Source organism: Poecilia mexicana, unplaced genomic scaffold (assembly GCF_051168715.1).
Source record: "Poecilia mexicana isolate PSO_F unplaced genomic scaffold, ASM5116871v1 scaffold_10, whole genome shotgun sequence".
Taxonomy (NCBI): Eukaryota; Metazoa; Chordata; class Actinopteri; order Cyprinodontiformes; family Poeciliidae; genus Poecilia; species Poecilia mexicana.
Window position 1 is genome coordinate 8,468,285 of NW_028263379.1, and position 58,902 is coordinate 8,527,186.

Consider the following 58,902-nt stretch of genomic DNA (forward strand, 5'->3'; position numbering starts at 1 on the left):
TTCACGCAGCAGTAAAAACAGGCTGTTTTCAGACGACCTGGTCTCTGCGCTTCACCTGTACGCTCGACGGTCCGAGAGGCTTCAGCAGCCGTCTGGGACTCATCCCTCCTACCACACACCATGAATCACCCCTCAGTGACCCCCGCGGGTTGTAAAATAAGCTGCCACCACATGCCAGGCAGGGGTCAGCCATGTGTCAGCGTCTTGCCTCCGTCAGGACTCAAATACACACTTGTTTGCATTTCTGAACCACTGTCAGACCAGTTTCCTTCCAGCTCTATGTGCTGAACCGCATCTTTTGCTGTGCCTGTCAAAATTATTCACACTCCTTGAACTTCTCTACATTTTTTCACATTGCAACCACAAAGTTTTATGTATTTCTTTTAGGATTTCAAGTGAAACGGCAATACAAAGTATTGCAAAACAGTAAAGTGGAAAGAAAATGGTTCTCAAATAATTTTAAAGGTGATCTATTATTCTTCCTCGAGCAGGTTAGAATAGGTTTATGGGCTAAACAAAACATGTTCATAACATTTTTTGCAGAAAATCAGTCTTAGATATTTGCCTATTTTCAGTTTCTTTCAGAATTAGCTGCTTTAGGGCCTCTTGTTACTTTAAATCCAAATAAGTGGCTATTAGTCACGACTTAGCTCATTAACAACATTTAAACTGATATGTAAAAATGGCTGCAAACAGATGTGCAATTATACAACCGTATAAAATCTTTGAATAGCAAAAGTGGAGTCTCCTGAACAACCAACAGGAATGCAGCAAGTGGTTTCGGAATGGTAACAACTTGTCTTTTCCAGCAGCCATTGTACAGGACATAAAGCGGTAAAACTAGCTGGCCAGAAGTCCTGGAGCTCAGCTCTTCAACATAAATCTTTATTGTCATAATAGAAAGAGGAGATATTATATCAGCAGCAAAAAATTAGCAACTTTGTGAAAAAGGTGCCTCAAAATAAGAAAACATTACAACATCCTGGAGGGAATGTTAGATGCTTCAGAAGACTTGAGATATGATGGAGAAATTTAGGGAATGCCTTTACAAGCCCCTAAACCACATGAAGCTAAACCCAAGTCCAAAACCATAAAAGGCTCTTCAGGAGTCAAACGGAGGCCGGAGCTGCAGTTGTTATGAGTCTGTGGAGAGCTGCTGCAAATAGGAAGCAGATATATTTACAAACAACTGGTTGATAAAGAAACTCAAAGGTGTGGCAGGAGTCTGACCTGTTTTTGTCATGGTTATTTGTTAACAAAGCTGTTAAGCTTCTGATTAATTATTTAAAACATGTCTTTGTTTAATGAACAAAGTCTTAGTGAGTAAAAAATGAGATTTTTTCCAAAACGACAGGAATATGTTTCCTTTCTAGCAAAATAAAACCAAATGAGAAAATGATATGAGATTTTAAAACAGCACTGTCAGCAACATCATGGAGAAATACATAATACTTCAAAACATTTCTAATAATCTATTCATCAACTTTTCTCTGCTGCTGCCTTTTGCTTTGTTGATTTTTTTTATGCACATTACAGAACTGACTTTCACACTTCATATTAGGAACTTTGACTTTTACCCTCAGTTTGTGTTAAATAAATGTATATTTCAGAAACTCATTCATGGTGTGTGTAGCTGGGTTACATTAGCAACACCCAGTATAAAAACTGACTCCTATAATCCCTTTATGGGTTCAGTGAGGGAATTTCTGCTCCCCATCCCAGTCACAATATTTTCAGTCATACACATGATTTCATTCAACATTAATTGACGGCCACACCTAATGGCATTATTTCCTGGAATTTTATTCTCCTACATTTTTAACTAGGAAGGTCACAATGACATATATATATATATATATATATATATATATATATATATATATTTTTTTTTTTTTTTTTTTTTTTTTTTTTTTTTTTTTCCTTTCCAGTGAGTTTATTGAGTCAAGATGAGGACATGGATGCAGCTGGGAGAAAATGTTGATATTTGTTTTCAGTACAAAAATCTGGTTAAATCTGCAGTACATGATGAAGAAGGAGCATTTTTACTAATGCAAACCCAAAACTCAGTTTCTCAAAAATCAATCAAATCTGGGCTGATAGATGAGTTCTTGGCAAACAATAATAGCTAGCTAAAATTAGTTTTTCTTCAGAATATTCTGGGCTAAACCGTGTGTGTAGATAAAATATAAACTAATCTCCAAGAGATTACATCCAGTTTCGTGTTGTGAGGATATTTGCAGGGGGGGTTTTTGAGTGTCCACAGTTCAGAACCGCTTCCTTCTAAACTTCAACACCTAACTCTTGTGTTTATTCACGACACTGTTAAACATTTGTACACCGATCCAAACAGTCTCAAAGGGAAAGCTGAATCCTGTGCCGCTGCTCTGCAATAGCATTTAACCAAGTAGTTTACCTTTTAGAGTAGCAGAGATTAAAGAAAATAAATCTGAATCAAACAGATGTACACAGAAATGACATGAAATAAGCAGGTTTTAACTGAACTGGATTGGTGTTTCATCTCTGTGAACATTTTGTCTGTTGATTCAACCTCCAAGCAAACAACTTTTGTAAAGAGAGGAGGAGATTTTCTTTCTAAATGTTCACACAAATGTTTCATAAACAGTTTTTATTCGCAGTAAGTGAAACCTTGACAAACTCATTTAGTCCTCTTACAGTCAGTATACAGTAATATCTGGAGTGCCTAAACTGGCACCACATAATCTATGTTTATACAAGCAAGTGTACAGACGTGTCTGCTAGTCTCCACTTTAACAAGTCTCACTTTTTAATGGGTATATCCTGGTGTTAAATGTCGGTAACGTGTTTTCCCTGGCTGTGATGAAGCCGGGACATAAACATGCTATTCTGGCTGTACCTATAATCGTTCTATTAATAACACCTATAACGTCTGAGTCTCGTTCTGCAGCAGAAGGGTGAAAGAGTATTTACTGTGTGCAAACACAAACCTTTTCCAGCCACCACACGTTGTTAATCTCCCACTACACCTCAGACCTTCACAGCCCATTTGGGTCAGACTGTTTTAGCGCTTTGCAGTCAGAGGGCACGCTGCTGCCGGTGCCACCGGTGTCCCCTGTGGTCCGGGGCGCCACCGCATATCCGGGGACACACCTTTCTGACCAGACGAGCTGTAAAGTCTGCCAACCACGAGCACCAATCTGCAGACTCCTGTTTTCTTTTCATCAGTGCTATCAAGCTCCCTAAAGCACGCTGATGTTGACTTTTAGGGATATTTATGCTCCTGATGATGCACAATATGCTGCCAGATGTTGATAGTTACAGTAGCTGTGATTCCATTAACCATAAAATTGTGCAAATTGAAATTATGAAAATAAATTTGATTAATGGAAACACACCAATTTTGAAAAGAAGTCAAGTTTTTTTGATAAAATGTTGTTGCTCTTGATAGAGATTTCAGTCATATCCAAATGGATGCATTTTGCAAAACTGCAATGGAAACACTTTTTTTGCATCACGTGATCAACAACCGGATGTTCCTGCTGGCGAAGACGACAGAATACGACAGGAAGTGGTATGAAGATGATGATTCGTTTTGGGGGTTTTTCAGATAAAGTGCAGGTCACAGGATCCCACAGTTCATAAAAAGTTGTGTGTCATTGGAAAGTGTTGAATCCACAGATCTTCTGTAAAATCATGACTACAATTTCCCCAAAACGTCGCATAGATATCCGCTCCCACGTGATAGGGGTTTGTCGCTCCAGTGCCTGAATAAGACTCGGACGTCTCTTCTGATGGCTGATAGATGAATAAATCTCATGATGTGATTTTCATCTAATTTCTTATTTGACAAGTTTGACAACATTAAAATAAAAACGTTTGCACACATTTGTAATGGAAACTTCCGATGACATTGACAAAAACAATTTTGCCTTTGTGGTGTTTCCATTAAATAAGGAATGAAATTAAAGTCGCATGTGAATAAGTCTGTTCACACAATAAGTCATTAGGAAACATGTTGCACGGTTATCCTCCTACTACTTCCTGTTGTCGTCTTCTTCCTAGTTTGCACCAGTGGAAACATCCAGTTGTGGATCATGTGACCCATGTGATCCAATTTCGATATGGACAACAAAAATTATAAAAATAATTGTGCTAAATGTAGCAGAATTCCAAAAATTTGCAAATACAGAAGATTCATTTCGTTCAATCCATTTTGATTGTGGTAAAAAAATCAGTAAGCCTTTAAACATTTACAAATCTTCATAAAAACAGAAAACTGAACTGTTTCTTCCAGGGAGATTATATTTTCTTTTAAATCCAGGTTTCAAAACATCTTTCATATTTGACCTTGTCCACAGTATATGTTATTAAAAACTGCCTTACAGCCTTTATTATGCTAAAAGTTGTGAAATAAAATATATTTGATGGAGAAATGGGGCATCAAAATAGATAGTAGGCTTTGTTTGTATAAATAGATTTGCTTTATTAATAGTAAATTAGTTTCTATCTGTATCTTCAGATCATTTTTTTCTCTAAGTTCTTGGGTAATGCATGACTAGATGGGGTCCTGAGATTTTTAATGTATAGCAAATTATAGATTAATGGGGGAAGATGTTTAGATTGTTGACTTAACCATTTAAATATAAAGTGGACAATTATGTGTTCACCTTTCTCAAAAACAGTGAAAATTAGATATTTGTTTAATTTGAGCTTCATTGATCTTAATGTTGTCAACCTCAGACGATGTTTTAGTTCATATTTATACAGAAATGTCAAAAATCGACCAACATTGAAGGACTACTACACATGTGAAGGATTTGATGACTTTCTCCATGATGAATCAGAAATATTGTTTTTCTCTTGCGCAGTTTTATTGTTCTTTTTTAGCAACATGTGTGCATCAGATGGTTCACACATGAGCCGCTGCTGATCCAAACCAAATTACTTTACAGATTTTCTGATAATTGCTCACAAGAGAAAGCCGAGTGACAAGGAAACAGAAAACCCAGTGATGGTGCTTTAGTGCGGTAAAAAAAGCGTGTTTGTTTGTGTCCTCTGTGCGCCAGCTGAGGATTTACGAGCCAAACAACAAAAGAGAACATTCTCAGGTGCTCCTATTAGCAGTGTTGATTACGAGGTTTTGAAAAATGGACAATTACTGGAAAAATGTGACCAGACAAATTTAAGCACATGTGATGCACATATGGGACAGCAGTAAGAAAAGAAGGGGGAGGGAACTGGAGCTTAATGAATGGGTTTTAGTGAACAATACTGGAAGGAGAACAATGCAGGTTTGGTTTCTTTAAAACAAAGACTGGAAGGCAATCCACAAACATCCAGTAGTAGTTAAAACCTCTGAGTTGAGGAAAGTGGGAGAAGATGGGATGGCTTTAGTCCACAAGGAGGTTCCTGGTATCTGCTGATAGGATTCCCCGCCTACAGGCAGAAAAATAAACTCTGCGTTAGGATGAGAGCAGAAGAGTTTCCTCCACAGATAAAAGTCCTCCAGGAAAAATGTTTGGGCAAGATAAATCCAATAAAATGATGCATGTATAGTGTCAGTGTTTAAACTGGAAATTAAGACTAATTTAATTTGTTTTAATCTGGTATTTAAAGTGATATCTCAGAAAGACCACATAGGTGTAGATAAATGGAAGTGAAAGTGGTGGGCATGAACGTTTTGGCTCATATGAACTGGTGATGCAACAAAAGTTCCCAATAAATAATAATTATTTAAGAAAACTGATTAATTGTGGGTTATCCATTGAAAGTACCTCATAAAATTCACATTAAACAACTTTCAAAATATTCTATATGTTGTCACATAACTACAAACTACGACGTATTTTATGGGGATTTTATGAAACAGTCATTGTTACGCATAATTATGTAGAAGTAAAATGATGCATTGTTTTCATTTTTCACTAATACAAAACTGGACAGTGTGGCATGAAGTATAGTCTCCTGATTCATTTGGCTGCAAACAGATGCACAATTATGCAATCATACATTTTTGAAAAGCAGAAGTAGAGCCTCCTGCGCAATCAACACGAAGGCAACAAGTGGTTTCTGGATGGTAAATCAACAACAAAAGACTTCTCTTTTCCAGCAGCCATTGTACAGCGCATACTGCAGTAAAACAAGCTGACAAAATGTGCTGGAGCTCAGCATTGGTTCCGAGACGATGGGCTGGGCTTCGCTTGGATTGCTAGGTAACAGGGCTGGGCTCAGGTGAGGTTGCTAGGTAGTGGGGCTGGGGTCAGCTGGGGTTGCTAGGTAACGGGGCAGTGATGTAACAATTCTAGACATCAGAAAACATTAATGTATTGGAAAAAAATGGTTGGATGGGTTTTTAAGTACCTGGGCTGTTTTTAGACGCAGTAAAAACCCAAATGGAAATGTAAAAATGTCCAAAATGTGAATTTTGCATAATAGGTCCCCTTTAAGGCTCTTCTAAAGGAGGAAGGGGTTTGCAAATGAACATGTGCTTTCAAAGACGATGTCCTTACTGACCCCATAAAATATATATTTTAGGCTAAGTCTGAGGCTGTTCTTGGAAATGTGATTCAGTCTAATGACTGAGGTCTCATCCTAATCCTAAAAATGCATCCAAACAGCTCTGTTAATACTTAAAACAAATCTGTTTGCCTGACAATTTTCAGACAAAGTTGAGCTCCATGCATGCCAGACCAGGACTTATTGTGACAGCAGACCTCAAAGATGGCATTGCACAATCTGGCACTGGTAACCAAAACCATCAGGGCTCACATAACTGTCGCAGTCGGAGTCAGCAAAATTCTTCAGCCTGGTTGGAGTTTTTAAAAATATTCACTTTCAGGAGCCAAAGAAGTGTGATTGCATGTGGAGGACATCTTATGGAAAAGCACCAGGGGGTAATTCAAACATGACCCCAACAAGTTCAGTTTAATATAAAGCAGCAAATGTCTGAAAGGGGCTTCTGTCATGTCCAGACAATGTGAATCTGCGGTTTCCATAAATCATGTCGGAGCTGGTAATGTGTTTTATCGAGGCTGTTTCCTCCATGTTTCTGACAGTCGCTGCTCCTCTGGAGACATTTCCGCCCTCGCTCTGCTCTGCAGGAATCGAAAAGGGGGGAAAAACAGTCTGCATCATCTGCTCTCAATCAGAATAATTATCCCAAGAAATGCAATGCAGAGTCTGAGCGAAGTGAGGGGAATGAAGCACAGAGGCTCTTGGCGAGCGCCTCCTCCAGTCATTATTAGTCATTTCTTCGCTGCTTTGGAAGCGGACTGGGAGGAGGCCCAGCGCATCCAGCAGACAGGCAGAGAAAAAGCACAATGAGACTCTGATGCTAAGAGAAGATCAGCCGTCTCTGACGTCTCTGGAAGCCATGAGCATTAGCCTTATGTTCAGAATCGCAGGGTTTCTCTCATCCAGGTAAAACACTGAACAGATCATACGACGAAGAATAAAGTCATAGTATTACGGGAATAAAGTTGTACAAGAATAAAGTAAATTGAGAATTAAATCACAATATTATGAGAATAAACTCATACGACAATAAAGTGATAATATTACCAGAATAAAGTTGATATAGTAAGAAAATAAGGAACAGTTTTACACTTGCATGAGAACAGTTGTATATTGAGAATAAAGTTGTAATATTACAAGAACAAAGCTATAAAAGTACTTGAATTAACTTGTTTGGGAATAAATGTTATGCGTAAAATTGTTACGTTACGACTTTATTTTGGTAATATTACTGCATTCTGGTAATATGTGTTTATTCTCTGAATATTATGACTTTATTCTTGATATATTGACTTTATTCTATTATCATGATTTTATTCTCATATTATTGCAACTTTATTTTCAGATTATTTTTGACTTTTTTTCATAATATTTTCAGGATATGGATTTTATTCTCACATTATTATGACTTTATTCCTCATATTATTTTGCATTTGTTTAATTTCCCTTTTGGATCATTACAGTATTTTTGATTTTTTTTTTTTTTTGTATGACTTTATTCTCGTATGATTTTATTTGTATAATTTTATGACTTTATTTCAGCAATACGCCATCATAAGGAGGATATGAAGGCTTTTCCCAGAGTGGTCAGAAAACTCCTTTGAACATTAAACCCTGCAGGAGGATGAAGTGTTGAGATCCTGTCAGGATTTGATAAAACTTCCTGCAAGAGCTTCTTCGACTTTATTTTTTCCGGCTTGATTGCAAAACAGCTTTTAAACTCAACCCTCAAATATTTTACAGTGAACAACAGACAAATAAAAACCTGGAACAGTTATGTGACTCTGTTGCCCCTTAAGTTTTCATTTTAAGAGCATTTTGGCAGAAATACAAGTCCACAGGGGACTGGAAATCACCCTGAGTGAAAAATTATGTTCTGAATTTCTGGTTCAACCCTGAAATTTGAACCAATCTGAAAGATCTGGCACGATTAGACTGGCCAGTTTTATAAGGACGAAAAGCTGCTGCACATTCTCCATAAAATACATATTGATAGTTGGAAATTATGTGGAAATATATACAGGTCATCTTGCTCAGATTTGGAATAATTAAAACTTCTATCAGAATGAACTCATTATTTTTGATGGTCTTAGCTGAGCGAGTTCAGTTCATTGATTTGATTTAAACCATCTTTTGAGAACTTGGTTAACACCAGATTATTCTAATTAGGTCCAGATATGACAAACCAGAGTCGATCCAAAGTTAAATGAAGTCATAGGCTGATTTTTTTTTTTATTGAATTCAAACATGACTGCAACTGTTAGCCAGAAATTAAGGAGCCAAGTTGAAGCAACCACAGAAAAAAGGCTAATACTCAATTTATTACTTGATTATTACTCAATTTGTTTACAGCTACAATTTGCTTTAACTATTTTATAAGCTCAGAAAATGACTCAAATAAGTAAATTAGCTTCAACTTGTGTCTCTGTTAAGATTGTTTAAGCTATGAAGAAAACATGTTATTGTTTGTGATTAAAATAAACTAGTAAAATAAATATTACATTATGAATACTTCAGCTTTATTGTATTTGTTTCAGTGGTAAATATTCTTATTCCGTTTTATCAGTGAACTTCACTGGCTGTAACAGAGAGATGAAAGGCACAACATTGTCTGTATAAACTGTTGTGTCAACTATTTATTTCTTCCTCAAATTCTACGTTTTTGAAGATGATTTTAGAGTTTGTGTCATTTCTAACTTTAAAAAAAGCCATGAAACTGCAGCTGAGTTATGTTTTGTGTCATTTAAGAAAAATTGTTTAGCTTGAAAAGAATAAAAATCTCTCCCAGAAAAATAACAGCACATTAATCAAACAAGATCAGTCCCTGAAATGATATAAAAATGTGCTGTGTGATCTTCAGGTTACCGGAGTAATGAGCTCCTCATACAACATGTTTGAGGTTTCCACCTGGGAACCCAGATCTGTCACCACGTCTGCATCCAATGATGTTACACTGCATACAAAAACAGGTTTTAGACGTGGCTAAAGGGAAACGAATAACTGTATTTTTATTAACAGCTTAGCAGTGGATTCATATCCACCCACCTGCCAGGCCTCTCTGCTTCCTCTAGAGGGCGCAGGAGACTCTGTGTTGGACTGCCATCATGTGAGCTCTTCTTCTGTTGCCCAACCTTCTTCTCCAAAGTGCTGACCTGATGCAGCAGAGTTTGTCTCTCCTCCATCAGACAGTCTTTGAACCTGTGGAAGACAAAAAAAAATAAAAAATCCACCAATCTTTGGTCACTGACCAGAATAACTATTTTTACAATACTTTCCAGAAAGTTAAAGGTCTCTTTTCTCGAACACATAGATAACTTTTTTTTTTCTTTCCATGTAGATTTGCTTTTGGTGAAACAAGCAGTGAAGTGTGGTCAGGGGAGGCAGATGAGGCACCTGTAATCCTGATAAGTAAAAAACTAGCATCTGTTTCATGCAAAGTGAAACAGATGCTAGCAATGATGAGAGTCCACTTGAATTTTCTATACAATGTTTTTATTATTGGTAATTTCAACATTTTTATGGCCAAAATCACTGAATTTACGCATTGGCTGTTGAAATACAAGAAGGCCAGGTTGAGGCAGTGCAGTGCCGTGCCTCAACCTTTGGGGGCGCTGTATCACACAAGTGAATTAAACGAGGATTTAGCGCATGTCCATTGCTGTCTGTCTTTGTAGCGCCAATGTACTTGTTTAATTACACATTTTCTACATATGTTGACGTTACACAGTCTGTTTGATATGTTTAATAAATGTGAGCAACTTATTTAGTCTTTCTGGTCGGCTATAAATGTGCAGCGATATGCGCGGCTGAGGCAGAAAGTACCATGCCTCCCTGATAGGGGGCAGTGTTGAGCCCCATGGATACAACAAGTGATCTTCTATGCATTGATAAGAATGCAAACAGTCGAGGGGGAATACAGATAGCAAAACCGTTCTGGGCCACTCTCTTTGGCTGCCAGATTTTTGAAAATTAAAGGAAAATGAGAAACAACAGAATGACAGAGATATTTGTAGAGAAGGATGGGTGCATTGACATCATATGAAATAAAGGTAAGATCACACACGATTTTCTATTTTAATCAGAAAAGAGATAAATCTGCCAAAGGAAACATTCAAATAAATAAATAAATAAATGTGACCTTATTAAATATTTTTTCATCTTTTCTTGCAATTATAATTAGTGCCTCACCAGTCGTGCACAGCACTGGAAAAAAGTCACAAATTATACCTGTCACTTTACCAGTAAAGTATGAGATTATAAGTCAATTATAATTCTACAAAATTCTAGAAAAATGTTCTGTAAGTTCTGCAAAGTTCTAAGTACCAGGAAAATAGTCTGTAAGTTCCAGGAAAGTTTTAAAAGGCAACTTTATAAGTTCATGAAGAACTCTTTAAGGTTCTGTTCGGTCCCATGAAAGCTCTAGCATTCTTGTTTTTCTGTCATTTGCAATAAACCAAAGGTTGTACCATGTGGAATCACAGAAATTTATGTAAGCTCTTCAAATTTTATAAAAAATGTTTGACAAATTACATGGAAAGGTTTACCTTTACTTCACATATTCCAATTTTTTTAACTGTGCCTTTAAAAGCCCATGAACTCGACTTTGTTTCCCTCCAGCTCCTTCATTGTTGTGGTTTACTCTCTCCACTGTCATTAAATTTGTTTACAGGCAGCAGGTTTCTGCTTTTATTAGCCAGGAGAGCGCTGCCCAACTCCCAGCTCAGAGGATTGGATTTATTTTCAGAGGTTTGGGGATGTTAAGAAGGAACACAGTGAAATTAATAATAATCTGAAGGAAGTAGAAGGATTTAGTCAGTAATGTTTCTCTAAATCTGCACATTGTTAGCATGTGTTTTTGCAGCATAATGTGTTGTCAAGACCTTTAGTCTTTAAACAAACTAAAGCATGAGTTTGCCCAACAGTTTTTTTTTACTCTGGATGTGAACTGATATTGGAAATAATCATGTTTTTGGCATAAATCTTACATAAAATACTATGAGAATAGAATCTAACTATGTTGCCATGTTTGTTTTATTCATGTAAATAATCCCACCTTTTGACACAACGCATCCAGTACTTCTGTTGCTGACAGAGCCACTCGAACTGCTCTGCCGTCTCCTGCAACTTACTCAGGCTCCCTTTATTCTCCTGCTGCAGTTCCTTCACCTTTAAAATACATTTTAAATAAATAAACGTGATCATTTTTATTTCCCCCTGATACCAGGATGTGATCAAACCAATAAACTCAGGAAGCAGTGATTATTGCAAACTGCAAATATAGATTAGAATAACGACTTGTCATGCAGAAAGATGAGTTAGAGCGGCGGAGTCTGACATAATCTTCAATTCCCAGGGCCTTTGCAATATTTCCCTGGCTTGATCCCCTGCTAATAAATGATCTCATTAAGTTTTCACTGACTCTGCGGTCTGCTCCGCTGTTCTCCTGGCCATCTGCGGATGTCTCAAAGGAAAGTTAATTACATAACCGGATTGTTTGCTGCTTGATGGACTGGTTGAAGGCGAGGCCAACACAGGGGCCGGTCTTTGAAGCTCACAGTGAATAATAAAAACCATAAATCTACACGGTCCACAAATATACAGATGCACTAAAGCAAACCCAACACCAGTAAAGTCTCGGAAGTTGACATTTTAAAAATATATATGTCTGTGGTATAAATTTGAGCCCTGAGCAAACAGGTTTCATTATAATTATTTCCTCCATAAAACAGTCTAAATTAACTGTAAAATTGTAAAAGTTCTGCTAATTGCTGATTGTTTCATGTTGAATAACGTGTCCCTATTCTGACATCTGGTGGACAAGAATGGCATTGCAATTCCAACACTGAAGATTTTTTTCACAAAAAGTGGCTTTGTTTATAAAATTAACTACTGAAACTCAATGCTCTGCAAAAATACAAAATCTTTGTTTAATTTAGTGTTTAGTTTATAGTGAGAATATCAGTGCACACAAAGACAAAACCAGCTTACAAGTAACTTTTAAGATATATCAGGTGGTTTAAATGAATAATTCCTTAGTATTAATTTTAAAAAGTATTTGTTCCATTGACAGATTATTTCACTTATAACATGAGGAAAATCTTGTTATAAGTGAAATGTTTGCCAGTGAGCCTAGTTCAATTTTAAGAAATTATTAACTTTGTGTCACTTGTAAGATAATTTAGTCATATTTCAAGTGCACTAAAATATCTGCACTAGAAACTAGATTAAAAATACTTGGTAGGAGTTTATGTTTTGCAATGTGTAAAGACTCCAAGTCTTCCTCTAAGAATCATTTCTTCAGATTTTGCTTCCAAAGAAAAATACTTTTTTTGTGGGAAACCTCACTGTTGTTTAGAAAGATGTACAGAAAGGATCTCACCTCCTCCAGATGAGTTTTGTGGAGGTCCCTCAGCTCTTCTGTCAGACCGTCGTTGGTTTCCTGCAGCTCCTTCAGCTGCACCAGCTTTCTGCTCATTGCAACCACAAAACACAGATATACATTTGTTTTTCAGGTATGGTACCCAAGCTTCTTGTTTTCAGTTGAATACAATGAAAAAATTAATTAAATTTAACATGCACAATGCTAATGTTCAATTGCTAGGAGCTAGCAGAATTTGATGAAAAATAAAAACAGAATTAAGTGAACTTTAGTTTATTAACAGTTGCAGGTTTTTATTACTATTTTTATTTAAAGTCCAGTAAATCAATAAGGAAGGTGACAAAGGAGAGTGTAAGAAGGTCCAAAATGTTTTTCTTAGGGCTGGACAATATGGCTGCAAAAGGTATTATAATAAAATTGTTTCATATCAGTCGACATTGATAATTATGTATTTGTTTTTTGTTTTAAATATCTGAAATACTATGGATCTGGTGGCGTAACCTCTTCTGATTTATCCAGAGTTTCCACTCCATACCGTTGTTTTTTTTTTTTATTATTTAAGCAGGTATGAGGCACAGTGGTGAAGCCTTAAACTGCTGCCTGTTACTCAACAGGTTGTTGCTAGGTAACCAAGGAGTGAGTGAGTTGCTAGGTAACCAGAGTTAGTGCATTAGTTGATTTCACCAACCTTAGTTAGCTAGCCGTGAAAGGTTGAACAGCTAAAGCCTGTCCTCTGCCTACATCTCCCAGAATGCTGTGCGGTTCTGGATCAGTGTTCATTGAAATCATTGAATATTGTATGAAATGTATTACTTTTTGATATCGATCACATATCTACTGTGATTTATGTAGTTATTGATTTATTTTCCAACCCTAGTTTTTCTGAAGGTTTTTTTTAAACCTCAGATCTGGTTTCCGACTTGAATTAGGATGCCCCAACCAAATGAGATAAAAGAACAAAACCACTGTGATCAGAGAACAGTTCTTCAACTTTAAGTCAGGTACTGTTGAACATTTGCATAAAACATGTGGTCTCTCAATTCATGTTGGATATCGTTACCGATCACATGAAAGGCATTTGATAGCCAGGGATGAGCAGTTTGTTCTCAGAATAAAGAATAAATGCTGAAAAGCTGCTGAATAAACTCTTACAGGAGCAGCATTAGAGTCCAACATGGCGTAGCAAAGAAGGCGTGAGCAAAGCAACCTGAGGTCGAACTAAAGCCTCGACATCTTAACATCAATCAAGGTTTTTAATTGATGTTTCGTTGTGTTTTTAATCAGATTACTTCTGCATGAAATTCTTGACCAGAACTTCCTGGCAGGAGAGATGTTGCACCGCAATGTTTCTGGTTAAATAAAATTTAAAAAAGAATAGTCAGAAACTGCAAAGTGTTACAAACACATTTCTGACGGTGTCTGACTGCCCATGGCAAAAACACACTCCAGCTAGGGATGTAAGAATCACAATACATCATTAAAACCAAAAATAAATCTAAACAGTAAACCTTTTGCAGATGATGTCTCTTTCATCTGTTTTCCCAAAAATATCCTGCTAGAAAAAAATGTGACATAAATCAAACTGCAGGATTTAATTAGACAAAGCAAATGACAGCTATTTTTCTGACAATTTTACATTTTATAGTTTGTTTTAATTCATTTGAAAAATAAAGAGTGTTTTAAAGCCTGTAGTTTTTTAGGGTAGCTGATTTACAGCTTGATTCAGTTTAGTTTTCACTAAATGGATGTGCTCTTCTCCGGCTGTTTGAACTTGTTTAGTTAAAACAGCTGGAGAGACACAAAGGAATGTGCTGGAATCAGCCAAAAATTCAATATTTGGATGAACAGTAATGACATGATGAAGTACTGGAGAATGCATTAAAGAGAGCCAAAATTACTTTTCTAAAAACAAAATAGCAGCTTTACCTTTTCTTAGCTCTCCTGTAATAAACTCTGGTGTAAAGGTGATTATAGATCAGATTAAAGGTGATTAAGGGTGTTTTCATCATCCCTGTTAGTCCAGGTTCAACTGGGGACGTTTGTTACATTTCCAGCTGCTGTGGTTCACTTTCACACTGCACTGTCAAACCAACCAAACCCTTTGAAAAACCCGTTCATCTCCTCGCCTGTGGTGGTACTGCACCAACAACCTCTGAAGGAAACAATACAAAAACTTCAGAAGAAGACATGAGCGCAACTTCTTTCTTTGCGAAATGTAAACAAAAATGGAGTAGTGTCAAATTTGAGAGATTGTAGGATTTATCTTTTGTCTTTGGCAGAAGACCACGAGTCATTACTCTCGGTTTGGTTGTATTTACCCAGGATGCCCTGCGCTGCGGTCCACTTCCTGGTTTTGGACAGGTCTCCGACCTGCCTGGTGTTCACATATGCATTTGAACTGCACCAGATTTTACTTCAGCTGAACATAGACTTTGGTTTCTAGGCGGACCAGAGTTCGCTTTTTGGGTCCACATCAACGTTTGGTTGTGCATTGACACTTCGCCAAACAAACTGGTATTTCTAGACAAACGAACCAGAGTTCGGTTAAAACAGACTAAACAAGGCTAGTGTGAACGCACCCTAAGTTTGTCTGCGCTTACAACCAAATTTCAGAAGCAAAAGGAGCTGAAGTGCGTGTACCTGCGCAACTCTGCATGCAGTCTGTCCGTCAGCGCTGCTCGGCGCTGGGCCTCAGCGTGCAGCTCCTCCACCAGGCCCTCCAGCTGCACCTCAGAGCTTTGCAGACACACCAACTCTGAGTTGACCTGCTGCAGCAGCTCCACATCCCGACGACTCTCCTCTGCCAGCAGGACCATCCGTTGCTGTAGGACATCCACCAGGTTCTGCAGGAGACACTGAAGGACATGAGTAACACTCATTCCTGCAGCGTAGTCAGCAGATTTAATTGTGATTCGGTGGAGACTTTGAGATTTCACTAAAATATCATCACAACTAATTAAATAAGTGGCATAAAAGTGCCTTAAAGTCTAAGTGAATGGGACAAGCCTCAACCTGATGTAGAGTTTGTTTAGAACGTCAGAGTCACTTTTCAAGGTGTAAGATTTAAAAAGCTTTTTTTTTTTTCTGCATGACTTCTTGACAAGAATTTTCTGTGTATTCAGTGCAAACTTTGATGCTTGGTAGAATGTTACGGATATTTGAAATAATGAGACCAGCATTTTAAGATTTTACTGCATTAACATCCTAATCTACTGTGATAAAATGAAGTAGAACTTTAATAAAATTCAAAGAACGTTTTATGCTTAAACAGTGAGCAAATTTCTTTAAAAGGAACTTTTAATTAACTTTGTTAATTTTATTGAAAATAAAAACAGATTTCTTTAGTTTCATCTTTTTTGTCATACTTATAAATATTAGACACAGATAACCTAATTAAACTCAAAATGCAGTTTTCAGGTGATCTGTTCACGTATTCAAGAAAAAGCAGCAACCTGGTTCTGTAATTTTTACCAGGGATGCCAACAAATGTGGAGGGAACTAAATATCTCTAGAGTGAATTAATATTTTCTTCAATGAATAAGTTTTTCTTAAAGTTCATCTAGACTTTTATTGTAATTTCACAAGTTTGAGCTTCAATAAGAGCAAAGATACCCCAAACAAACCTAAAAAAACATGGCAAGATTTAATGTGAGGGTTTAAAATGAAAGCTGCATCATCTGACGGTGATTCTCCATCAGGGAGAACTTCATGAATCCACCTGCTGCTGACGGATCCTGCAGATGAGCTGGTCCTGGTTCATCCTGAGCTCCAGGTTCAGCTGCTCCTGATGCAGGAGACGAGTGGTCACAGCGTCCAGTTCATTCTGCAGCTTCCTCTCCTTCTCTCTGGACACCAGAAATTCTCTTTCCAGCACTGCTGCAGCGAAAGAAAGACAACACCACAGTCAGTTTAACACACCCAAAGATGGTGCAAGTAAGCAGCTTTATTGTTCTTAGAAAGTAACACAAGATAAGGCAAGTTTGTTGCTTTTCAACGCGTTTTACAAAGACACTGATGTTTCATGATGATATGTGAGATGTAGACATAAATGTGAAAAAATAAAATCCTTCATTCAGTGTCGCCTTGCTTATTGAAGAAGAGGGATTCCCTGAAAAGTTAGCAACTTGTCTGGCCTTCTTTAGACTGATAACTTTTTAACAATTTGCATTGAATTGAATTTGCCACCATGATTTTTCACCCTCTTTTGATCAGATCCACTTAAACGCTAAATGGATTCATGTTAACTAACAGTTATGCTGCATTAATGTGTTTCTGATGGTGAGAAACAGTTTCAAAGGCAAATCAATGGGTAAATTAAATCGTGTTGGAATGTAACTTAATTTTAATCTTTCTGTAAGACAGGATTGAATTAATTATATATTTCTGAATTTAAATGCCATTTATTTCTCGTGTGAAATGTGTTGAGAGGATATTTGTTGTGAATTGGCGCTAAATGAATGAACTAAATCAAACTGAATCTGACACACAAGTAACTTATTAATTGCTTTCCCAATGTTAAGAATGAAAAAAAAATGTTTTGGCAAAGATTAAGATTTAAAAGATAATTAAAATATGGAGTGATTGAAAACTATAAAGGAGCTTGAATATTTAAAATCTGATTGATGGCAATTAAACTACTTCTGTGTTTTGCTTGGATTTAATTGTTGATTCTCTGTATTTTGCTAAAGCTATAAAAAGTGGAAATGGTTTATTTTTGTAAACCATTTATAAGATGAATAACTCACACAGCTCACATATGCCTTAAAGTTTAGAAAACAAGGATGTACATTGCAAAAACGTTTTTGTATTTTTATCCAGTTTCTATAGTAAATAATGTAGTACAGTTGAAATAAGAGGAAAAAAAACTTACAGGTGAACATTTCTAGCATTCCTAGAAAATGTTATTCATTAAAAGCTGTTTTATAATTTGTTTTAAATTTGTTAATTTGTGTAATCAGGTTGTTGTGTGTTGCAGATTTCTGAAATGAGATCTGGATCTCAGTGGGGGTTTACCTGGTTAAATAAAGAAAAGAAAGAGTAGCTTTTCATATACTGTATTTTCCGCACTATAAGGCGCACCTAAACACCTTCAATTTCCTCAAAAGCCGACAGTGCGCCTTATAATCCGGTGCGCCTTATATATGGACCAATATTGAGCCACAACAGGTCGAGCAACTATGGTAAGTAGCCCCCGACTTCATTTTCGCCTGTAGAAGAAGAAGCGCGCGGTGCATGCTGGGATAGTTGTCAGAACGCTGGTTTGTTAATAAAGTTTGACTGATCTATCTACCTACCAGCCGTCTAGAATCAGGTCGTCTGCAGGTCATTTAGCACCACGTTCTCCACGAACATGCTGTGCGCGAACAGAGAAGGGTGACCATCGTCCGGCCACGCTCCGGCCCAGTCGGAAGGCTTTCCTCGCCGACTGGAGTCAGACTGTTTTGTTGACATTCGCAGCTCCACCTAGTGGATGCATAACGCAACTCCAGCCTCTACTGTAGCATCTATTCTATGCGCCTTATAATGTGGTGCATTATAAGGCGCATAGAATATTTTTAAAAAAGTTTTAAAATAGGCCATTCATTAAAGGTGCGCCTTATAATCCGGTGTGCCATATAGTGCGGAAAATACGTTATATATGTTTTAAGTAAATAATCTCTTAATGCTAATGGAAAAAGTACACATTGTCTTGCTTAGTGAAAAAAATCTACAAGTGCTTTTCCACCAATATCATGGAATTATTGATTTAAAACAAGCTCTTATAGCTGAAAGTTTACTTGTAAGTTTATTTGTTTTATTTCAAGTGTACTAAAATATTTGCACTAGAAACTCGACCAAAAATACTTGGTAAGATTTTGTATTTTTGCAGTCTACACTTTACATCCAGTAATCATCCAGTTTTCATCTGAAAGTCTCGACCTGCATGACTTACCCTTGTCATGAGCCAGGCGGGTGCATTTGGCGGTCAGGTACTGGATCTGACTGTAGTCCTCGTCCCTCTGGGCTCTGAAAAACCTCTTCATTGCTTGTCTGTCCGTTCCCGACTGCTCCAGATCTAAAACTCTCCCATCCTGGTCCTTTCGGGTTGCGAGGCGTGGGTGTGCCGCGTGGTCAGGAAGGACACGGTGTGCACATTTCCAGCAATGTTCAACTCCTCACAGGTCTTAAAGGAAGCTCATACCTGCAGTGGGCGGGTTGCTGCAAACACTGGGTTTTGTCTTGCTTGAATCATAAGAAAGCCACAACGTCACTTGTTTCAATCCTACAATTATAGATGTGATTTGATGCTACATGCAAATCTACAGAGAAATTGTTGCTACAGGCAGAGAAAGGGCTGAAAGAGTCGGGCAAGTTGAGTCTAGCAGCAGGTTTGAAAGCTGCAGCCTCAGGTCAGAGATTCATGATATGGGATTGAACAAAAAAAACTAAACCTACACTGAAAACAAGATTTAAAATGTATTATTGTTGTGTAACATTGTAGAAAGACTTGAGGTTAGGTTATTTTTCACCATTTTAGCAACAGATGTTTTGCTACAATTCAACCCCTGATGTAAATATTTCATAACTTGCTGCCACTAAACTATGTCTCTGTTATGTGAATCCATGTTATCTGCAGTCGGGGGAACATTTCTAGGAATGGTTTAACCTGCTGGCACTTATTCACTTCAACACCTGGTCGTTAAAGTGAGAAAATGTAAAGATTTTCTGAGAAAACAGAGAAAATTCTGATCAGTCCATTAAAAAATAAGTTCAAAATGTGAGAAATGTTTCATTTTTCTATACTTTTTGTAGTCTGTGGACAAAAAAATAAATTTTTACTTGAGATTAATGGTCGTCATTTGAGGCTATTGTGGATCGCAGGCAGACTGAATACTGAATCGCATAGCAAAGTATTTTTATCAGTAATTAAGAGAAACTCATAAATCACAAAGAATAATTGCACCCTATTTTCATTTTTGATGATTTATGGCTTAAAGATAAGAAAAACATAACATTTAAATTCCCTGAAAAAATGAATGTAATATAAAAACAATAAATAAAGCCTGTAGTAAAGTAATAACTCCATGCATAATTATTTAAATGTGTATTATTTTTTTTATAAAACACACAATTTCATGGGGAAAAGTCTTGATCCACTGAAAATATGAATAAATACTGAAATAATGCATGATTTTAACTTATGAAGATCACATACATGTGTTTAACAGGTTATGGATATTTTTCATTTATTTTTTTATTTATTACAACATTTTAATGTAAAATCTATGAATATTTATTAGATAACTTATTGATTTCCTGGAATGTGATGCTTTTGGTCCTTACATTTCTTAATCTTCTTTTATGAAGTTCACAAACTCCAATATATTTATCTATATTTATTGATAAAGCTACATAACTGTGAATCTCTTCGTTTAGGCTGTAGCAGAAAACATTGTGAAACTACATTTACCAGCACAAAAAGTTTATTATTTCAATTTACATGTATAGTCGGGTTTTAGATTTGCAGTCATAATTTAGTTTTGGTTTGATGAAGTTTAACAAATTTATGAAATCACAATTAAAATGTAAAGTGTCTAGAAAGGATGAAATATGCCTGGTGTAATTCCTACTTCTTGCCGGCAGAGGAAGACAAAACTCATTCAATGAGAAACTTAACTTCATTATTACTTACATTTCACTGTCATGTATCTTTCTGGGTGAAATTAATACGCTTTTTAATATAATTCCCACTCTATTCTTGAAACGTGCAACTTGATATCATTGATCGAATGTTTTCTGGCTCCAACACACCTGTCTCAAATGCAAATGGCTGTTTCAGCTCCAAAATGTTTGTAGCGATTTAGAAATTATTCCTGATGACTTAAGAAGCTTTGAAACAATAAGAAATCTCAAATCTATCATTCTAAATGAAATAATGAACTCTGGTAAAATATGCAAGCAGTCTGTGGTTAGCAGAGCATGAAAACTAGGCAGCTAGTCAGTTTCTGTGTCTATATCAGTAAACTAATCACTTTTTCCTTTAAGATTGCATTAAAGGCTGATCAAATCAGAACTTTTCCTGATATGCTTATTCTCTGTGATGTCACAAAATGTGTTTGAATGTAGCGTATCAGAAATTTTATGTGATGGAGGGTATATTTAGTCGGATTTTCAAATTTCTTGGTAATAAATGCTTCAAAGTTGGACACATTATTAGTCATTCAACAGAGCGGATGTTCAAAAATGGCATTTATTAAAAATAAAGAAAGGAAAAAAAAAAAGGAAATCACCATGCTGACGTCGTTCCTTCAACACAAGCGTTGTAGATTAAAAAATAAAGGAACCGAGCGTTGACTCGACAAAATAAATAAATACAACATCCTCTCATCATCATGAACAGAAACAGAAAAACACAGAAACCCATCCCAGAGCTTCACACCAGCCTCTGTCACATCGAAGGGCTTTCACAGCAGACTGTCAAACAAAATAAACTTCAGAACATTTAACTTATTGAGCTTAAAACTGGAAACACACAGATGTTCACACCTCTGGAGGTCACCCTGCAGATGGACTTGCATACACCCAAACATTGTTATAGTCACATAAATGTCAGTAGCAGCTTTTTTTATTCAACAGAAACTAATATGATCAATGCGTTTGATCGGGTCGTGTGAAAAAAAGAGAAAAAAGTCATACACTTTAATTAGCAGTTCTGAAAATGGAGGCTAAATATTTTGATCAATCATATTTTGATTTCTGTAAAAACTAAATACCTCGTGGCGTCTAGCTGTGATTGAAACTGGTTGATTAGTCCTGGCCTTGTTCACTTAATGAATCAAAAATCCCAATTTTATGGATCTGTAAATGCATCAGTGAACATCTGGGCTGTTGATGCACTTTGTTTTTAATTTAGTAAAAAGTTTATCAATGAAAGTTTTTCATTATTAGATTCAAATTTACACATTTAAGTTTTTACTGTCCTTACAACAAAAATCTGAATTGGCAGTTCGGAACAAAAGAAAACAAAAAAACTGGTATCAGTCAAGAAAATCCTGATCAGTGCATCTCTAGTAAAACAAAACAAAACAAAAAACAACGTAAAACAAACTCATCTTCTCCTTAATTTCATCTTGGAAAAGTGGATTGGTTGCTGAAATTTACTTTAACTGAATGATTAAAGATTTAAACTCAAGGAAAAATTTAACCCTGTCTTTTTTAGAAAGCAAATAAACCCCCGAAGAGAGAGACAGTGAAACGATGCAGCTGCAGTTTTTATATCTACTGACAAAATGAGCGATCTAAAAACCAAGAAAAGAGGAATTAGTTTTTACTTGAGGCTGAACGAACAGGAATAAAGATACTTTATACTTCTGCAGCACATCCATCTCATATGTTTCAGACAGCATGCATAAAAAACATTCTGCCCAGAATAAGAAACGAACGCTATAATTTTATAGCCTACAGAGGAAGGTACTGGCCTTAAGAATTAAATGACAGAAGTGTGAATGTTTTGTGAATTTGTGATTATTGGAGATTGACTTTTAGGGAGTCATCTTTAAAAATTTCAGTCAACATTTTAATATTTTTTAATGGCAGTTGATTAGAAATCAGACAGTTTTTATGTTACAGATTTTATATGTAAAACTTTGAAAAAAAAATCAGATTTCCTCCTTCATTCAGGAAATGCATGAGCACTAAGAACTTTCACCATTTTTTGTTAAATAAACTCATCAATCACCATCATGTACTTTGATGCAGTTATCTTACTTTAAGAAATAAAAAACATCAGATGAATGCTAGGAACATGCAGTTCGATCCATGAACAGAAATGACTTTGAAAACATCAAATAACCGTATGATGTTTTCAAAATGATTATCTCAATCCAACAAACTGCAGCACATCTTTTCTCTTTGATGTATTTTAGAAAACAAAATCTGAATTGTCAGATTAGAGCTCAAAGAAAAATGAACACTGATATTTATCTTTATAGTTTTTAGATTTTGTGCTGTTTAAACTAGTTCTATAGCGTAGACACATTACAATGTCAGTGCAATTTATTTAAATTTGAATATAAATCTCAAAGTCTGATAACTAATTCAGAATTTCTGATCAGTTTAGAAATTTTAGAAAGAATAATGAAAATCCGCTGACAGATCTATTATGTTGACAACCATTAAAAACATTCAGCACTTTTTATATCTTGTTTAATCTGAACACACTTTATGAATTAAAAATGTTATTTAACAGAAACTCCTCCATACATTGTGTGTCTTTTGAGGTAATTTGGTGATTTTGAGTTGCTACGGAGAATATTGTGTATGTTTCTAGAATAAATAGTATTAAATCTGAGGAACAATCTGTTATTGTGAGATATGTCTGGGAATCTGCCAGAGGAAGAGGCACCATCAGGGCTCGAAGAAAACGGAAATACACGATACAACCTGAAGATCTAAACCTTCCCCTCGGAGGAGAGCTGCATTCAGGCTGCAGCTTAACTCCACGTTTAGATCCTAAAGCAGTTTAACGGCCTCAAGCTGCATGCTGGAGCAAAATCTCAGACCTCAGAGACGACCTCCAGAGTCAAAGCAGTGAATGTGCTGGAGTTTCTATCATGGAAACGGAGCAAATGTGCAGAAAATCCAAAGCAAATGTGCTTAATTAACACGTAGGCAGGTTCATTGATACGATCAAGGAGTCAGATTGCAATGTTTAAAGGCTGTTAGTGATAATTAGGTGCCGTTTATGTGGTTTTTATAACAGCGCTACTGTCCTGAAGCTAAGCTAGCTGCTGAAAAAAAGCAAGGCTTTTCTTGCTTTCTGGGCGTTACAGTGCAGACTCTCACACAGGGTGTAATCAGAGCAAATAGATGCTAAGTAAGATGGTGACAGAATCTGATATCTGGGTGCGTGCTAGCCTGCTGTTCTTTCCCCTGGTGTCATTTGCTAATCAAAAACAGGTTTAAATGTTACATGTCGTCATATTTTAGAGGCAGAATAAATTAATATCTTCATAGTATGAAACGTTAAGTTTCTGCTAACTTTCAAACCATGTGGCAAATTTCAAATTCCATGAGTGCATTTGTGAGCATAATGTTTATTATGAAGGAAAATGCATTGGTAGTAGTTATTTTATCTTTTAATGCCAGTACTGAATATCTGCTCATGCCTGCATATTGCATTAAACAATCCTCTGAAATGTTTTTCCATGACAATTACATAAAAGAGTTTTTTTTTTTCCTTAGTGTCTGAGCCAAATGAAGGAGAGAACATCTGTTTGCAGAGATACAAGCCTGAACCCAAGTGAAAAGGAAAAGCCACATATGACTTCTTCAAAAGACGCTCATTATTGATTCCTGCCCTAACAGTCAGGTTCTCACCAAGTGTCAAAGCATAAAGTGAGTCACTTTACATTTACAGAAGATGTCAAAATCTGTGCTATTTTAGCAAAATGTCACCCTTTAATACCAACGGCAACTTGCTATGTTGTTCTTTATGAGTCAAGCATTAGGTCAAATAACCACAAGGAGAAATCTCACAGTACAAAAGTCAGAGAACAAAACCTAAAACAAAATTTAAAAAATAAAATCAGTACAAGTCAGCATTTTCCATCTTTCTTGTGTTAGTTCAACATAAAGGAGGCGATTTAAAAAAACAACAAAGTATTGCACTGGTCTGGTGTAAGTCTATGGATGGGTGGTCATCATATGAATAACAACAACCAAACAGTAATACTATAATAATAATAATAATAATAATAATAATAATAATAATAATAATTGTAATGCTAATAAAAACAGTTCAGACTAAGGCCCCCCCACCCCCTGCCGCTCTCCTTCATTTAGCCGTTTTACCACTGCTGCCAACTGAAGTCGTCGTTGGAGCCGAAGACCAGGAAGAAGCCCAGGATGGTCCCGAAGATGACTACATTACCTGTTAACACGAGCGCGCACGCCCCCCAGGCGATCTGCAAAAAAACAGAGCATTCACAACTCAGGTCAGACCAGCAGAGGGTCTAAACAGGAGTATCAACAGAACATTTAAAGGGACTGTTAGGTAATATTATGCAAAATTCACCTTTTGCACATTTTTATACTTCCATTTGGGTTAACAAAACACCCAGGTATTTTTTGTCAATACTTTAATGAGAGAAGTGCCTACGTGAACTAAATGCAAAATTCACATTTTGGAGGTTTTTGTGCTTCTATTTAGGTTTCCACTGCTTCTATAAACATTCCAAGTACTTTAAAAAACACCCAGATGGTTTTTGTTTTTTTTGGCAATAAGTTGATGTTTTTTGGTGTCTGAAAAATGAGCCATTTCAAACACCTTCCGAATGTAACGTCACAAATCAGCAGGCACTGCAGTTACCTAACAACCCCAGTGAAGCCCAGCCGGTTACCTAGAAACCCAAGCTGAGCTCCAGCACATTTGGTCAGCTGGTTTTACCGCTGTATGCTCTGTATAAACAAGTGATTTGTTGTTGACTTACCATGCAGAAACTACTTGTTGCATTCTTATTGGTTGTGCAGGAGGCTCTACTTCTGCTTTTCAAAGATGCATGGTTGTATAATTGTGTATCTGTTTGGCTCCATTTTTTTAGGTGCAAGTGTAAATGTTGAGTTGGGGGTGTGGCCAGCAGCAGTTTATTTGATTCTAAAGTGACAAGATGCCATTTAAAGCTCATTCTGAAAGGAACAATAAATATGTAGAACTGAGAAGACTAAAATTATATTATCTAAGAATAATTTTGTACAAAAAAGTAATGAACATGTTTTGTACAACCCATTTTCAAAGAAGCGTAGTAGGTCACGTGTAAGGTTTATTTCTGGAAGAAAACCAACATAAAAACATTTAGAAACAACCAAGTCTCCATGACTTACCACTTCAGCTCTAGCAAAGATGATGGGCAGGCCAAAGGCTGAGATGACGATGCCCGTCGTGAGGAAGATGGCCAGCTCTTTGCAGGCGTTGCTGGCAGAGTCTGTGTCATCAACCACCCGCCGCGAGATGCAGTAAGGGATGGGCGAGAGGATGTAGAAGAAGAGGAGGAACAAAGGCCAGTATTTGCTGCATATAAAAAGGAAGGGGACAAATGAAGGAGACACAATTCCACACATGCTGTGGTGATGCAGGTCAGGGATTGAATTACCAATCTTTCGCCCTTATTAGACTATTTTTAACTTCCTCAGTTAAGAAGTGTTGTTAAAAGTTTCATCAGTACATGATTTGTGCAACTATTTCTCAGAATCAGATGTCAAGTTTGGTTTGCTATCCAGTTCATGTCAGGACAGCATGTTGAAAATCATCAAGTCCAACCTTCTACTACTGCTAGATGAAGAGAGAAGGGCTTTTTAATATTATTAAATTAAAAACCTAGCAAACAGCAGACAGATTGAATTACAGGGATGTGCGTCTATTGATAATATTGCACAGATCTGCAGTAAATGCTTTATTGCAGGAACATCTTTAAAAAATGTGTACTGTGATCTGGCCTTGGAACTGCAACCTCCAGGGTTTCTGCCCATTTTCCCTGTAAACTCAATTTTTGAGACTTTTTAGTCCTTTATGATCACTTTAAAATATAAAATATCAACATCCACGATAAGTTTATGGTGCAGACTTTACATACAGCACAGCAAAAACCAGAATGAAAGAAGAGATGATTAGTAAAAAGGGACAAGAGGAAAGGAAGGACCGATGGACAGAAGGGAGGAAATAAAAAAGGACAGAAAAAGGGAAGCAGAACAAGAACGGAAAAAAGGTAGAAACAATGGAAAAACAAATCAAGGAAGAAAGAGAATCGGAAAGGAGAAAGAAATGAAGGAGGACAAGGGATGAATAAAAGGACAAAATGAAGGAAAGAATGAAGGACGCAAGTAAGATATGGAAAAGACAAAAAAGAAGCAACAACGGCAGACGGGACAGAAGAAAGATTGAAAGAATGCACAAAGGAAAGAAAGAAGAAAGACTGAAAACTAAAGGAAAAACAAAAGGAGGGACGGAAGCAAGGCCCTGAGGAAGAGAGAAAGGAAAGAGGAAAGGTAATGAGGAAGTGAAGAACAGAGACATGAGAAAGGAAGTTAGGAGGACACAAAGGAGGAAGAAATGTAGGACTATAGGAAGGAAACAAGGAATTATTTAATGGAGGAAGAAACATATAAAGGAAGGACAAAACTTTTAGACAAAGGAATAGTGAATTGTCTGGACATAAATATATTTGTCCATTCAGACGTGGAAAATGTGAAATCAAAATTTCGAGAGTCTAAATGTCCTCTTTTTACATTCTGTCCGGGGCATCCAGAGGGCATTTACACACAAACTATAAAACAACTGAGTGAGAGTTCAATTAATTGATTGACTTTGTGATATCATATTATTACAGATGAATAATTTTTTGTGTGTAATTTTTCTAGAGTATAACTGAAAAAGTGACCTATTGTTATGTATTACGTTTCTAATACAATATTTCTATTATTATTTATATCAAGATATCTTAAAGTGATTTTTGCACTTGGTGACTTATGAAATGTATTCTTTCTAACCACATAGAGAAGGAACATTTTAAAAATGCAACAATCAAAAGTATAATTAAGTAAACAGAGTATGACTGAAGTGTTTTCAGGACTGTTACTACTTTATTTGGAAATCAAAATCTGGTCACCCTAACAAAATCAATGTTTTTCCAGACAGGCTGCGTATGAACCCTGACCCTCATTAAAGGCTGCACTGGGCTCACACATTGATTCCCACACACCCTAACACAGTGTGTGATGGTTGTACTCACTCATATACTGGTAGGGCACATCCAAGCATGAGGAACATGAGGCCGATGGCCCCTCCGAAGGAGAGGCTGATGAGAGCTGTAAAAGAGGCAGAGGATTTCAGACTCAGTTAGCATCACAGTAACGCCACAGAACCGGCTGAGGACCGAGGCTTTTATCATGTGATGGTCCGGCTGATTTCACGTGGAACCGCTTGTCGTGCTATTAGGAGCTGCTGGCTAACAACAGCCGTTAATCCGAGCAACGAAATTAGCTACAAGAGCAGCTCAGGGAAAACGCGGGCTAACAAGAACGACATTAACTGCGATTTTACACGTTATTTACTACATATTAATAAATGTGGAAGCTGGGAAACAGAGGCTAACAAACACTGCGGGTGATTCAGCTAGATTCAGTGAACGGCGGAACCGTTGCTAATATGCACCCTCCGTTAGCTGGATGGGTGTTTTAAACGCATCACTCTTCTCCTGCGCATTTTAAAGCCGCTTCCATTTAAATAAAAAGGAATCGTCAAGGAAAGCTGCGGCGTTTTTTATACCCTTGATCCCGGCCATTTCTCCTGGACAAAAGCTCGACACACTGCCCTGACGGATGACAACAGTACCCCCTCTTCTTCTCCTCCCCTTCTCCCCTCCTCTACGGATGAGGAGTTCCGAATATGGGGCTTTCGCGTGTTACTGCTACAATCGGAATTTTACATTTTCACATAAAAACTAGAGGATCAACCTCTTTATTCTTTAACGTTACTACACTTTTTAGCAATGTTCCATCAAGCAAGGATCATTAGCACGCTTAAGTCCATGGTTACACGTTTATAAAAATGTATCTTAATTTACCCTATCTACAATAAATACAAATATATTATTACACATAGCTAGTGGTAATTAGTAACTAGTTACATTTGCATGCGAAACTTTGAGGAGAAAAAACTTTTACAATTAGTTTAACTGCACTGTACTTTTTAATTTTACTGGAGTAGCTTCACTGAATGACTGTAATTTCTTTTTAAGAAAGTACTTTAAAAGCGAAAAACCTGCATCTGGCTGGAATTCACTGACTGTACAATGTGTTGCAGAAGTACTTACCTTTAGTACTTATTCATATTTTTTTTTACATTGGGACAACGAACTTCAATGTGATATGATATGCCAGCTCTAGATTTTGTTGTTGTTGTAAACAAGCCTTGGTGTTCTGCCTCTTGAGTAAATACTTGAGCTGAAATTAAAATTTCACATAATTTGCATATCAGCTGTGTCTAGATCTGAATTTTGTATGTGTCCCCATGCCTATTTCTTCTCATATTATTAAAATTTTGTTAGCCTATTATTTCGACTGTTTTCTCCAACATTAGTATCACAACATTGTGACATTATTCAATTATGACGAATTGGAGCTCCCTGTTTGAAAGACAGCTCGGCCTACTGTCTGTTTCCACATTCTGACAGCAGGGCCGAATTCCGATTTTAATCGGTGGCTATGAAGGCGTCATGCGACTGCGACAATTTCAAATGAAAAAATTTAAAGGAAAATGCTAATTGCTTCACCAAAATAAACCTGCATCAAATATCAAGGTTTTATTATGTTCGTCCTTTAATGTGTAAATGTTGATTTTTTTGTTTTTTAAAACTTGGTTTCCAGCCCGGAAGTAACACATTCTACTTCCGCCTACCTTGTCGGTCCATTCAGCAAAGATGGCGAGTGGAGGGGTGGCCGTGGCTTCGCTATGGACCGAAGTGAACCGCTGCGGACAGAGTGGTGACTACACCCGAGCTCTGAAGGCGCTTTCTAAGAGTAAGAGTCGATTCCTGACAGGGCCGTCTTTAAAACCCGAGCCGCGGTCGCTGTTAGCGACATACTCTGCTGGGGATCATTGCTACTTAATAGCATGTTGCTAAGCTAAAAATGTCAACTCTGTTAAGAGAGACATTCCGTGTTTTGTTGTTTGATAACCTCAGTGTTTCAGTTTATGAAACAGACGAGGAAGGTGTGTTGTGTTTTTATGTTACGTCATTATTGAGTTAAATTTTCTCACTAGATTTTGCACCGGTGTATTCTGACCAATGACGTGTCCCTACCCTGACCTACTGTTGAGCTAAGAGGAGTTGATTACCACTTCAACTTTCATATTTTGATTTCAAGTCAAAGTCAGATCTGTTAAAACTAAAATAATAAACACACATACACATATTTAACATTGACATTTCGTTGTTTTGCATAAGTAGCAAAAGGACATGATACTGCATTGCATCAAAATGATAGATATTTTTTATTTCACGTAGTAGTGAATAAAATGAAAAAATAAAAGATTAGTGCACTTATAATTATTAATTAGGTCTTCAGAATATTAGGATATTATGTTGTTGTGATGTAGTGTTCCTAACTGTGCATCCCTAGTTGTTTACAAACTAAAACTGGGTTGTTAAAACTGCTTTTATTATTTTATTTAATAACTTGTTTTTCTTTTCTCTGCCTCTGCTATAGTTCTGCATGAGAACAGGGACGATGTGACGGCCCTTCACTGTAAGATTGTTTGCCTTGTTCAGAATGGGAGCTTCAAGGAGGCGCTGAACGTCATGAACATTCACACCAAAGTGCTTGGGAGGTAAACAACTACCAAAATATTAAATTGTTTATGTTTCACATAGGGCTGCAACTAACAATTGTTTTAGTATTCTATTGATTTAACAATTAATTGGCAATTCCTGCAGATTTTCATTTAAACACTTAAGCCTTTTTTATACAACATTAGAAATGCAATAAAAGATGCAAATAAACATTTTATTAACTAAGATGCAATAAAAATTTGTTTTTTCCACACTTGATCTTTTGTAGCTCCAGTTAAAAAATGCTTCAACATGTGAGAAACTCATCCCACTGTGCTTGACTTAACATCAATACAGTGTAGGACTAATCTGTGGAATATATTTTCAATTAACTAATAATTTCATAGCAAAAGGTACTTAATCTGAGATCTTTCTTATGCATAATTTGAACCAGGTGATGTTAAAACTATGTCACTTGAGGAGCACAACATATTTACAGACAGGGTTTTTTTATATATCTTAAGAGCAAAATGTATATAATTTGTGCTGTTTTGACTTAATTACTGCTCTGATTTTGTAATTTCAGCAAATTAATGTTTTTGAGTCTGGGTGCTCCATTTAACGATGAATTAATTACTACATTAGTTGGCGATTATTTCAATAATCGGTTCAAAGCGATTAATAAAATTAATAGTTTTGTGATACTTTAAAAAATAAACATAATCACAAAAACCTTCAGTTTTTAGAACAAAAGAAGAATCAGTTTGATTAGAGTGCATATTTAAACTGTCTGAATCTGGGAAGTGTAATTTTGTCTCTTTTTTTCTTTCTTATATTTTTATATATTAGTGAGGTCGTATTTGAGAAGGCATACTGTGAGTATCGGCTGAACAGAGTGGAAAGTGCACTGAAGACCATTGAAAGTGCTCCTGACCAGACAGACAAGCTGAAGGAACTTTATGGTCAAGTGGTGAGACTGTTTAATGTTTTTACTGTTGTCTTTTCTTGGAGAAAATTGTACTTATTATTGGTGTTCATGTAGCTTGTATTTCTGATATGTATCACTATAAATACACATAATTACACCCGCTAATGTCCTGGTTTAATTTTCTACTAAATCCCAGTAATGGCGTCATGGAGACAGAGATTAAGCTTTTATTGTTCAGTGTAATGACTTTTCCTGGTGCACTGTGGCTTCATGCTTCCTGTTCAGATCCTATTAGTGTGTCAGATGATCTGAACTCTTCTCTTTGTGTAGCTGTACAGACTGGAGCGCTACGATGAGTGCAAGACTGTCTACACAGACCTGATCAGGAACTCTCAGGATGAGTACGAGGAGGAGAGGAAGACCAACCTGGCTGCCGTAGTGGCTGCGATGAGTCAGTGGGAGAAGGTGCCGATGGTAATACTCAAACATAGATCACATTTCATCTTTTTTCACTACAAAACATGTAAAATTAACAATTATCTACAATTTTGACGAGTTCAGTATTTTTAAATACTTTTTTTTCATATTGTGGCGATTCAGCTTTCTTTTCTCAGTTTATGTTTTTATTTATGTTTTATTTTTATTTTGTTTATGACACAAGATAAACTACGAGAATGATATATAAAGTGAATAATAGAGAACATACTTATTGTTTATTCACTCAAATATCTTGAAACCAAGAGATTTGGTTAAAGAGATTTTTGCCAATTCATTTACAGAAGTTCTTTGTCTTAAACTCAAGTGACAGAAATAACAGAAGGAAGTATGATTTCAAAAATAAAACTGTGTGTACTACTTTAAAACAGTTGTGTATGGAGTGAAATTATGGAATAGTTTGAATGAGAAGTTGAAAAAATGCTCCACTATGAGCCAATTCAAAACACTTTATAACAAAAAATAATTAAGTTTTATCCACTTTAGAGTCAACAATGGAGGGAATGATATACGGTTTGCAACTTATATTGCTAACTTAATGTGAAATTTTATTTTGTAAATATTGAGAAAGAGAAAGGGTTTATGCAAGATTTTTCTTCTTCCTGCTCACTCGAGCATAGTTAGTGTTGTAAGATAGTGAACTTGTAAATTATTTCTGAAACTTGTAAACTTGAGTGAATAAACTCATTATTTATTTTATATTCATTTGTTTTTGAGAAAAGCTGAACACTAAACATTCATCAATGGTCAGAACCAAATTAAACACCCAAAAATTCACAATAAACTGAATAAAGTTGCTTGAATGTGATTTTATTGTTGTTGTTTTTTTAAAAACTGATGTAGAGTCGATCTTTACCTTTGCAGGAGGATCTGGGTCTTTCCGAGTCGACGTATGAGCTCTGTTACAACACTGCCTGCGCTCTGATTGGTCAAGGGCAGCTGGCGGAGGCCTTCAACACACTACGGCAAGCGGAAGGTCAGCATGTTTATCGTTACTCACCTCGTCGAACTGCTACATTTCCATTCATGTTTAAATCAAGTGTTTGATATTAACTGGTTAATATTTTTCTGTTTTTGGCAGAACTTTGTAGAGTTTCATTGGCAGAGGATTCGGTAAGTCATTGCTTTTATTTTGTCTATAAAAAAATAATTCCAGATGCTATAAATGCCTGTTATTATCCTACAAGTTTGTAAAATTGTGAATTATTGAGAAAATAACAGGTTTGAGAAGATTATGAAAGCTGCTGCTCATAATTCTTCAAGAGTTTATTATTATAATAAAAGTACATAAAAGGGCATATCATGCATTGTAAATTTATTTGTTTTTGCAAATATATAAAATATTTTCCAGATAATTGCACACATAATCTATTTGCTAAAATAAAAGATTTCCAGACTTTAATTACTTATTAGAGAATTTTACCCAATTAATTCCTCTCAGTACAGATCATGTGACTAAACATTTGCTTTTGATATAAAAATTGATCAAAAATAAAAGCAAATGTCAATCATTGCAAACAATATTTCCATTTATTAGTAATCATTTGTCAGTGTGGACAATTTTTAAATGCGACTTTATTCCTCAATTTATTTTATTAATCTATTGTTTAGTGTAATTTTAAATCACATTCCTCCAAGGAAACTCATTCATTTATATTTTTATATATTTTATTGCATTGCAGTTTTGTATTTATTCCACAATCACAAAATAAATTGCACACAGATTTGCTCTATCAAACTATGAATTAATTATATGCAAAATGTTCCACGTCCAACAGGACAGAAATAAATGAATAAAATTAAGCTTTTCTTCTTTTTTTTTTTACAGGTGTTTAGAATGTGAAATACAAGTTTAAACTGGAAGTTGATAAAATAGACCTCTCTCTAGTCATTTTACACCTTCAAAATGTTATAACTGAAACTTTTTGAGCTAACTTTGAAGCCTTTGTTCTGTTTAAAAACTGTACAATCAAAACTATTACAATATTTAGATTATTTATTAAATTGTGAATTAATTTGATCATTCGTTTTAGAGGCATTCGACTTAAAATCAGCTATTGTGTTTGTCGCTTGAAGATTGTTTAATTTTGCCACCAGACAGCGATCATTTGTCTGCCTGTTTCAGGACGTGACTGAAGAAGACATCGAGTCAGAGCTGGCGGTCATCCATTCTCAGATGGCGTACATCATGCAGCTGCAGGGCCGAACAGACGAGGCTTTGCAGCTCTACAACCAGGTCATCAAGCTCAAGTGAGTCCAGACTCTGCACAAGACGTGTTACTGAAATGATAATAGTGTTAAAAATATTTTTACTTGGGAGGCAAACGATTAATAAACTTACGATTGTGGATTAATGGTTTACTTGGTTAAAATTAGTTTTAATCGATTAGACCTTATTTCATTGTTGTAATTTGGCTGCCATCCAGTAGAGGGCGCCGCTGGTCATCCTTTAGCGGCCCAGAAGCAAAGATGGTGGCCGGTGTGGGTTTATAAACTCACTTTGTGCGGTTCTGTTTAGAAATATAAAAGCTCAACAAGCTAATTAAGTTTTATCCTAATGGTGCTCATTCAGCTGAGCTGAAAAAGCAACTTGTCAATAAAATTGACTAATATTAGGTACCGGCAGCGACGCTCTTTCCACTCAGGAATGGGAGAGAACGCGCGCTGATCATAGAAAATGCCCTAACTTCCGACCATCAAAAGTCCTTTTTAGAATATTTTTTTTCCAAAAGCAACACTACTGTGTTAAAGTTCATTGATTTTCCTTTCCAATGATACCAGTTTTATGTATGTTGAAGCAAATTAAACACTTTAAATTTCCCAGTAATTTTCATAATTTTTTCGAAAAGCCGCATTATTTATGCTAATTCGAACGCCCCTCCTGACACATAGTTCAAGAAAATCAGTTGGCGCGTCACGAACATATGACCAAATGAGTCAACAGTGATATCATATTAAACCTTAAACTATAGGCTTTCTCTACATACCCGGTTTGTCAAGGATTATTTTTTTAGTTTTTTTGTAAATCATAAAAGTATCAAAACTTCGTCAAATAGCGAACGAATTATAAAAAATAAACCAGACAAACTGGGTATCAAAATAAAGATTAATTTGTTAGCTTTAATATAATACAGGAATCACACTTGTAGAATCAATGTGCGTGACGCGCCGAGCATATCATCAACGAAAGGCACGTCGCCCCTCTAGCATAAAAAAATGGAGCCGCCTTCTGTGGACGCTGCTGACTGTTCGGATCACTGCTCTATTCCGGACGTACTAATTCCATACTTGGGTAAGTTAGACACACCTTCTTACATCAGATATCTTTAAAGTAATGTAAAGATAATAGTTAGCGTTATTTTGATATGTGATTGTAGCTATTTAATCCGGTGTGGGAAGGCGGTTTCTGCCGATCTGGTCGGGCTTTCTCTAACTTCGCCGTCCTGTTAGCAAGCTGCTTGTTTTTAGCTGGATTTCTATATAGCTTACGCTTAAAATACAAAACGGAGTGGTAGAAGATGGAGCGTATATGTGTGAATTTAGATACCTGGTCAATGAAATAAATAATATTGATTGTATATTCTCAGAGAAATGGGTTTTTTTTTTTTTTTTTTTTTTTTTTTTTCATTAGTGTGCCGCTTACGCTACAACCAGCGGTTAAGAAACAAAAATATCAATGCTCATTATACATCCTAGTTATTAAAGATGCGTTGTTACTTCATTTCTCATATCGGACTCTTTTTATAGACTCTATTTAATTTTACTTGTCTGGTGACATCGCAGCACAAACGTGCGAGGTTTCACAGACGAGTCTGTGAAATCGATCGATTTTCCAATGTGTGTACAGAAAAACATCCGACATGACAGTTCATGGATGAAAAAATAAACAAATGAACATGGTGTTTTTTCATGTTTATTAGTTTTATTTTGTGTTTTTTTTAACAATAAGATGTGTTCATTTTTATAGTCAAAATCAACGTGAGCAATAAAGAAAATCAGGGTATCTAATTTCAGTAGAAGCTCAAATACATGTAAAGCTTAAAAAAATTTGATATTGAGAATATTCATTGCTGCTTTCTTGTTTTTCAGTGAATGATGACTACTACTCGTTAAAATACATCCTACTGTTCACTGGAAAAGGGCGTCGACCAAGACCACCGTCCTTGGCCTGCACATTCCAAACAATTCTGCAGTTTGTTCTCCTCAAAAATCAAACTGAGGCATCTTGGGAAGCTGTGTCTAACCTCTTCATGAGTGCTTTGTCTGGTGAAGTGACTGGATGTGTCCAAAAAGAATAAACTCTAGACAATTTTTATGAAAAATGGCACCTTCTTTGGTACTTTTTCAGATGGTCGCTAATAGTGAATTTTCCATTAAAAAAAGGAAAAATCTATATTTTCTGTGCCAGCTTTATTAAGAAAACTACTGAAGATAGCCCTAAGTAAATGTCTTTATCTGATGCAGCAGCCTAATTGACATCTAGGAAGGAAGTTTCTATGAAACGCATAAAACAACAAACATTTTGGAGCAAGTCAAAAATTGTCTAAAATACGAATTTTTTAAAAAACGCCTCAAAATCCATCTTTCCTACCTGCAATATTAAGGAAACTATTGAAGGTATCCAAAAATGGATGTCTTTATAATGTTCAGCAACCTAATTTACTTGTACTAAAGAAGTTTCATTGAAATCCAATGAAAGATACAAATTTGAGGAGTGGTCAAAAAATACTCAATTTTGTCTATTTTTGAAATTTTGTTCCGTCGGTCAAATTAGCTTAGGAAGCATTTTTGCAGCCAAATAATTTTTTGTTTGACTGTCCCAGACCCCTACAAAAAATTGGGCTTGTTAAAATCACATAGCAGCCTGGGAAAAATGGCTTTTGGGCCTTAGTTTCAATATATATTTTTTAATATCATATCCCAAACATACCATCTCTGCTGTCAGGGTAAATATTGAAATTTCTGTTATTTTAAAAATTCAATTTTTTAAAGAACCTTCATTTTTAAAGTAAGCTAATTATACTGCACATTTTCATGTTTTACAATATAATTTATATCTATTTAAAGAATGTAATTACAAATAAGTGTTAAATTGATTTATTTTTTGAGTAATCGACTTTCAAAAACCACATCTTTTTCTACTCCAAGGTGCGTTTGTGGGAAGGTACACCTAACCCCCAAAATCTCAAAAACCGTTAGAGATAATGGGCTGAAATTTTTTCTGCTCTTTTCTGGTAATACACTTAGTAGAAAAATGCATTTAGAGTACCAAAAATCTAAAGAAAAAAAATTGGCTGCCGGTACCTACTAATATGAGGATGTGATAAAACAAAAGCTGAGGGTTTAGCGGAGAACATTTGTAGCATGATGGAAAAAACTTGATTTTTATGGCTTTGGTGAGTTAATGCACTTCATGGAGTGAAGTTTTAAAATTTCTTCAAGCGCTACAGACAGTACTGTATGAATATCTGTACTTTATTCTTTTAATCTTTTATTTTTCTATTCAGCAACCTGAGAGGTTCCTGACAAACTCTACATATTATAAAACAATTAGCCCTTTATGTAATGGAAACGCAGATTTTTAAGAACATGACCACTTCAGGTCAGCTCATTTTAAACAGTGTTTCTCGTTTTAACATCTTGAATGGCTGATCCACGGTAATCTGATCTGGTTCCAGGCCCTCTGATGTCGGGCTTCTGGCTGTGACCGCCAACAACATCATCACAATCAATAAGGTAGGGACAGAGCTAGCCATCCTAAAGCGAAGCCTCCTCAACTAAAAACGCCTGATAATAACAGCCTTTCTGTTCTTTTAGGACCAAAACGTGTTCGACTCAAAGAAAAAAGTGAAGCTGACAAACGCAGAAGGTGTGGAATACAAACTGGCAAAGAAGCAGCTGCAGGCCATCGAGTTCAACAAAGCGCTGCTGGCCATGTACACTAATCAGGTGAGGAAAATGCTCTGATTTCATCCACTTCTTCTGCATTTTATCGCTTTATTGTAATCCAATTTGGCTTTGTGGTCTGGATGCAAACAGGCTGACCAGTGCAGGAAACTGTCGTCCAGTCTTCAGTCTCAGAACCCGGGTCACCCTCGACCCGTCCTCATCCAGGCGGCTCAGCTGTGCAGGGAGAAGCAGCACAGCAAGGCGGTGGAGCTCCTGCAGGTGAGCATCCTGATCCACACCCTGATTCACATCCGTCATGTCTGGATGAAATGCTGCCTACTGTTCAGATCAACAGTAGGCCTGAAATGATTAATAGTGATGAGTCAATTATTGAAATAATTGTCAACTAATTTGCAATTAATTACTATAAAGATCATAATAATTAATTCATTTTTCAGATCTCACTAAAACCAACCAACTACAAAACAAATGATTCCTAAAACTATTTTTTTCTTGCCTTCATTGATAATGAGTATAAATTTTATTTATTTTTGCCAAATGTGGGAACATTTTACAACTAGAACATGTCATAATCTCACAGGGAAACATTAAGATGACTGTTATTCTTTTTCTACTGTTCTTGGAAATATCTGCTTGTGTTTGAGGATCAGTGATTTAAACCTTTTTTGTTTTTGTTTTGCAGCAATTCTCTGAGCAAAACCCAGAAAGCGCATCTGGCATTAAACTAACAATGGCACAACTGTATTTAGTACAAGGTACTGACCCGCTCCAGACAAAATTTCCTTTTATTTTATGCTTATGTTTTAAAGATAGGTGTGGGAGTCATTCAGCTTTAATGTGTTTAACTCATAGCAAGATGACAAATACCAAAAATAAAACCCGTCTTTGATGCTTCTGCTGTTCAGGTCACGTTACAAAAGCCTGTGACGTCCTCAGATCCATTGAAGAGTTCAAGCACAAAGCAGGAATGGTGAGAATATTTACTCTTTTAGGGACTGCTAGATTATTAAGGGTTTCTATAAAATCAAAGTGATCTGGTAGTTTAGTATTTTATTTGAAATGTGTTTATTGTTGTAGGTTTCAGCTCTAGTAACCATGTACTCCCATGAAGAGGATATCGACGGTGCTATTGACGTTTTCAAGCAAGCTATAGAGTATTACCAAGCGGAACAGGTTAGTCGGTTTTTCAGCTTTGTTTCCTTAATGTTGCCTTGGAAACAACAGCAAAAACACAACCTTACTAAGTATTTTTGTCTAGTTTCTAATACAACTATTTTACTACACTTGAAATAGGACAAAACTAACATGTCAACAACATATAGGAGCTTGTTCTAAGTAATTAATAATTCCTTAATATTGATGACAAAGTAAGATAAGAAGACATATCCCTCATGTTATAAGTGGAAAAATGTCCCAGTGGAACTAATACTTGATCAAAACACTCTTAAGTATGAACAGTAGAAGTACCACTAATAGTGGCGCCTTTGGTATTTATAAAACATTTATTCCATAAAATTGGAATTTATTCAATGTAAAAAATATTAAAGGTTGGATATATTTCCAGTTTTCAGTGTAATTTAATGTTTCTGCTTTATAAAATGAAATTGTTTAAGGCTTTTCCACATCTTTACCACTATTTCTTTATTTTTTTAGCCCTTAGTGTCCCAATTGTTTCTGTGTGTTTCCAATATACTTTTCATATTTATTGAGATATATTATTTATAATTATTTTATTAAATTATTTGACTTGCCTTTGAGAGTTGCTGTTTTTTTTTAATTATTATTATTTAATGGTGCTTTTCTTCATGCCCAATGTAATAAAATAAATTCTGATTTAGAGCCAATAACGGTGAAGGAGGCTGTAGATATTCGATCTCAGAATCATGTTTGAGTTGGTTTATGGTAAAGTGGTTTTATAAAAGTCTCAGCATACTTTCTTCTTCTTCTTCTTCGTCTTTGTCTTCTTCGTCTTCGTCTTCACCACAGCCCGGATCTGCTGCACATCTGGCTCTGGTGCGAGAAGCTGCAAACTTCAAACTGAAGCACGGACGTAAAAAAGAAGCCATCAGTGACCTGGAGCAACTGTGGAAGTGAGTCCTGCAGAAACACTTCCAGATTTTGTTCCAGATGTACGTTTTTCTTTGTTTGTTTGTTTTTATTTACATTTTCTTCTTTTCAACACAGACAAAACACAAACGACGTTCACACACTGGCACAACTTATCTCTGCTTATTCTCTGGTGGACACGGATAAAGCCAAATCGTATCCTTTCAAAGTTATTTCACTTGATGTTGTAAATTCAAGCATTCTTTGGTTTTTGTTGCTTAGAATAATAATTTACAGTTTTTTTCTGACAGGAATTAATTTTTTTTTAGCTGTAGAGTAGAATGATGAAAAAAGTTATTAAAATATTGGAATGATGAACAAGATTTGTACTGGTGCTTGAAATCCTTGAAATTCAACTCGACGTTTTCAAGTTTTGGAAAGTGCTTGATTTCTGGATGAAGTCCTTGAAAGTGCTTGATATTTAAACTGCAAAGTTTTGTAATTAAAAGCCCAAATTTGGAAATTCTAACGGTTAAAACCAGATACTTTTTAACACTTAAAAAGTATCAGTTATTTCTTTATTTACTGTTATTAAAAATAAAATAACTGAATGAATCACAATGTTAACTGTGATTTAACAGTTAAATACCACATCTGAAGCGAACAGTTGAAAATGTACCTGGAAAACGCTTGAAAAGTGCTTGAATTTTCCTGGTTGCATGTCAAACAAGGTGAAGGTTTTGGCACAGATTTGTTGAGCGTCCTTAAAGTTTGTCTCCAGGCTGAGCAAGCACCTGCCGTCTGCAGACACCATGTCCTTCAATGTGGACGTGGACGAACTGGAGAACTCTCACGGTGCCACTTATGTCAGGAAAAAAGCCGGCAAAGTGGTCGGAGAAAACCTTCCCAAGGAAATTGGGTAAAATTTTTACACCAAAGAGTAATGCTTGATTTGTAATAATCAGTAAATACTGATCATTTATTTTTCTTTCAGCCAAGGCGAGGTCAAAAAGAAGAAGAAAAAGAAGAAAGGTATGCCGATGTTCATGTTTCCTACGTCTGTTGAAGACAGAACCGGTCCCACGTCATTTTTTCTTTGTTTTGTTTTTTTTTTTAAGGCAAACTTCCTAAGAATTGTGATCCCAAAGCGACACCGGACCCGGAGAGGTGGCTTCCAATGAGGGAGCGCTCCTACTACAGAGGCAAGAAGAAGGGGAAGAAGAAGGAGGCGATAGGAAAAGGCACCCAGGGAGCGACGGCAGCAGCTTCAGCCGAACTGTGAGTGAACGAACCCGCATACCGTTTTATAAAACATCATCAAAACAGAAAATTATATAAACAAAACAATGGGAAAATATTTTACTTTCACTCCTCCTGTCTTCATGTTCAGTGCCTTTTTGATTTGCTTTGTTTTGGAACATTTGAAGGTCCTTTTTATTAAAAAGGTTACCTAAAACAGAACTAATCTGAGTTGCTGAACCTTAGACTACAGTGCAAAGCCACTAATCCTGTTGTCAGAATGTCGTCTGGAGGTCAAATCTTTCAGTCTCTGTCTGTGTCCTCTGTCTAACCACAGTGCGGTTCTTCTTTTTTTCCAGTGACGCCAGTAAAACCGCCACCAGCCCCCCGACGTCTCCCAGACCTGGGCTGGTGACCGGCTCGTCCACAGCGCCCAGCGGCAGCGGCGTGGTCCCTCCACGACAGCAGAAACCTTCATCTGGAGCCACACGCAAAAAGGCACCACAGAAGAAGAAGAAGGGCGGCAAAGGAGGCTGGTAGTGATGTTTATGAACAACAGAGAGACGTCTGGAGGTTTTCATTTCAAGTTTAGTTTTTTCCCCCCTCTCTTCTGGTAATTTATCCAGATGTGCAACCAAAACGTGCTCTTTGCTCTCCTGCAGCTGTATCTTATTTTGATGATAGATGATGAAATTACAGTAAGTAATTAAAGGACACTCAATAAAAATGCTTTTTATTGTTTGGAAATAGTGTTTATGCTTTTGTTTAGCTCAGAACAAGAAAACTACAAACAGCTGAACTGTATATTTGCATCGACTGTGCAATGAATGGTATTTTTCTAACCCTGTAAGAAAAATGAACTGTATTTTACAGCTTCAGAAAAAGTCAGAATGGACCTTAACTGTCACTTTGATAACCTTGACATTGTTTGCTGTTTATTTTTTCTTTTTAAACTATTACTAAGAGCCATTTTATGACCTGCGCTGTCTGGAAGCTCAAAGAAACAGATTTATTTCCACACAATAAGCTGTGGTTTTTATTTCACTGCTATCCTTAGGGATTTCACACACACACACACCCTTACACCTTTATTTCTTCATATATCTCTTCAATTTCAGTCTGCTGCAGGGAAGCATGTTTTTTTTAAGTGTTGCAGTGGATAATAACTTATGATTCACTTGCATGCTAAAATACGACTATTTTGGCCCAACAGGCGTCCATTTTGTTAAGTCTTAATAAATCTCTGAACGACGAGTCTGTTTGCTTTTGTTTTAAACATTTTTGTTTTTCTCTAGAAATACATTTATATACAACTACATATTTAAAAAAAACATGAAAAAAAAACTTTTTTCACTTTATAGAGTGAAACTAAATTTATTTTACATATAGAAATGCTTTTATGACTATTTTTATAGTTACATAGTGGCTTTGTTCCAAATCCAAATGTCTGGTCCTGGGTTCCAGTTATTAATTTAAATGCAAGAATAAAAACTGTACAATATCTTCTGGCCCAATTTCTTTTTGACAATCAGTGATTTAAAGTAATTTTTGATGTTATATTTTTCTGCTAGGAATTTGTCATTCCAAAAAACATTCTCTACCTTAAGGAACTCGATCAGATAAAATATTTTTATAGTTGTGTTTTATAATTCTCTCCCAAAGAGTCAACAATTATCCTGGATTTTGGTCTCCGGTGCAGACCAAAATTAAATATTCAATTAATTTAAAAAGTAAGATTCGAGCACTTTAATGGCTTTTTAAAAAAAATTAATACAAATATTTGTAAACGAGAGTGATCTGATGCTTTATTTTCCATCATAACTGCAACTGGGAGCTGAACTTGCCGTCATATCGAGGTGACGTGTTAAGATGACCGAATTTCAAAATTTCAACATGGCGATGCCTGCAAGCATTTTGTGCAGTACATAATTTTAAGTTTTACTTTCCATAAGCAAACACCACTTTTAACTTGTTCAGTCAGTTTAAATTATCAGACGTCTTGTGAAATAAACTTAATCTTAGAACCGTTTATGCGAGGAGCGGCCATATTGAAACGGGAAGTCCACCTTATAAGACGTGGGTTACATGAATTGCTCCCAGTTTCCCAGTTAGAACGGGGTTGATTTTTCCAACTTTGAAGTCTAAATTTTCCAGTTCCGACTTCAACTGGAACGCATCATTAGTGGGTATGAAACGAAAGTAAAAGGTAACAAAATAGTTCTTAAGCCACTAGAGGGCGGTGTTGTTAGTCACTAATAAGAAACACCTGTCTTGTTAGTTGGACAGCAGGTAACTGGTTTGACTTTTTCCGTGGAGTTTCTCTGGACACTATGCCATCTTTCTACACGGATTTCTTCTACGAACCGCTGACCGAGGACGTGGAGGAGCTGCTGTCCCGCTTCCAGAGCACGGATTCGGTTAGGTATGGCGTCTTCTCGGCCATCTGGAGGGAAATGAAGTTTTCTGACGTCTTCCTCGGTACCACCAACAACTCCGAAATGAAGAGGTTCTGCCGGGTAGCTCTGGCCACAGCTGTGAAGTACTTCTTACCTCCGCACAGCTACCAGATCCGGGTGGGAGGTTTGTATCTGATGTTCGCCTTCTACCACACGCAGCCGGCCTCCACACCCGTCCTGATCAGGCTAGCTCTGCAGGATTGGAGCCATGTTCAGAGGTTCCTCGGGGAGTCTAAGGAGGCAGAGCACCATGATGTTCTCTACATCTATCACAAACTTGCTGCAACCAAAACTTTCCACTACACAGCCATGCCGCATTTTCTGACCTTCCAGAAGCAGAAAACAAAACCGGAAGTTCAATGCAAAGAGTTCCTAAGCAAGGCGTTGGTACTGGAGGAGCTCCAATCGGCAGAGATCTTGGAAGAAATGGCCGATATCCAGAGCCACTATGAGAAGCTGAAGGAGGCCGCGCAAGTCCGTGTTGATGTCAATATTACTCATCCGGACTTCACTTCCCGCCTAAAACAGTGTATAAATGAGTTCTTCTCATGGCAGCAGCAGAGGGCTTTACCCAAAGAGAAAAATGTTGGAGGTGAAGTGGGTAAAGATCCGGAAGAAGACTGCAGCAGCAGAGCCAGGCTTCTCTCCTCTATCAAGCAGAAGAGCTACAGCAATGTCCACACCACATCCAAATCCCGGAGACACAGAGAGGTGGAGAAGGCAGACTCTTTCAGCTCAGATGGGGAGCAGGTACAGAAACCTCCAAGACGGAAGACGCATACCTCTCTGCGGGCCCGGACCTGGAAGAACCTGGGAAGGACGGATGAGAAAAGCAACACCAAGATCTGGCTGCTGAGCACCCCTGAGCAGCGGCATGGGGTTCCTCTGAGGAAAATGAGCCAGGCTGCAGCATACACGGAGTACAAAGTGATGAAGGAGGCGGGATAACCCTGAACTCTAGAAAGTTAGCTGGTTCTATTAGTTTTCAAGGAAATACTTTAAGAAGTTCGTAGCACTTTAAATTTTTTCTTTGTTTTTTTTTTTTTGGCTAAAGGCCATTAAAAATTGTTGATGAAACGTTGAGTGACAAGTTAAGGGCTTTTTGTTTATTGTTATAAGCAAATAAAACGAGGTCAATAAAGTTGCAAAAAATCTGATAAAAGCTGCTTACTCTTCAGTTGAGTGTTTAAACTGCAAGAAAAATTGACCAATGGGGAAAGTAATTGTAAGTCAACTTTAAACATTTAAGAACTTAAATGTTTAAGTTGACTTTTGTTAAGCTCAAAAATTCTGAGTTAAAGCATTATGAAGCTTATCTGGAATTTCAAAACATTTGCACACAACATAATGCAAATTCTTCAATATGTCACAATATTGAATTTATGCTAATATTTATGCTTTTTTAACACCAGAAGTGTATTAAAGAATTTATAAGAAGCTCATGCACAGTTTCAACATAATTGTATCTCAAATCAGGAACAGCAGCGACCTCTGCTGGTCAGATCTCACTTTATCATCTCTAAACAGATTTGCTCCACCTGGTGGTCACTTCTTGAAACTGCATCAACAGAAGTTGTTTCACCCGGATATTTGGCATGGAGAAGTTCATCCGGAGCTTCCTGTGACTTAATCCACTTGTTGAAGAGCAGTGTCGCATGGAGTAGCATAGACAAACTCCGTTTTTTTTTTTTTTGTTATTTAGATGATGTCTTCACACGCTAACCGGCGCCCACTACGCAGCAGTTAAGCCGACAGTTGAGCACCATGCTCGGTCTGAGGAATGCCGGAGTCCTCGGCGCCTCCGCCGTTCTCGCAGGCGGAGTCGCTTATTTTGTCTGGAGCTACGGTTCGTCCCGCAAACGGAATAAGCTCGACTCTCGACCGGGAGAGGATGGCAGGGAAAAGGTGAAAGTGGAGGTGGAAAGGGAGAAGAAAGCTCCGGTAGAAGAAACTGTTGTTCCCGCTAAGGCTGCGACAACAGCAGCAGTAAAAGTGAGTTTTTCTAACTGTGAATGTTAAGGCGTTAGAAATATTCACTCTAGGTAACTTCAGGAATATTTCTACTTGTTGAAACGACCTTCAGTTTTAGTTTTTAATTTTAAACCTCCATATTGTAACATGTTAGAGCACGTTCTCTGGAAGTTATTGAGTTGTATTCTGGGAAATGTATTTCATTATTTATCCATGGTTTACTAAACATTTAACATTTAGTTACTAAATGCATATCTATTAAAATGTAATATTTCGCGGGTTACGGTGACAGCCTGTTGGAGTAATTAGTTTTTGTAGCTTTTGTTCATTTTTTTTATTACTTGGAGCATGCTTGCTATTTTGATTTACTTTATTATACATGTTTTTGAAACGGTTTAAAAGTTTTTTCAAATAAGAGTTCATTTAAAAATGTCAAAAGGACGGCAGTAAAAATAATTAAGCATGAAAAAAAAGATGACACATTTTGTTGGTGTTTACTAGACAATATCAACCAAAATGTAACAAATAAGAATAAAAATAATTATTCTGATTCCTGACTCCAATTACAAGATCCATAACTCTATAATTAACAATTGTTGAAAGTCTTAAACATCTGTTTTAAATTTTTCAGCTCATTTTCTCTCCCCACTGGTGCAGATTTAATTTCATCAACAATGCAGGACTCAGTCATGCTTAAGCTCGTCTTTTGCATTCTTTTAAGTGTTGCTACAGCTGTGTTTTGTATTCCAGGCCCATCCTGTGAAGTCAGAGGGAACCCAGGTTCTGGTTCTGGGTCTGGACGGAGCCGGGAAAACGAGCCTGATGCACTGTTTTTCCAGCGGCAGTCTGGAGCAGGACGTGGAGCCGACGCAGGGCCTTAATGCCATCTCCATCAGCAAAGACGACATGGACGTCGAGTTTCTAGAAAGTGAGTCTGAACTTATCGGCTTTTCCTCGACGCAGAGATTTAAAATGGCCCCAAGTCGTTTTCACTGATTTATTCTTCTTCTCGTGGTTCTGTAGAGAGTTTATGGCTGAAGTTATTAAAAGTGAAACAACAATAACAGGACAGCAGAATTTTACTCTACATCTTCAAAACATGGTTTTTAAATCTTTTAGGGTTATTACGAATTATTATTCTAGTTATTGATTAATCAGAGAAGAAAAATGGCACATCTGGCAGAAATTTAATTTAAACCTTTTTTATACAGTATTAGAAATACATTAAAATGGTAAGTGAACAAATAGTTCAACATTTTATTGCCTAAAACAACTTAGCATTATTTTAGTGTTTGCTTGATCATTTATAGCAAAGGTACAAATATTTTTGGTCTAGCTTCTAGTGCAAATATCTTGTTGAAATCAACTTAAAAAGTAACTTTTCAGCAAGAAATATGAGCTCAATAATTTAGTATTGATGAAAAGTCCTACCTCCATTACCAGATTAATTCATTTATCATGTGGGGAAAAACAGTGAAATAATCCGTCACTGTAACAAGCATTGCTTCTTGTATTTCTTTCTGTAATGTTACTTGTAAGTTAGTTTTGTCTTTTTTTCAAATGTACTAAGATGTTTGAACTAGAAACTCGAACAAAATTACTTGGCAAGATTTTGTGTTTTTGCAGTGTAACATCTGTTGTCTTGATTATTTTTTGGATTGAAATGTTTATCTATTTTGTACAGAATTTGCTTAATTACTGCTAAGAGTGTATTATCTTTCAGCACATAGCTTTTTTTGCACATGAATGAAAAATTTGCATTTTGGGTTTAAAACGAAGAAACCAGTAAGAGGGAAAATATGTTTTTGCAGCACTTTATCTCACACATGATCAGTGAAACACTGTAATCCAAAGCTCATTAGCTAAAAATGTAGGTTTGATGTAGGTTTGTTTTACAGGTGACTCTGTACTTTTATATTTTGTAGCTTATAGCTCAGTTTGTGTCTGTTTCAGTCGGCGGTGGGGAGAATCTGCGGCCGTACTGGCAGAAGTACACACCCAAAGCTCTGCTGCTGGTGTTTGTGGTCGACTCCGCCAACCCAGAGCTTTTTCCAGTCACCAAGAAACATTTACACGAGCTGCTGGCCCTTCACCCCAACCTGCCCTTAATGGTGCTGGCCAACAAACAGGTGAGAAGAAAAACCAATCCCGGATGTCACACATTTTAAAGGTGACCTACTGGATTAGCATAGATCTGTGGGCGACACAAAACATGTTCATTACATTTTTTGCACAAAATGGTTAGATGATCAGATTTTAGTTACTTCAGTTCTGCCTATTTTGAACTCCTGTTTTAGTACGTCTGCACATCAGGGCCATTGTAGATGGATAAAGGGAGTACATTTCTGCCAAAAAACATAGAAAATTTGAGATTAATCCCAGAATTTTTCTTGGGAAAAAAAACTTGGAAATTTCTGAGTTCTAATAGTCGAACATTTGCAAGAAAAAAACAAAAATTTTACATTTTCAACTTCTTCAGTTTTTGACTTTAACGAGTTCAGAAAATTTCCAAGTATTTTGAGAAGATTTCTCATATTAATCTCAACTTCTACAATTTTTGGCGGAAATTTACAATGGGCCTAATACGATGTTGTAGTTTTAGGGCATTTTGTCACTTTAAATCCAAACAAGCTGCTTCTGGGCACGCCCCCTAACACTTGCGTGTGAAAATGGCTGCAAACAGGTAAATAATTATACAACAGTACATCTTTGAAAAGCAAAAGTAGAGCCTCATGTACAACCAATAAGAATGCTACAAGTGGTTTCTGGATTGTAAGTCAGCAACAAAACTGTTGGCTTTTCCAGCAGCCATTGCACAACTCGTACGCCTACAGCCAGATGAACAAACGTGCTGGAGCTCAGCTTGAGTTGCTAGGTAACGGGCTAGACTTAGCTGGGGTTGCTAGGTAACGGCAGTGCCTGATGATTTGCTACATTCCGATTTTTTTTGAAGCAAGTTGTTTTCAACTTATTGTCAAAAACAGGTAGGTGTTTTTGTTTTTTCAGTGCTTGGGCTGTTTTTAGAAGCTGTAGAAACCCAAATGGAAGTACAAACATGTGGAACTTTGCACTAATAGGTCCTTTTTTAATAAAAATAAAAAAATAAAATAAGCAGTTTTACTGCTAATGAAGTCAAAAGAGTTGCTTTATTCATTTTGAGCCAGGTGTGTCGTCATGGTTATCTTCTAATTCCAGGATCTTCCCACATCCTGTAGCATCACTGACCTCCATGACGCTCTGTCGCTGTCTGAAGCCGGGGACCGCCAGCTGTTCCTCATCGGTACATATGTGAGGAAGGGCGACTCGGAGCTCAGCTCAGGGGTCCACGATGCTCGGGACCTGATCTTCCAGATGGTTTCTGGAGACAGATAAATCATGGAGGTTTAGAAATTATGCAGTGTTGCTGATCCAATGTAACAAATCCTTTTACTTTTTTCATTTGCATTCTTATTTAAAGAAATGGGAGGGCATCAAAGGTTTTAAGTTCAGGGCGACTTTGTTACATGCTTTAGGTGTTTCAAAGCTTTAAAACATTTATTTTTCTTAATTAATGTGCTTTAAGAAAATAATAAATAGCAGACAGAAAAATAAACCCATTAAAGTCTCTTGGAGGGAAACAGTAAGTCTGCACTTTTTGTTTTATTCATGTGAGCAACAAAATATATTTAGTTATTGGTCAAATTTAGAGCAGTTACATCTTCAGCCACTTAGAGGCGCCAAAGAGCCGATTCATTTATATTTAAACTTTTCTGTTAGTTTCAAATTAGAAACCTGCAGCAGAAACACTATGCATCACCATTATTTACTGTGTGAAAGCTGTTTTCTGTTTTAAATGTTTATTTTGACCGTAAGTTGACGGAATTTCTTTTTTTTAAGCTGTTAAGAAGGTGGATGTTTTTATTTTACCCATTTCATTTTCTGTTTCTTTTCCTTTTTTATTAAATCTGTTTAGTTCACTCAATTTACAAATGTTTCATAAAGCTGAGCTACACTAAAAGTTTCAATAAAAAAGACAAATATTTGTTCAATATTCTTTTTCGCTTAAAATAAATTTTTTTACAAAACTTTCTGATTGATTTTTATTCCAAAATTTCCCCACAATATAATGGAAAATAAAGCTGAATAATTCCTGAGTTCTTCTACCTTCAGTGTGAAAAAACCTTTAAGAAAATAACTAACTTTAACCTTTCAGGGAGAAAACTAAGTGTGCACATCCTTTATTACCTTTAGATATTACTATGGCATCCTGACGTTTCATCATGGTAATATCGCAACTTCATTTTGTGATGATTTGGGAACACATTTTTATTTTCAGCTTACAAAAAGTTCGAAGTTATCAGAAAAGGTGCTGAAAGTATTTATTTTTTATTTGGCATCTGAGTATGGATGCACAGACTTTAGGTCCAGATGTTCAGTCATGTTAAAATGAAGTCTTGAATCGGTAACAGAAGATCATCCTTCTTTGCTCGCTGACCCATTTGTATCACTTTCAACATCCTGAGACTGTAACAAAGCAGACTCCAGTTTCAAGGACTCATCAGCTGGTTGCTAGGGACTCATGGATCTGTAGCAACAGCAGCAGATTATTGTGGCACGTCCAGCGGAGTCGGTGAAGATGGTGTCTGGAAAACAAGGTAAGTTCACGGATTCCTCGTTGCATCTTCAAATCAGTTCGGTTTGATAATTCTGATGCATTTAAACCTGCAGGTGTCCTGCCGAGATTTGGTCCCTCAAAGAGGTGCTGCTGTTTTATCGTTCATGTATTTATCAGTTTGTTATGAGTTATAATATCGGCTGTAGTTATGGTGGTGATTGCATGTTGAACCTGATCCCAGATTCCCTTAAATTCCCCTCATATTTAACGAGGATGCATGTCTTGTGGATTGTGTGTGATTTGGCAGAATCTTGGAGCTGGCGCAGCATAAAACCTCAAAAACAGTCTGGGAGACGACTCCTTGGTGAGAAGCTCGAGCTTTTCTTTCCTGAAACCGCAGAAGGCCCCACAGTGACCTCTGCAGATCTGGTTAAGAGCTTAAAAATGTTCAGCTTGGAGACATTCGGTCACTGATCCAACCTGAAACTGCATCCGAATAGAAGCTAAACTCAGTCTGGTTATTGATACAAGCTGTTAAACTATTCTTTTAGATTTAAAATGTGAAATTTCTTTTGTGTGTTTATTTGAACTTCATAGCTGTGTTTCATTGCAAAATCTTAAGTATTTTTGGTCTACATTCGAGAGTACACTTAAAATAAGACAAAACTAACTTTTCAACTTTTCATCAACATTTATGTTTAAGTCAATAACTCAAGTACTGAAACTAATACTTTTTCATTCATTTTAAAGGTGACCTATTATGCCTCTTTCCTTGACCAGGCTAAGATAGGTTTATGGCCTATACAAAATCTGTTTATTGCAGTTTTTTGCACAAAATTATTCTTAGTGAGATTTTAGTATTCTCAGTTCTGTTTAATTTGAGCTCCTTTCTTAATGAGCTGTTTTAGGGCCTCTGTTGCTTTAAATCCAAGTAATCAGCTGATGATCACAAACCTCTGACTCAACATTTACATTCACATGTGAAAAATGGCTGCAAACACGTACGCATCTTACAACTATGCATCTTTGAAAAGCAGAAATGTAGCCTCCTGCACAACCTAAGATATGTGCATTAGAAACTAGACCAAAATTACCGGTACTTTGTAAGATTTTGTGTTTTTGCAGTGTAAACGTAATTTTCGATTTCAAATGTCAAATTTCTTCCCCCTTTAGTGCATTTTTTAAACTTAGCTGTTCTGGAAACTGTTTGTCCCTTTATTGATCAGTGAGAATGTGAGCTGGGGCAACCAGGAGCCGATATGGCCCATCTCCACCGCCGCACTCAAAGCTACTCCGACTGCAAGAATCCAATACCTGGCCCAACACAAAAGAGACTTCTCAGCAAGGGAGGACCCCTGGAGGCAAGCAAGGCACCTGCAGCATTATTGATGACCGTCTGGAAAACGATAGAAAGGAAGGACTGCTTGTGTTTTGCTGACAGGCTTTCAGTGTCGCGGTAAATCAGCGTGTTTGTGTGGGGAGTTTTTCACAAAGTGGATGTAAGAGGCTGCAAAGTGATGTTCAGGACCGATGCCAGGTCGGAGGCGATCTCCCCGGAGAGCTGTCAGGCTCCACCGGTCGGTGATAAGGGAGGATTGTAGGGAGAGTTTGTTGTTTCTCTGCCTCAATGATATTCAGGGTAATTTAATCAGAGGCCCACACAGGAAGGACCCCTAATAATGATAATTACACTGGAGCAGAAGATAATAGGAGTCATCAGCTGGTTTGGCTTCAAGGGTGGAGATGAAAACATTAGAGGGATTTTTTCTGTTGAGACTTTTATAAAGCTCTGCTTGCTAAATGTCGGAGATGCATCCACATTTTCCCCATAAGAGAAATAATTACTCTTTCATTAATATTAACAAAATATTGACTCAAAACAAGGTTGTTTCTCGCTGAAAGTTTACTTGTAAGTTATTTTTCTTATTTTAAGTGTACTAAAATATTTACACTACAAACTAGAACAAAATTATTTGGTATAATTTATGTTTTTGCAGAGTTGTACCTATTCTATGCAGATATTGCATAAAAACATACATAACAATTGCTTAAACCACACTTTTATAAAGTCTTTATGATTAAAATCAGTTCTTATTTGAGTTAATGAGAATTTTCACATCATGTGTCAGGATATAGTCCTTGCTATATATGAAAATGTAAATATTTCCTGCCTTCAGGTGGTTTTCCACTCACACATCCAACATTAAACCAGGAGTTACATTCCACCATTGTTCTGTCTGCCTCCACCTTCTTCCTTCTCGCTCTTTTGTCTGAGATGTACAACACGTAATGACTTCCATTTTTCTGCAGGAAACAAGAGGAGGATGACGAGGAGGAAGAGGCGAGCGTCTTCAGGAAGACCAGGCATCCTTCCTCCAAGACGTCTCAGTATGAAAATACTCTGCGATTGTCAGCGCCCAGAACGAGGAGCCGCGGCCCTCAGGAGCCAGGGTAAAAACGACAAACATGGAGGAATGTTTTTACAGTTCAAGGTCATGTGAATGTCACTGATCTGATTTACATGATGGGATTTGAGGAGCTTTAAAGTCATAGAGAGAGTAAATTAAATAATTGTATCTTTATATCTTCATTAAAATATAACATATAGACTTTAAACCATCACACTTTGAGATTTTTTAACAGAATTAATAACATTAATTATGTATATATTAATTATATATTATTAGTAGAAATGCTGTCGATGTTTTGAGAGACTCCAGGTAAGGAAATAAGGAAGTATGGATCGCCCTTACAAAAAGAGAATATATTTACCAATGAGTTACTGGAAATATAATGGAATATATTCTAATATATTATTTTCTCTATACATTTTTTAACATACAAAATATGTATTAAAAATATATGTAATATATTCTAGTAATATATTTAAATACAGAGAAAAATATATTGCTGCTTTCCATATATTGCAGTATACATTATAAATCCCAAAATATATGTACTTTTATTTTTTATAAATATCCATTATCATGTATAGCGAATTATAGGGAAAATGTATTGGTAATGATTAATAATTTTATCAAATAAACTTTGTAAATTTGATTAGTATATGCAAAGATATATGGTTATTCAATGTATGGTAAATGTATTTACTTAAAAATTATACAGAAATGTATTTGTTTATGTTTTCCAAAATCTATCTTACAACAAAAGAAATTTCAAGGCACTTTACAAATAAATAATTTCAGTTCAGTTACACAGTAAAAACACAAAATAACAAGTATAACAAGTCTAAATGTCTTAAAACACCTGAAATAAGACAAAACTTTTTTTTCAAGAAACTTTTCTGCAAAATATAGGAGCCTGTTATTCCTTAATTATTATTATTCCTTAATATTATTAGTCCTTAATTATAATAATTCCTTAATATTGATAAAATTGTTGCTGTTCCATGCTGCTTCATTCATTTTAGGCCTGTATTTAGGTTGTTTGCTCTTTGTTATATTTCTTCCTTTATTATCAATGATGTATTTTTATTGGGTTTTGCTATCAGTAGTTTTGATTTGTAGTTGTTGGTGTGTTGCTGCCAGTCTTACCCAGGTCCAATTAAAACAGTTAAAGATTTACAATGAAACTGCAGAAGAATATGGACTCTGATTGCTTACAAAAAGAGCTGGAGAAAATAAACTGCAATCTGTAGGTGAAAGGTAAAATTTGCGTTTTCTGATGACTAATGACAGCAGGACAAATTTATGACATTCCCTGTTTTATCCTCATATCATGTTCCCAACAGAGCTCATGTCGTGGCGGCCACAATCCAAAGTCTTGATTTTAATCGCAGTCAAACGCAGCATATCATATTGTTCAAACGTGAAAAGGCTCGGGTCCGACACCAGCGTTCGGGCATCTGTTATTTCAATGTCAGGCTGTGGGAGACGAGACAATGGAGCGTATTGTACACAGTTCAGACCCCCGGGATGTTCGTGGAACAACCACGGAAATCTTTTTATAAATCATGAACTCGCTGTTGCTGGATTTGGAGACTGTGTTCATATTTTCAGTTACAAAAACTCCAGAGGCTCAACTTTAAATGCTCTGTGATGGGAATAAAAACCCTTAGTTATAGTTATCCCCAGTGGAGAGATAAATAAAGCGGAAAAATAACTCTGTGGAGAATGGAAATATATACAGCCTTAAAGGGAAATATGACTGGAAAAAAGCATGTAAAGCTTAAATTGGAATAAACAAACTGGATATCGTAAACCACCAGGAGAAAATTCACTGACACTGTAGAGGAGTGTGAAGGTGACACATATTTATGAGAATGGAAGAAAAATCCATTAGAGAAATTATTCAAGTAAAAGTAAAATGTATTTGGTAAAAAAAAAAAAATTCTAAGTACCGAATCATTTAAAGTTTTCAAATTATGTAATCCGACAGACATCAGATATTTAAAAGTCCATAATGAAAGTAATTATGCAAACAAATAACATCATTATAAAATAAAAGTGAAGAAGAAGAAACCCTTCTTAAATGCAGCTTTTGTCGCTTCATGTAAACAGGCCCTGTACTTTCAAATTAAAAGTTCCCAGAGACAGACCGTCGCTCAAAAGTAGTATTTCAAATTAAAAGAAAAATCATTGCAGTAAAAGCAAATTAAGTCCTTCCTGTTTTAACTTAATTTCAAATTATGGTATTTTAATTTGGAATTGCTCAAATTATCCATTGAGAGGAAGATTACAAAGACCTTACACTGCAAAAACATAAAATCGTACCAAGTAATGTTGGTTGAGTTTCTAGTGAAAATATCTCAGTACACTTCAAACAACACAAGTAACTTTTCAGCAAGACACAGGAAGTAAATAATTCCTTAATATTGATGAAAAAGTACTAGTTCCATTGGCAGATTATTTCACATAAAACAAGATACTTTCCCCATAAGTGTAAAAAAAAATCTGCCAGCAGAATTAATACTTTTTAATTAATATTGATGAAAGTTTTGACTTGAAACAATCTCCCACACCTTTCTGAAAAGTTACTTATAAATTAGTCTTGTTTTATTTCAAGTGTACTGCAATATTTGCACTAAAAATTAATCAAAATTACTTGGTAAGGTTTTGTGTTTTTGCAGTGTAGATGATCCCAGGTGAGATGTTAAAAGTGCCACTCCGTTGTCCCACAGGTCCCTTCACACACCTCTGTGTGAGAACAACTGTCCCATTTGGCACGTTGACCCCCGAGTGAGAAACGTCATCATCACCGCTCGATTGCTGCAGCTCTCACAACCCAAACAGACCCATCCTGACTACCGCAGCAACAGGGAGGTACGACGCTGGAAAACCTCACATTCAGTCTGGACAAACTTTACTGGAACAGTTGCTGAGCTAAAGCTGCTTAAACTTTTGTATCATTTAGCTCTGTTACATAAACAAAAACTGAACTTTCTCCATTTTTGTCCCACAGAGCGCAGCTTCCATCGTCTCCTTAGCGTCCAGAACAGCTCGGATATCTCAGCGACTCGCCCAGTTGTCGCTGCCCAAACTGAAGCAGAGCAACATCTGCTACCAGCTGGGGCGCTTCGAGGAACCAATCTGGATTGTAAGAAAGCAAAATCTGTCTGTAAAGTGTCATCTTATTCAGATTTTTAAATATTAAGTGGCTGCTAAGGATCCCCAAGAGGACCAACAAATGGTATGGGGGACCCAAAATGAAAATCTGCTTAGGGCCCCAAAAAGGTTTGGGCTGGCCCTGCTCCAAAGCCTCCTTGGTTCGAACAAACTCAAAGCTATTTGCTAACTATAACAGAAGTTTTATCTCAGCTTAATCTAATCTAATTTCATGTAAATTGTTTTTACTAATCATCAGCTAGAACTATATCTTTTTAATGTTCTTTTTCTTGTTTTGTCTCATGCTAAATGTTAAACAGGTCTCAAGAGCAGCAAAAAAGGCTTCAGCAAATGTTCGAGTTGAGACGCTGGCAGCACCAAAACAGCTTCACAAAGACTACATTCCTCCACAAGAGCCAGAGTGGAACCTGAGAGATGCAAAGACCAATAAGCCTCTGTGGAAATACTAAGAAAATTCTCTATTTCTTAAAATTGTTCCCAAATTGTTTGTTTCCTCAGCTTTTTGCCTTTATTTCTGAATATATGGCACTGTGAAAGTGTTTACCTGATAACAAACATCTTCTGTTCTTGCTTTATTGCCACACTTAAATGTTTTACATCATCAAACAAATGTTAGTATTGGATAAAGTTAAATACAAGTCAATACAAAAACATGAAAAAGCAATTCCCTTTTTTAAAATCCTAAATTAACTGTGATTAAAAGGGGACTTATTATGCAAAATTCACATTTTTCATGTTTTTATACTTACATTTGGATCTCTGCAGCTTCTAAAAACAACCCAAGCACTTTTAAAAATAAAAAAAAAACAACCAGTTTTATGGCAGTAAGTTAATATTTTTTGGTGACTCAAAACTGAGCCGTTTCAAAAACCTCCCAACTGTTCAGTCACATTCAACCAGCACTGCGCCGTTACCTAGCAACCCCAGAAAATTACAGCGCGTTACCTAGCAACCCAAGCTGAGTTCTAGTAGATTTGTTCAACTGGTTTTCAAATTCAAATTCAAAACTACTTTATTAATCTCAGAGGGAAATTAAAGACCAGTGTATGAGGTGTACAATGGCTGCTGGAAAAGAGAAGTATTTTATTGTTAATGTACCATTCAGAAACCACCGTTTGTACAGTTAAAAGGTCACCTATAAACTGTATCGCTGTCTTAGAGTTTCACAAAGATCCCCACACAATAAATCTCATGCATCTGTTTCTGGGAATGAAACTTTGAATTGCTGTAATTTCATGATTGAAAAATATTGCTGCTTTAAATTTCTGAGTTTCGTGCAGAGAAATCAAATCCCTCAGAAATAAAACATGTCTCTCTCCGCAGGCTGGAAGCAGGGATCCACGTGGTTTTCCCTCCGCTGCTGAGTTTTTATTAAAACCATGTGTTTCAGACTTTGCACAATGCTGCTGTGGTTCTCTCAGAATATGTGAATTACTAGATCGAATGCACAACAGTTTGTATTGCTTTACGTTATGTTTTTCCCTTTCAGTTCTTTTTTTTAGCTGTAAAAGTGAGGCTGCACAATTCGAAAAAAAAAAAGTCTGATTTCATCTATAATGGCTACATCGAATTATCCCCAGAAGAAACTAGATCTATATTTGTTTATCTATTATTCTCATACAACTGAAATTAGTTTCAATTTTCACCACATCTAATTTCTAAGAGTTGTTTATGAATGAACTCTGTTTTTATCCCTCCTTATAATTCAACAAACCTTGTATGTTACTATTACAACAACAAACCCAGAACATTTTCACTGTCCAGGCCAAACGAAATGAAATCAACCCCACCAGGTCGCTGTTGTAGCTGCAGTCACCACAAAGCTGGAAACTTGAGGCTCTTAACTTCTTGAGTTATTTAGATTTTTTTCCCCTTAACGCTGTGTGTGTGGGCTGCTAGAGATGTTTTCTGGTCATTTCTTCATTACATTTTTAAACATATAAAGTGAATTTTATTGAAAATGTTTTAGCAATCTTTCTTTCATTGCCATCTAGAGTAAGCCAGGCAGTATCTAAGATTAGATTTAATAATGAGTTACATAAAAATTGATGATGTGCAAACACATTTGCAACTTGTTGAAAGAAAAAAGAAAACACTGTTTTGCTGTGCACAAGTGACACAATTATTAGAAGATTGAGCAACCAGTTTTTATTATTCCAACTGTGAGAAATGAGAAAAACTGTGATACAGAATGACATAGATGTGCACCAGAAAGCAGAGCTTTAGAGAAAATAAGTCCTTACATTGGAGGGCATAACAGCTCGGTTTGGGTGGAGAAACAGGAACTTTCTCCCAACAAAAGGCCCTTCAGTAAATTTTCCCAGAGCGCTGAGAAACTGGCAGCAGCAGCTCCACATGATGCTGCTGCTGCTGTGAGTTTGGACTAATAAATCTGCCGGGTTTCACCTTCTAAACTCGAGTGAGTTTTTTCAATCAGCCACTGTTTGTGCTGTAAAATAAGAAAGAGTAATTGTAGGATGGATGGATGTTATGGGGAGATTTCTGAACACAGTAGGTGTGGCATTAAAATAACTCAGGAAAAGTGGCAACTGAGTTGTTAGCAACTAATTCATCCAAGTTTGGCCAAAATTTAATAATTTCAGGGAGTGGATTTTTTTATATATATCTACAGTTAAAACATTTTACATACACCGAATAAAATGACACAAACTTATTTCTTTCTCATCGTCTGAAGTTAAATCAGACAAAACTTTTCTGAGCTAAAATTACCAAAATTATTTCTATTTGCTAAAAGTGAGAAATCTTTTTCACTTGACCTGAGTGTAAAAGTCAAACCAAACGTCCTTTGGATTTTCTTACACAAACGTCTCACAGTAGTTTGCTGAAATTCTGGCCCACTCCTCCTGACAGAACTGCTGGAATCAAGTCCATTTTGTCAGCAGATTTCAGATCTTCCCACAATTTCTCCACAGGACTGAGATTTGTGATGTCGAAACAAAAACAAAGTTATTATAATTAACAAGAGCTATCAAGACAATGAGAACTGAAAATGGGAAAACATTTTTATTAACTGAAATAAGTAAAAATAGTAAATAGTGGGGAAAAACTATAGCTAACTGGAACAATAACATGCATTTATAAGACTAACTAAAGCATACTGAAATTATTAATATAAGATCCTTAGTTTTCATGCTTATTACCCAATCAGTAATCAAATACAATATTTTTTGAATGTGCACCAAAAATTTACCAAAATAATAATCATAAAAAACTAAAACTACTACTATACCTAATGAAAACTAGACTAAAACTAAATTATATTTAATAAAAACTATTAAAGACTCTAAAAGATTCTTCGGCTGCACAATCCTCTTCCTGATTTGTTGGACGGTTTCTTTAGACCTTCCCATTGTGTCAAACAAGAAAGCAGTGAGTGTTTCAGGTATGGCCTTAAAACACACCCACAGGTGTGACTCAAATTAACTCAAATGTTTTATTTAACCTATCAGCCATTTGTAAGAGGAAACCCAAAAGGTTTGA

General features: G+C 36.4%; 6 protein-coding genes across 8 annotated transcripts; 4 read left to right on the top strand and 2 right to left on the bottom strand.

Moving 5' to 3' along the window:
* Positions 1–4,828: 4,828 nt before the first annotated feature.
* On the bottom strand, positions 4,829–19,051 carry LOC106918672 (uncharacterized). 2 transcript variants are annotated; one of them, XM_014988597.2, is made up of 8 exons: positions 18,804–19,051; positions 16,590–16,744; positions 15,512–15,714; positions 12,872–12,959; positions 11,546–11,658; positions 9,538–9,690; positions 9,358–9,445; positions 4,829–5,415 (listed from the first exon to the last, which is right to left on the bottom strand). In XM_014988597.2, the coding sequence occupies exons 1-8, from the start codon at positions 18,892–18,894 to the stop codon at positions 5,326–5,328; spliced, it is 981 nt and encodes a 326-aa protein (XP_014844083.2). In that variant the 5' UTR covers positions 18,895–19,051; the 3' UTR covers positions 4,829–5,325. The 2 variants fall into 2 exon arrangements, with proteins under 2 accessions (XP_014844083.2, XP_014844082.2); XM_014988596.2 differs by having other exon boundaries at positions 16,590–16,747.
* Positions 19,052–21,082: 2,031 nt separating this feature from the next.
* Positions 21,083–28,284, bottom strand: leprotl1 (leptin receptor overlapping transcript like 1). Its single transcript, XM_014988599.2, has 4 exons — positions 28,173–28,284; positions 27,637–27,712; positions 25,733–25,919; positions 21,083–24,816 (listed from the first exon to the last, which is right to left on the bottom strand). Exons 1-4 carry the CDS (start codon positions 28,186–28,188, stop codon positions 24,700–24,702), a joined length of 396 nt encoding a protein of 131 aa, XP_014844085.1. The 5' UTR covers positions 28,189–28,284; the 3' UTR covers positions 21,083–24,699.
* Positions 28,285–29,277: 993 nt separating this feature from the next.
* srp72 (signal recognition particle 72) lies at positions 29,278–42,049 on the top strand. The gene is made up of 19 exons (XM_014988601.2): positions 29,278–29,425; positions 30,116–30,236; positions 31,027–31,147; positions 31,436–31,579; positions 32,465–32,576; positions 32,682–32,713; positions 33,726–33,850; positions 37,279–37,336; positions 37,418–37,549; positions 37,640–37,768; positions 38,193–38,265; positions 38,416–38,480; positions 38,588–38,683; positions 39,497–39,600; positions 39,695–39,772; positions 40,338–40,475; positions 40,551–40,588; positions 40,675–40,834; positions 41,155–42,049. The coding sequence occupies exons 1-19, from the start codon at positions 29,326–29,328 to the stop codon at positions 41,333–41,335; spliced, it is 2,007 nt and encodes a 668-aa protein (XP_014844087.2). The 5' UTR covers positions 29,278–29,325; the 3' UTR covers positions 41,336–42,049.
* A 607-nt stretch (positions 42,050–42,656) lies between these two features.
* Positions 42,657–44,413, top strand: LOC106918675 (snRNA-activating protein complex subunit 1-like). Its single transcript, XM_014988602.2, has one exon. The coding sequence runs from the start codon at positions 43,126–43,128 to the stop codon at positions 44,197–44,199; it is 1,074 nt and encodes a 357-aa protein (XP_014844088.1). The 5' UTR covers positions 42,657–43,125; the 3' UTR covers positions 44,200–44,413.
* On the top strand, positions 43,141–49,286 carry arl9 (ARF like GTPase 9). 2 transcript variants are annotated; one of them, XM_088009390.1, is made up of 5 exons: positions 43,141–43,217; positions 44,954–45,243; positions 45,973–46,150; positions 47,176–47,351; positions 48,418–49,286. In XM_088009390.1, the coding sequence occupies exons 2-5, from the start codon at positions 45,016–45,018 to the stop codon at positions 48,592–48,594; spliced, it is 759 nt and encodes a 252-aa protein (XP_087865516.1). In that variant the 5' UTR covers positions 43,141–43,217; positions 44,954–45,015; the 3' UTR covers positions 48,595–49,286. The 2 variants fall into 2 exon arrangements, with proteins under 2 accessions (XP_087865516.1, XP_014844089.2); XM_014988603.2 differs by lacking the exon at positions 43,141–43,217 and having other exon boundaries at positions 44,803–45,243.
* Positions 49,287–49,837: 551 nt separating this feature from the next.
* spmap2l (sperm microtubule associated protein 2 like) lies at positions 49,838–55,956 on the top strand. Its single transcript, XM_088009683.1, has 7 exons — positions 49,838–49,856; positions 50,124–50,245; positions 51,008–51,177; positions 52,127–52,267; positions 54,957–55,098; positions 55,238–55,372; positions 55,701–55,956. Exons 1-7 carry the CDS (start codon positions 49,838–49,840, stop codon positions 55,848–55,850), a joined length of 879 nt encoding a protein of 292 aa, XP_087865809.1. The 3' UTR covers positions 55,851–55,956.
* The last annotated feature ends 2,946 nt before the right edge of the window (positions 55,957–58,902 follow it).

Excerpts from the sequence above, each read along its gene's own strand:
- leprotl1 (XM_014988599.2), bottom strand. Across the intron at positions 25,920-27,636 it reads TGTGCCCTACCAGTATATGA|CAAATACTGGCCTTTGTTCC; the intron begins GTGAGTACAACC and ends TTTTATATGCAG. Across the intron at positions 24,817-25,732 it reads TCTTTGCTAGAGCTGAAGTG|ATCGCCTGGGGGGCGTGCGC; the intron begins GTAAGTCATGGA and ends GTTTTTTTGCAG.
- arl9 (XM_088009390.1), top strand. The coding sequence starts at position 45,016 with ATGCTCGGTCTGAGGAATGCCGGAGTCCTCGGCGCCTCCGCCGTTCTC. Across the intron at positions 45,244-45,972 it reads CGACAACAGCAGCAGTAAAA|GCCCATCCTGTGAAGTCAGA; the intron begins GTGAGTTTTTCT and ends TTTGTATTCCAG. Across the intron at positions 47,352-48,417 it reads TGGTGCTGGCCAACAAACAG|GATCTTCCCACATCCTGTAG; the intron begins GTGAGAAGAAAA and ends TTCTAATTCCAG.
- LOC106918672 (XM_014988596.2), bottom strand. The coding sequence starts at position 18,894 with ATGAAGAGGTTTTTCAGAGCCCAGAGGGACGAGGACTACAGTCAGATC. Across the intron at positions 15,715-16,589 it reads GCAGGATCCGTCAGCAGCAG|AACCTGGTGGATGTCCTACA; the intron begins GTGGATTCATGA and ends TGTCTCCTGCAG. Across the intron at positions 11,659-12,871 it reads ACAAAACTCATCTGGAGGAG|GTGAAGGAACTGCAGCAGGA; the intron begins GTGAGATCCTTT and ends TGTATTTTAAAG.
- srp72 (XM_014988601.2), top strand. The coding sequence starts at position 29,326 with ATGGCGAGTGGAGGGGTGGCCGTGGCTTCGCTATGGACCGAAGTGAAC. Across the intron at positions 31,148-31,435 it reads AGGAACTTTATGGTCAAGTG|CTGTACAGACTGGAGCGCTA; the intron begins GTGAGACTGTTT and ends CTCTTTGTGTAG. Across the intron at positions 40,476-40,550 it reads AACCTTCCCAAGGAAATTGG|CCAAGGCGAGGTCAAAAAGA; the intron begins GTAAAATTTTTA and ends TTTTTCTTTCAG.
- LOC106918675 (XM_014988602.2), top strand. The coding sequence starts at position 43,126 with ATGCCATCTTTCTACACGGATTTCTTCTACGAACCGCTGACCGAGGAC.
- spmap2l (XM_088009683.1), top strand. Across the intron at positions 51,178-52,126 it reads GCAAGGGAGGACCCCTGGAG|GAAACAAGAGGAGGATGACG; the intron begins GCAAGCAAGGCA and ends ATTTTTCTGCAG. Across the intron at positions 52,268-54,956 it reads CGCGGCCCTCAGGAGCCAGG|GTCCCTTCACACACCTCTGT; the intron begins GTAAAAACGACA and ends GTTGTCCCACAG.